Source organism: Piliocolobus tephrosceles, chromosome 1 (assembly GCF_002776525.5).
Source record: "Piliocolobus tephrosceles isolate RC106 chromosome 1, ASM277652v3, whole genome shotgun sequence".
Lineage (NCBI taxonomy): Eukaryota > Metazoa > Chordata > Mammalia > Primates > Cercopithecidae > Piliocolobus > Piliocolobus tephrosceles.
Window position 1 is genome coordinate 111,242,253 of NC_045434.1, and position 70,632 is coordinate 111,312,884.

The 70,632-nt window shown below is 50.3% G+C and overlaps 1 protein-coding gene across 3 annotated transcripts; it reads right to left on the minus strand.

Annotated features, from left to right (window-relative positions):
- Positions 1–1,882: 1,882 nt before the first annotated feature.
- CSF1 (colony stimulating factor 1) lies at positions 1,883–22,484 on the minus strand. 3 transcript variants are annotated; one of them, XM_023232567.1, is made up of 9 exons: positions 22,017–22,484; positions 18,290–18,412; positions 16,980–17,042; positions 15,207–15,377; positions 10,871–11,018; positions 8,675–8,805; positions 8,036–8,088; positions 7,662–7,720; positions 1,883–4,021 (listed from the first exon to the last, which is right to left on the minus strand). In XM_023232567.1, the coding sequence occupies exons 1-8, from the start codon at positions 22,053–22,055 to the stop codon at positions 7,675–7,677; spliced, it is 774 nt and encodes a 257-aa protein (XP_023088335.1). In that variant the 5' UTR covers positions 22,056–22,484; the 3' UTR covers positions 1,883–4,021; positions 7,662–7,674. The 3 variants fall into 3 exon arrangements, with proteins under 3 accessions (XP_023088335.1, XP_023088331.1, XP_023088334.1); XM_023232563.1 differs by having other exon boundaries at positions 8,675–9,699; XM_023232566.2 differs by lacking the exon at positions 1,883–4,021 and adding an exon at positions 6,546–6,801 and having other exon boundaries at positions 8,675–9,699.
- Between the last annotated feature and the right edge of the window lie 48,148 nt (positions 22,485–70,632).

Below are 70,632 nucleotides of genomic sequence, written 5' to 3' on the forward strand. Positions count from 1 at the left end.
GCTCTATAGGTATGATGCTTCCCAAGCAGCCCCTGCAGCACATGAAGCCCAGGAAAGGCCTGCTGAGATTCTCAGCTCTTTCTGGGGGTTTCGGAAAGGCGGCTAAGGGGAAGGGATCTTTTGCTCCCCTCATCACCAATCCTTGCTTAGAGGCTTTGAAGTGTACATTCCATCCACCACCGCCCAGTGATCAGGAAGGGCTCTAACCTAGCCCCATCTCTGTCAGAAGCCAGGGAGACTCCTCTGCTGAAAATCCTTCTGCGTGGCCATTGAACGGTAATTATTAGATACTACTCTCATTTGCTAATACCAATAAGGCCTCTAGAAAAGGCCACCCATTACATCTGGTCAGAATTTGCATTATGATGCCTCTGTTCATGCTTTCAGTATTAACCTTTGGCACACAATGACTGAGCACCTACCGAGTGCCAGATACTCTTAGGCACTAAGGCACTAGGTGCACGTCCCCCTTTAATAAAAGGAGGGATGTAGCAGTGTCTGCCACTGATCATGGCCTGGTGGGACAGACAGACAAACAGGCTCCAAATTCCAAATCTGAAGAAGCACAGGTGGGGAGGGAATTGAACCTGGGTAGGCCTCAGGAGCTCGAGTCAGGCTGGGAAGGCTTCTCAGAGGGGCCTTGAACGATAAAATGTTAAGTTTCTTCAAAAATCTTTTCTGTAGCTCTTTTGATAGAAAGGGAAGAGTCCTCTTAAGGGAAATGATAAGGGACAGGGTGGTAGGGGTGAGGGCACAGAAAGGGGTGACTGAGTCGCCTGAACACTTAGCCCCTGGTCAAATTTGCTTGATGCCAATCTTGGCCCTGTATCCTTGGTCCCTAAGTCCAAGGACCTAATCCCTGGAATAGCGCTGTCCAGTAGAATTTCTGGAATGATGCAAATGTTGTACTTCTGTGCTGTCCAACATGGTAGTCACATGTAGTTACAGAGCCCTTGAAACGTGGATAGTATAGCTAAGGAACTGAATGTTTACTTTTATTTCATTCTAATTAATTTAAACTTAAATAGCCATCTTACTTGACAGTGCAGCTCTAGATACTTCTTATCCTGGATCACAGTGGAATCACCTGAGATGTCTTTTTAAAAGTTCTGACACCTGGTGCCTGAGCCTCGCCCCCTAAGATTCGATTTCGTTGATCTAGAGTGGGGCTCAGGGGAGCAGATTTTTTTTTTAAAAAAAACAACCCGGGTGATTCTCCTGGAAGCCAGCGTTGGGAATCACTAATCCAAAGCTGTCTACCACACCCTCAGGGATTGGGAGGTCCCTCTTGTCATAGCTTTGCCCAGGGTGTATGTTTGGGCCTTCAATTCCTCTGGCCCTGCCTAACACCCCTCTCCCCATTGAAAGCCACACCCTCAGTCTCCTCTCCAGCTCCAGTAGGAAGGTCAAGCCCGAACGAGGGCCCTCACGCAGACTCCTGGCTCTCTCCCCCGCTAAACACACTCACTTCCCCGCCTGGAAACAGGACTCATTCACCTCAGAGCCTGCAAGGACCTAGCCAGCTCCCCTGCCCTGGTCAGCAGGGCTCAACGGTCAAGGAGCCTTATCCTCACAGGCCCCCGGGGTCCTTGGACAGAGCCCAACCAGCCATTTTCCTAGGCTGGGCAGGAGCAGGGGCCGGTGACCAGGCCTGGGGTTTGGCCACTTTCTGCCCAATACAACCAGATATGCAGATGAATGTGTTTGGGACAGCAATAATACAGGAGGTTTTGGTAACAAGACTGAAACTTGGAGACAACCTTCCTCCCCTGTGTTTTGTGGAAAAAGGTTCTCTGAGCTGGGGTTCATCCGGCAACTGCTGCCCACCCACCCTGATGTTTGCCACCCACACCCCAAAAGCAACTTTCCCACGACTCACATGGCAGCTTGTGCACTTCTTTTATTATTAAATATATAAGCAGTTTCCTATCTTTTAAATAGATATTTAAATGACTTTATATAAAATAATTCACCACTTCCAAGTATAAAAACAAAATCTCACAGTGCGTGAGCCAATGTCCTCTCTCGACTTCTCAGAGAACAGAAGGGGTTCCTGAGCAGGTAGCCTGGGGGGACACCAGAGGCGGCTCTGGGGCTCCTCCTGCTCTGATGCCACCAAGTGCTCACAAAGAGCTTCTGCAGTGGGTTGGATTGCTTTTTTGACCTTTAAAATATTATATGTTTAAGGTAGGGGGATGAAGGGGGAATGCCTTTTTTTTTTGTTTTTTGTTTTTCTTCCATCTTAAAATATGTGTTTTCTAGCATCAAATATAGAGGCTGTGACTAGAAGGCTAAGCCCCATATGCAAGTTCACTGCCCTTCCCTTAGCTGTCAGCATCAGGACAGGGGAGGTGGGGCCAGCAGACCCTCACTTTCCTGGGCAGGAAGGGAAAGTCACGGGCCCAGTGGCCAGGTAGGGTAGGGTCTCTCAGTGGAGGACCAGGGCAGCAGGAGAGGAGGCACACAGCAGCACAAAGGAACCCAGGGGCAACTGGCAGCCCTGTCGCCTCGCCTGTTGCCTAGGCCTCAGAGCCACCACCACGGGCTGGCCACGAGGTGGAGGTCCACCAAGCATTGGAAGCTGAGGCCTGGCTCTCCTGATTGCTCTTCCACCCTGGCTCGCCTGGTTAGAGGTGTTGGTAGACGGGTGGGTGAGAGTTGGAGGTTATCACTGCCAACCAAGGTCAGGAGGAAAGAAGGGTGAGAAGTGGATGGGAGCTGGGTGCCATGCAGGTGGAGCTGAGATGCAGCCCAGCCCACGGCTCCTGACAGGGATAACTTGCTCAGCTCCAGGTTCCTGTCAGCAGCAGGGAAAGGACACTGGGCTGGGGTTTGGGAGTGCAGACCCTCCCCCAACCTCAGGGGCATACCTATATTTCAAAGGCCCATCTTCGGTCAGAGCTCGCCCTGCAGCCTCTCTGTCTGTGCCCTCCCCTCCCTGGCTCTCTCCCACTAGTTCCTTCCCTCTTGGGAATGTCAAAGTGCAAGATGCAGAAACCTGGGCAAACAACACAGCCTAAAGACCGGCTCTGGCTGGCAGCCCAGGAGGTTCTCCCACCCCACTCCACCCCGGGGAGTCAAAGGCCAGGTCAGGAGAAGGTCAGGGCTGAGGGGCTCCCTCAGTCGACTGGTGAGGCCAGCTCAGTGCAGGAGGCTGGGGAGAGGCTGGAGAGTGGAGGACGGATGGATGCTGGCTCATGGATGGACGGGGGCAGGCTGTTCAGCAGGCTGGTACAGTGTTCACAGTGCAATGGCTTCCTTCATGAGGGGAGCCTCTGCTTGGCCTCCCGGATGAACTCTGGCAGGTGCTGGAAGGAGGAGAGGCAGAGGCCAGTGCTCGATCCCCCTCTTGGCATCACTGGCAGGTCGGGCAGGTCCTGAGGGCAGGGCTGGCCTCCCCTCTGTGCCTGGCAACCAGCACAGGGCACTTGGGTGAGCCGAGGGTGTAGACCCTTCAGGCTGTCAGTGCAGACCAGCAGGTCCAGAGGCCGCCTCTTCCCGTCTCTCAGGCTGACACCTTTACGGGAAATCAAGCCGACGCTGTCCCGCCGCCCCGTGAACTTCAGGCTCCTCTCTCTGGAGACAGGTCCATGCCTGTCCAGGCTGGGATCCCTTGGCACCAGGCGGGCCCTCTGGGTGCAGGGTTCTTGCACTCCTCAACGTCCACCCTACTTTCCCACAAACCACAGGCTGATGGGTCCCTGGCCTGGGTGCTGGTATGGAGGGGAGGGAGAGGAGGGTGCAGCCCCTGAGGAAAGAGGGTCCTGAGCCGGGCTCGCCGGCCTTCCTCAAGCACATGGGAGCCTCCAGGGCTCACAATAAATAGTGGCAGCATGGGGAGCATCCTCTGGCCTCTCTCAGTCAACGGTCTGCGGGTTGAGACAGAGGGGCCCTAGCCTGGCTGCTCTGGTCCGGTCCTCTTGTGGAGGGCAGACCACATTCCAGGAGGATGGCCGGGGAGGGGTGGTGGTGGACGCCCCATAATGTCTCCTCCCACGGAGAGACTGTCCTGTGCGTCCAGCTGTGGGAGAGAAGGAAAGGCTAGTCAGCAGAGTGGGAGTGTGGGGAGGGTCGTTGAGGACATGGGTTGGGAGGTGTGGCATTCCTGTGGGCTGTTGGCGGTGTTGCAGGCGGGACTTCCTTTCCTCCCTTCCTTAGCCTTTCCAGACACCACAGAGAGACCAGGCGGCTTTCTCTGGCACCAGCCCAGGCCTCTGGCCAAACTGGCCTCACCTCCTATCTCCTTCTGGGGAGTCAGGGCCTCAGTGGAAGATAACGGGGCCCAGGAGAGGTCTGGGCAGGGCTGGGAAGAGGGGTTACTCCTCAAGCAGAGGGCTCTGATGAGGAGCAAAGCGGGCACTTGAATGTCTTTGGACCCCTCCTCAGGCAAGGTCATCTCATTGGCCTTGGCCCAGTGAACAAAAGGTGATTCCTGCTAACACTAGCAAAGAAGAATCTTTCATTTCCACCTCCACAGCATTCATCAGAGGGGCATCACATACGATGTTCAAGACAGTAGGGCAGAGCTAGCCGAAGAGGAAGAACTTGGCCCAGAGAGGAAAAGTCTAGAGGTAGTGCCGGGACAAGGAAATTCCCACACTGCCATTTGGCATGCTGACCCCTAAGCAACCCAGCCCCTCCTGGATGGGCCGAGGGCCTTGCCTCCTGCATCATCCATGGGAGTCAGGGCCTTGTCCTCTCCTGCTCCACCCCCATCCTGGTCCCCTTGCCCAGCATCCTCAGGACGCTTTGTTCCCAGAGCAGAAATCCCCTGGACCCCATCCAACAGTTTGACTTTGGACCTTGTGTGGAGCCTCCCTCCCTAACATCCACAGGCCCTACTGGGTAAGGAGGGAAGATGGAACCACAGCCTCTGGCTCCTTGCCCATTCCCATGCTCTAGAGGGAAAGAAGGGGAACCATAAACTGGACATGAGCCATGATGGGTACAGCCAGGCCACAGGCCCAGCTAAGGCCCAGGAGGGGAGAAGGACCCAGTGGGCAAGTTCCAGCCTGCTGCCCCACCTCCTAGCTGCTTAGGGCTGAGGTGCTGGTGTCTGCATTTTCTGTGGCTCTGAGTCCCTATCTCAGTCTCTGCCTCTATGTTTCCCTCTCTCACTTCTTCCATCAGAGCAGCAGTCAGTCTAGGGGCTGGCACTCAATCTCTCCAAGGCCACTGGTGCCTGGCCTGGAGACCACCTTAGGGCTGGACCTGCTGGCCAAGTAGCCCCTTGCCCCGGGTTCCCTCTCCAATCTTGAAGGGAGGAAAATGAAAGCTTGGGACAGGCCTGAGAATAAGCAAGTGGGGAAAGGAGGGTGGGCATGTAGAGGGATGGGACAGAGGGCCAAGACCACGGCGAGGGGTTTGGGGGACAGGCGACCAGTGGGAAGGGAAGGGTGTTGTGGCACTGAGCCACCAGCCACCAGTTCTGAGGAGGCCTGGGTCATTTCATAGTCTTGCCAGTGCCCCAGCTGATCCACTCACCCATCTTAGCCCACCCCACTGACAGGGTAGACCCCAGGATTCTAGGTATGTTGTTACTGCTGGCTCTTGTCTAAATAGGTTCCCCTGGTTTTGAGCATTTGCCAAATTCCCTGTCTCTCTAGAAGGGGGCCCAGACCTGTCACTCCACACATGGGAGAGCCCTGCGGCGCTGGCTTGTACTTGGTAAAGAGTGTGACTGGAAACTTGACTCGGCCCCCCCAGCTAGTCAGCCAACCAGCCAATTAGTCAGGAAATCAGCTAGTCGGTTGCTCAATGGGCTCCCCAAGCAACAGCTGGCCAGTTACCAAGATAGTTGGTTGGTTAGTCATTCACCCAGCCAGCTGGCCAGCCAGTCAGTCAGAGTCAGTCAGTTAGCTGGTTAACTGGTCAGCTAGAGGCTGGTCAGTTAGAGACAGCTGGCCAGGGTCAGTCCGTGAGTCAGCCCTGAAGCCAGTCAGTCAATATTTATTTCATGTTTGGCAAATGTGGAGAGGCCCTCTCTGTAGTAGAACCCAGGATGGAAAAAGAAACACAAAAAAAGTGGAAGGCAGTTCCTGCCCTCAAGGGGCTTACAATCTTAGGGATGTGGAATGTACATATACATATAAAATAAGATTAAAAAAATATGAAAACAACATCCAAATAAGTGCAAATTGATATACTATTAGCCAAATACAAAAGAGCAGGAGGAACATGACTGAAAGAAGCAGTCAGAAGGTTGTAGAAAGCCAGGAAGGCTTCCTGATGGGGTGGCTGTGGGCTTGGGTGGGAGGGGGAAGAAGTGGGCCAGCGGGGGTTGGGGGGGCCAAAGGTAAGGAACAATAGGGTCACAGCTACATCAACAATATGGGCAAGGACAACAGGCACTCATCAATGTGCAGGAGCCACAAATGGGAGGGCTACAGAGATGACAGAATTAGGATTTCAAACAACTTCAATAGGTTCGGGTGATGGGCAGAAACCAACAAGGTGGCTTTAGCAAAGGTGAATATAAACTGCACTTTGGTTAAAAAAGTTAAGTTGTCCAAGTACAGGGTAGAGATGGTCTGGCTTGACAGAGGTTTATGGGAAACGGAACTAGGGGTTTTAATAGACCACAAGCTCAACATATGACAACAGTATGATGCAGTTGTTAAGAAAAAAACTAATGCAATCTTAATCTGCACAAATAGAAGAATACTGTCCATATCAAGGAAGGTAACAGTCCCACTGTACTCTCTCTGAGCTGGTCAGACATCTGGAGTACTGTGTCCGGGGCTGGGCGCCACATTTTCAGAGGGACATTGACAAACGAGTGTGTCCAGGATGGTGAGGGGTCTGAAAACCATATCATATAAGGAACGTTTGAGGGACTTGGCCATTCTTAGCTTAGAGAATTCTCAAAGGGGACATGGATACCTGACTTGAAATATCTGAGGGCTTTCATGAGAACAGAAGGGAGGAGCAGTATGGAGGGGGCAGGGAAGCCAGTTTGGCCTCGCATGAGGAAGACGTTTCTCCCAGTCTGACTGGAAGATGGCACGGGCTGTGGCTAGGCAGGGAGCTGGCCTGGAACTGGGAGTGTGTGACAGTCAGCTGGCTGGCTCCCTGTTGGGGACATGGAGAGGGGCAGTCCCTTTGGGGTGTGACCCAGGGCCAAATGACCCCTGAGAGCCCTTCCAAGACTCAGGTTCTATGTCAACATGATCCTAAAAGCAAGGAAGCAGAACTGTCCTCAGCTGGGGAGGAGGGTCAACTGGTGGTGTGGGGGCGATCTGGCAGGCAGCTGCTGTTGGAGGATCTTGGCAGCCAAGCCAAGAATATAGGGCTTGCAGTGGCTGCCACACAGAGCTACTGAAGATTCCCCTGGCGGGTAAAGACCTTATAAAGGCCTCATATGAAGAAGGGGGGTTTAGCTGCTCTGAGGTCAAAGATGGCAGCAACCCTAGAAGCCCAGTGCAGAGGTAATAGTCCCTGGCCTCAGCGGAGGTGGATGGAATGGAGGGTCTAGGGGATAGCTGAGGACCTGGAAAGGAGAGGGTGGCTGGACCTGGCTGGCAATGTATAGAAAGGGAACTGGAGAGAGGCAAGGGAGTCAGTGTGGGGGTCTCAGGGGAATTGGTGTCACCAACAGGTGAGGGTGACTGGAAAAGGGTATAGCTAAGTTTTAGGAGTGGAGATCAAAATCAGAATCTTACCTTAGAATTCCCTCTATACTGGCAGTTCCACCTGTCTGTCCTCATCCTGAGTCAGGGGGCTGTAGGCAGAGCACAGCACTGGCATTAGACATCAGCAGGAGCAGGAGAGTAAGGGGACCCCGTAAGTTTACCCCTAAGCCCCACACACGCTCTAGGCCCTCTCAGATTGAAAAAAACCAGAACTGTCTAACTCTACGGAGAAATCAGGAAAAAGCCCAGATATCTGGGAAAGGAGAGAGGACCGTCTCTACCCCATCCTGTTCCGCAGCTCCATTTCCTCAGAGCAAGCAGGAGAGCCCCACCACCACGAACAGCGGAAACAGATGCCAAGCCAGGCCCCCGGTGCCTCCCAGAGCCGCACCTCAAGCTCTCACCTGCCTTCTGGCTGCTCCAAGGGAGAATCCGCTCTCTGAGGCTCTTGACGGCTCTGAGGACAGGAAAGAGCATCTCACTGAGGAGCCGGGGGAGGGTGGGGTGACGGTGGCTCCATCCCCAGTAAGGGCTGCCCCAGGTATTTATGAGAGAGTTGCAAGAGTCCTCCCAGCTTCCCAAAAGTGGGGATCAGCCAGAGGCCTAATGGAGATTTGTGAGGTCTCTCTGCTGATGGTGTTCCCTCTCCTCTCCCCACACCCTTGCAGGCTGCTCCCTATCAGTCCTCCTGTCCCAGGCTCTGCAGAACTCCCAGTGTACGCCCGCCCTGACACACTCACACAGCACTGCTCTCCTGCTCCAGCTCCCCGCCCGTCTGGATGTCATCCTGCTGTCAGCCCGAGAATATTCTCTCCAGTTCCCTTCTGCTCCACTCCCTTCCCATTGACCTTATAGCTTGAGCCTTCCCAATTCTCGCAGCAATCCTCAATTTCCACCTCTCATCCTCTGTGCCGAGCCAGCCCCTATCTCTCTGCGTCTGAAGAACTCAGGCCACAACCGAGCTGTCCCCCTCACCTGCACCCCTGCCAGGCTCTGCCCTGCCCTAAGGGACGCCCTCTTCTTCCTCATGGGGATCTGCTCACCCGCCGCCTCCGCCTGTAGAACAAGAGGCCTCCGACGGCCAGCAAGACCAGGATGACACTGGGCACCAGCAGGTGGAAGACAGACTCCTGGAGCTGCGGGCTGGAGGATCCCTCACGCTGCCTCTCATGGCCTGTGTCAGTCAAAGGAATGGAGTTAAAACGGGCCAGGGGCCTGGCTGCCCCTTCACTTGCTGGTCCTCCTTCCGGCTCTGCGGGGCTCCTCCGATCCCTGGTGCTCCTCCTGCCCTCCAGCTCCCCAAGGGGCAGCATGCTGCCCGAGGAGTGGCTTCTGGAAAGCTGTGGCTGAGCAGAGAGGGTGGAGGGGTTGCTGAGGCCTTGGGGGCGCAGTGGTGAGGTCCTGGGAGAGCCTGGCTCGGGGGGGTCTTTCAGCAGGGCAGATGGATGGTCTGTCTTCTGGGGGGTGTGACTCCAGTCCTGGCCAGTGGGCTTCACGGGACCCACCCTGGGCAAAGCGGTACCAGTTACATCTGCCAGCTGTTGGCCCTTTGCTGATGCAGGGAGTGGAGAAGATGCTGAGAGGAAGTTGCTGGGTTTGGCGGGCTCTGCCTGCATGCTGCCCCCTCCTGGCCTGGAGGGGTAAAGCTCTGTCCCTTGGGATACGGGAAGCTCACTGGCCTCTCCAGAGGCTTCTTCTGGGGCCCAGTTAGTGCCCATTGCCGAATCAAGAATATCCTCCATCCCGGGGTTGAAGGCCCCGACAGAGGGGCGAGGCTGTGGTGAGCCAGTGATGGTGCTGTCCTTGACAACCGGGGTCTCTGGCGGCTCAAGGCTCTGGCAGGTGCTCCTGGGTGGTCGCTGCTTGGCACTGCCTGGATCCACTGTGCGCAGGGGCTGCTCACCAGGCAAGAGGGAGCTGCCCTCAGTTCCCTCAGAGTCATCCCAGGTCAAGCCAGCCATAGGGGCCATGGAGGGGGCGAGGGGTTGATGAGGGGAGACAGAGGCCGGGTCACTGCTAGGGATGGCTTTAGGGTACAGGCAGTTGCAATCAGGCTTGGTCACCACATCTGAAAGAACCATAGAGAGAGGGAGAGAGAAAGATGGGGAGGAGATAGAGTCACTAGCCTCCAGCACAGCTTTCCTAGAGCGGGGCAAGAGGGGAATATGAGTCTGGGGGGCCTTCATCTCCTAGCTCAGCCCTGGGGCTGAGAAGAGGATGGGACTAGAGTGGGTGCTCATAACACAGGGAAGGTGCCATATGCAGGGTCTCATGGGCAGTGACAAAGAACAGGGTTGAGATACACACACTGGGGGTTGGGGAGAAGGAAGATAAGAGAACAGTCCATGCAGGGGTACCCACTGGCCACAGGCCAAGCTAGGGGCGAGCAGCAGCCAGGTCAGGAGGTTGAACAGTTGCCTTCCAGACCAACACAAGACAACTTCAAGCCCCAAAGACACTGGTTTCATGCATAGCCAGGAGCCACACAGCCACAGCCACAGCCACAGCCCCAGGCAGGAACAAGCTGGGGCTAGAATAAAGCCAAGTCTTGAAGGCTTGGGATTGAAGCAACCAGACCAGACTTGGCCACTGGCAGGTTGCAGGACCCTAGACCCTGCCTTGGGAAGCAAGGTTGAATGTAGGAGGGCATGTGTGGCACGAGACGCAGAGACGAGGACACGCAGTGTACACATGTATGCAGCTGAGCCAGCCCTGGGAGTTCCAATGATGCTCAGACTTCAAATCCAGCCTTGTCCCTTGAGGGAACGTCCAAGGCATCCTGGGGACTTCTGGAGCCAGGGTATCACGGTGATTCGCAGCAGAGCTCCTGGAGCAAGGGCGCTGACTCCCAGATGGGTGTCAGCTGTCTCCACAGAACCCCCCACACGTTCAGCCAGCCTGCAGAGCCAGTGGGGAAAGCTTCCATACCTACAGGGCTCCCAAGACAGGCTCCCTTTTCCACTCTCTAATCTCAAGGCATCAGCATGATCCTTCTTGACGCTGCCACATGCAGACATAAGTAGGTGTGCATGCACACACATATCAGAAAAGACATGTGCCCAGGACCAGAGGCATGTGAAGCCACATATGTACACGGAACAAGCACATTCATGCATACAAGAACACAAGTAGCAGCCAGGCTGCCTCCCCAGGGGTCCCTCCAGCTTCACATCTCGCCTCCCAATCCCCATTCCATATACCACCACCCCCACACACTTCCTGGCCCCTGCCATGCTTACCTTGGCCGGAGCATTCAGCAAAGCTGTTGTTGCAGTTCTTGCTGAAAATATTCCAGTCCTTGTCAAGGAGATTCTTTGTTTCATTAAAGACATTCTTGACCTTCTCCAGCAACTGGAGAGGTGTCTCATAGAAAGTTCGGACGCAGGCCTGGAAGGAGATCAGGGCCCCCTTTTGTGAGCATGACCATTGGCCCCATGTCTCCGTCTTGTTTGTCAAATTCCCTTGGCCTTTCTCACATCTGTCTTCTTTTTCCCTTTTGTTTCCTCCCTCCCCTTTCCCCTGGTTTGCAGCAGAATGAGTCCTGAGGTTATGAGATATGTCATTTATTCACCGACCCATTCAGCACATGTTTATGTGCCAGGCATATGGTAATTATCTGGGAATCACGCAATGAACAAGAGAGAGGTGGTTCCTGGCTGAGTTGGACACTGAGTCCAGCAGGGACTAAACACATTGTTACAAGTGCAATGAGTCCTATGAAGAAGTACTGGGTCATCCGATGGTGTGCAACAAGGGAAACTAAACAAGTGTTCAGGGAGAATTTCCCCCAGGGAATCAACTAAAAGATGAGCAAGAGTTAACCAGGAAAGAGATGGGATTCCAGAGAGCTGTCCAGGCTGCAAGAACAGACTGTGCAAAGGTCCTGAGGCAAGAAAATGCATGAAAGGTCCAAAGACTAAAAGAAGGCCGGCGTGGCTGCAGCACTACCATCTAGGAGCATGGCAAGAGATGCAAAAGGAGAGAGGTTAGCAAGGGCCAGGTCTTGAGGGCCTCGTGGGCCAAGCCCAGAACTTTTAGTTTTGTCCACAGAGCAAAGGGAAAACATCTGAAGCGGTGTTAGGGGTGGGCGGTGGCATGGTAAGAGTTGAGTTTGAGAAAAATCATCGAGCTGCAGTGTGGAGAAGGCAATGGGGCAGCCACCAGGCCTGTGGGTCCTTTGCTGGCATTGGTGTGTCTTGGCGGGAGGGCTGAGGAGGTCCCAGCCTGTCTTCTCTGCTGCCTAAGGGGCCCCGGCTTCCTACACCTACTAGAACTCTGAGAAGCTACATCATCCTGAGTCTTCTCCCCCCTCTCAAGCTGTTCCTTCTGTCTCCTTACCAAGCTCCCCTTCTCCTCCTGATGTCCAAATGCTGCTATCCCTCAGGGTTCACTCCCGGGCCCACCTCTCCTTTCACACAAGGCCATGCCATGCATGCCCACAGCTTCATCCAGGGCCTAACTGCCACTGAATCACAAATACCAAGTTTTTCCTTAAACTGAGCTTCACAGGGAAGAACCATGGGCTTTTCTAAGCTGTGAAGTCCTTGAAGGCATCTCTGCATCCCCCTGGCCTGTGCACAGTCGGCCCTTAAGAAATGTTTACCAGATAGGCCAGGCACGGTGGCTCATGCCTCTAATCCCAGCGCATTGGGAGGTTGAGGCAGGTTGATCACGAGGTCAGGAGTTCGAGATCAGCCTGACCAACATGGTGAAACCTTGTCTTTACTAAAAAGAAAAAAATTAGCCGGGCATGGTGGCACATGCCTGAAATCCCAGCTCCTCGGGAGGCTGAGGCAAGAGAATCACTTGAACCCGGGAAGCAGAGGTTGCAGTGAGCTGAGATGGCTATGAGTTGGGCACACGTCACTATGCCCAACTTTTTTTTTTTTAGATGGAGTCTCACTCTGAGTTCCCTCAGGAGCTCCAAATCCCTCCCACTGTCTTCTCCGGAGACTTGATGGGAGCTAGCTCCTCCAGCTTCACCACCCTCTCTCCTGAAGCCTGCCCCACAGCATTCACACCTGTCTATGGGTGAACATCCAAGGGGGTCATAATCATCAGTGGGACAGCTGCTTAAGATGCAGATTCCTGGGGTCACTTTTTTTTTTTTTTTAGATGGAGTTTTGATCTCGGCTCACTGCAACCTCCGCCACCCTGGTTCAAGCGATTCTCCTGCCTCAGCCTCCCGAGTAGCTGGGATTACAGGCATATGCCACCACCCCGTGCTAATTTTTGTATTTTTAGTAGAGGTGGGGTTTCACCCTGTTGGGCAGGCTGGTCTTGAACTCCTGACCTCAGGTGATCCACCTGCCTCGGCCTCCCAAAGTGCCAGGATTAGAGGCATGAGCCACCGTGCCTGGCCCTGGAGCCACTCTTAAACCCAGTATATCAGACTCTCTAGGGGTGTGTCTGGGAATATGCATTTTCAACATATTCCCCAAGTGATTCTTAGGAATCTTAATGTTAGAAAATCACAGATTTAGTACCTGTCTTATTAAAAATGTTTTCCTGGCCAGGCACAGTAACTCACATTTGTAATCCCAGCACTCTGGGAGGCTAAGGCAGACAGATCGCTTGAGCCTGGGAGTTTGAGACCAGCGTGGGCAACATGGTGAAACCCTGTCTCTACAAAAAATAGCTGGGCATAGTGGGGTGTGCCTGTTGTCCCAGCTACTCAGGAGACTGAAGTCAGAGGATCAATTGAGCCTGGGAGGTTGGGGCTGCAGTGAGCCGTGATTGCACCGCTAAACTTCAGCCTGGGTGACAGAGTAAGACCCTGTCTCAAAACAACAACGACAACAAAAACAGAACAAAAAGTCCTCCCTCAATCACATACTCCCTCCAGCTATATCTCTTTTCCTGCCCCCATTCGGATCCAAGTTCTTCCAAAGTGGTGTCTCTACTTCCTTTCTATTCGCCCTCATCCGGCACCTGTGACACGTTGCCAAATCCAATGGATAATTTTAGCCCTCACCTTGCTTGATTTCTCAACCCTCTTTTATGAAATTCCATCCCTTTTTCCATCTTGGAACCCAGTGCCTTGACTCTGCACTCTCCCTCTTTTCCTCCCACCTTCAGGCTGCCCCTTGCCAGGTCTGCCGTACTCTGCTTGCCCTCCAAATCCTGGGTTCCTGGGCCTGCTTCTCTTCTCACAGTGTCTGTGCTGTCCAGTCCCATGGCTTCACAGATAAGCCGAACCCCCATGCCTCATAGATCTGTGCATTGCCGGTCACACTGAAGACCCGCACACCCAGCTGCCTGCTCAACGTCTCCACTCACTATTTCATGAGCACCTCACATCTGCTGTGCCCCAGACTGAACTGTCTTCCCTCAAACCTGCTCTGCCCATGGATCATCCCCATTTCAGCATCATTGGAAGATCCTGGTGCTCAAGACAAAAACCATCTTTGGCTTTTCCTTTCCCTCAGCTTCTCACATCCACTGCACACACCAAGTCTTGTTGATTCTGGCCCCCAAACCCATGGGAATATGTCCAGTCCACTTGCCTCCACCTTCACGGTACCACCTTGTCCAAGCCGCCAATGTGTCTAGCCTGGACTCGCACCTTCTGCTGGCCTCCCAGCCTCCATTCCTGCCCCTGTGGTTTATCCTCCACACAGCAACCAGGTCAGTCTTACAACCTGAGAGTAAGCCACATCCTGTTCATGACAGCTTCCCTCACCCTTAAGATGAAATCCCACATCTCTAAAACCACACATGATCTGGCTTCTGCCTTCTCTCCTCTCCCTCCTTTACTTCCCATGTTCTGGCCATGCTTACAACCCTTTGGGTCCCTGAATGTGCACTTTCCTGTTTGTTTACCTTAGGGCTTTGTGCATAGCTTTTCCTGTTCCAGAATGTTCTTCTAGCCTTGCCACTTTCAACTCTTACTCATCTTTGGAGCTCAAATCAATATTTGCTTTCTCAGAAGCCTTCCTTGTCTCTGCCTCCCCAATTCCATGGAAGTCTGAGTTCCCTGTTGCTCTCCCTGAGCCCTTCACGGTTCTTGTTCCCAGCTCACTCCTCCACCTCCTTCGGGTCATCTCATTCCTGGTTTACTCTTCTCCAATGCTGTTATTGCCATGCTACATATTGTATATTTTACATACATATTTTGTTAACTGTCTCACCACCACTACCACCACCCCCAAATGTAAGTTCCAGGAATGTGGGGATTTTTGTCTGTTTTGATCACAGTTGTTTCCTGGTGTCTAGAACAGTATCTGGTACACAAGAGACACACAAAAACTGCTTGCTGTTGGAATGAACAGTCCTTATAGTTTGTAATTCTATTGACTGGTGCCATGGTTGGTTTAACAGCTGCCGAGCTCACTTGACTATAAGCTGCATGGGGTGGGACCATGTATTTGTTGCTCATGATGACATCGTCAGGGCCCAGCATGATCCCTCGTGCCTCCTGCCTGGTAAAGGTTGGTGGGATGACAAATAAATGAGAGTGAGCAAGCAACGGCGTGAGGCGAGGTGAGCGAACGTCCTCTGTGCCTGTGGACCAAGCGGCGCCTCTGTGGCCGCCCTCTGCCCTCACTCAGTGCTCCCGGCCTCAGGGCTTCCTACCTTGTCGTGCTCTTCATAATCCTTGGTGAAGCAGCTCTTCAGCCTCAAAGAGAGTTCCTGCAGCTGCACAATGGCGATGGCATTGGGAGTGTTGTCTCTGAAGCGCATGGTGTCCTCCATTATGTCTTGTACCAGGAGAAATGCCTTCTTAAGGTAGCACACCGGATCTTTCTGAAAAAACAGGAACCTGGGGCTTATAGCCTGGCCACTGTGGCCTGGGAACCCCCAACCCCAGGCAGATGGAGGGTTACAGCTTGCTCTCCGCCTTCCCCCAGGGGAGGGACCACATCATGCCAGCAACGAGGAGAAAGCTGCCCTCAGCTTGCCTGTCTTTCTCTTTGGGATCTAGCACTACTGGAGACTGGGTTAGAGTGAAGGAAATGTGGATTCTGATTAGAGAGTTCTCTGGGTTTCTGGAAAATGAGGTTTTAATCAGGATGGATGTACATAGGGAAGGTGGGCTCCAGGAAGCCTCCCCCTGCCTTTCTTCCTGTCTTCCTCTTGGCTTGCTTTCACAAAAATCTTTTACCATATGGCTCTTTCAAATCCTCCAGGATATGGGGGGGGCGGGGCGGCGGTGAAGACTATCTCATGGTACAAAGGATAACCTCTGTGTTTTGTCTCCCTAAAGAGATGGTGGTTGCCTTGAAGACCCACTCTGCTTTAGCTCCCTACCCCCAGCATCTAGTCCAGTAGGTTCCTAGCAAATGCTACTTCAGGCATAAGTGCTAGAGCAAGCGAGTGAGTGAATAAAATACTGAGGCTGTTCTTTGGACCATGAGGTGGTCACCAGTACTAACAGAGGTGCATATGGGTCTGGTGTGTGGAAGCTCAGAGACAGGGGCAACTTCTGGATATCATGGTAGTTTTGCATGAGGCATAAAGATGAACAGATGTGGAATAGTGACTGGGGGGGCAGGTGGAAAGGCATGACTGTCATTGGGAAGAGCTTGTGCAAAGATGGGAGGCAGGAAGGAGCAGGGAATGGGGAGGCGGTGTACAGGTTTATGTGGTGGAGAATGGCTAGACCTGGTGTAACCCAGGCTAGACAACCTTGGCTTTCTTCTGGAGTGATGGGGCCCCCAATGGTTTTGGGAGAGTGAGGTAATGGCAGCAGGTTGGCGTTTCAGAAAATTCCCCCTAGTGGTAAGATGAAGAGTGAACTAGAAGCAGGGAGACCAGTTAGGAGGCTCCTGAAATTGTCCAAGCAACTGATTGAGGGGTGAAGGTAGGGATGGAGGAGACAGAACCCAGAGATGCTGAGAGGCAGAACCAGCAGCACTTGGTGGCTTGCTGGGTGTGGGGCAAGTCCAGGAAGGGCTGGACTGCCTCCCTGCCTGCTGGTTGGCCTAGTGAAGAGAAGTGACATCCTTAAGCGAAGCATGTGACCTGGAAGAAGTATTGATTTGCCTCAAGCCCTACAGCCAACCTTCCTGGATTCAAATCAGGCCTCTACCACCTACTAGCTATGCTCCTTTCACCTCTCTGTGGATAATAAACAGTATTTGTGTACCACATAGTGGTACTGTCAGAACTAAATTAGCAAAGCGCTTGGTACCTAGTGAGCGTTTGTTATATATCAAGCCAGGAGAAGGGAATGGCAGGGGACTTGAGCCCTGGATGCTGGCACCCCAGAGTTGAGCACCCATGGATCCTTACACTCTCAACCTTTCCAGCTCTAGGCATTCTGCTGCCTTCATGCTCCCATACACACACCACCCTGGGAGTTGCATGCAGACTAGTGCATGGATTTTGTAAACAGCCATCACTCACCAACTGTTCCTGGTCTACAAACTCAAAGGTAATTTGGCACGAGGTCTCCATCTGACTGTCAATCTGTAAGAGAGAGCAGGCCAATGATTGCACGGTAACCTACAGCTCAACTCAGCCTTCTTCAGAACGGGGACCTTAGCTTCTGAATGGATTGGGGTTTAAACTTCATCCCTGCCAACCACATGTGGAAAGACAGAGTCAAGTCTAGGAGAAGATCAGTGCCTTCCATATGCCCAGGGGAAGGCTGTAGAAGAACAACAAGTCTTTTCCTTCCATCTGCCACCCCAGGAAATCTGACAAATGCCCATTTGTTTTAAGAAAGAAATGTCTATAGGAGAATATAGGATATAATCTTCCCTGGGAGGTAGTGAGCACCCTGTCATGGCAGGAATTCAAGCAGAGGCTGGACAAGCTCTGGGGACTGAACATCTGTAGGCATTGGAGCGGGATGCCCTTAAAGTCCTCTTTAGCCCGAGAGCAGCAGTTCTGGGTTTTAAGCCTCAGAGAATGCTGGGGCTCTTGGTCTACCTTGGATTGCTACAGCAACTACATGCAGGAGAAGTAGTGCTAGGGCAAAAGAGGCGGAAGGCACAGCCCACAGGCCCCAGGCTCAGGGCCCTGGAGCTGGCCTTAGCCAGTGATGCCCCACCCTGCCTAGCTGGCCAGAGGGATGGTAAATTCCCACTGAGCAGGACGGCAGCCATGACAGCAACCTGATTCTGCCTGGCTGGACCACGTACGGGCCTGATTAGAATGAGATACGGGCTCCTTCATGGCCTCGATGAGCAGGCCATCCCAGCCTCAGGGTATGGGCAAGAGCCAGGGAAGTGAGGGTGGAAGGCTGGGAGTTAAGTGAGCACTTCCCCTCCAAATCTGGGTGGGGCTCTGATGCCAGACTGGCGCCACACATGGGAGTCCAGGAGCTAGACGCAACATCTGGACACAGCAGGCTGCCTGGGCTAGCTTCCCAGAGGAGGCATCCCACCGAGGGACAGCAGACCTCAGAAGCCTTTTCAGAATCAGTGGTTGATATTCCTGGGCAATCACTAACCCAGGCAAGCAGCTGGAAGCCCACCCCATCCACTGCCTGCAGGGGAGTCAGAGAGGGCTTCAGAGCTGGGGAGACCAGAGGTCCTAACTTTGGGAAGGCTAGTGAAGGATATCACTGGTGGAGCTAGTGGGAACCACAAGCAATGTCCTGCACTGCCCTATTTTCCTGCCTGCAACTGCTCTCTTTGACCTGCTCCCTGGCTCCTGCCTCCATTTCCCCAGTGGGGAGAAGGTAGAATACAGCATGGCCACACACTCACCAGCCGCTGCAGAGACTGCAGGTGTCCACTCCCAATCATGTGGCTACAGTACTCCGACACCTCCTCGGTGATACTCCTGCTCGCCAGGAGACAGACCAACAACAGCAGGGAGCCCAGCCATGTCTGTGACAGAGAGGGTGTCATTTCTCCCCAGCCCTCACTCTCCCCAGTTATCCCCATGCCCTGCTCACAGCGGAAAAACAAAGGCCTCAAACCTACAATGCTACAGGCTCTGCCCCTTACCTCAGGATACAGCATCCCTCAAATACAGCTTTTCCAGGATTTCTAGCAGCCACAGCACAACCTTGTTCTACCATGAAAACAACCCAAATGTCACCTACAAGAAGCCTTCCCAGATTAAGCCAAACCTAACTACACATTGAACTAATAGTGACACAGATGGTGTGCCTACCAGTCTAAATTTTAATGACACAGGAAACTCGAGGGCAGGACTTGCATCTACCCATTTTTTCTGTCTCTGCAACATCAACACTGAGCCAAGCACTTTTTGAACTGCCCTCAAGTTCATGTTCATGCACTGGCTTTCAGATGGCAAGCCAGAGACAGCTCCCCTGGGCCCAGCACTTCCTCCCACCTGGTTCAATGCAGATCTGGCTCTGCCACTGGAAAGACTGCACGATCAAACTCAGTTTCACTGGAACTCATCCCTTGCCGAGACCTCTTGGAGCCCTGGGTGTGTGTTTCAAAAGGAGTCCAACTGATTAATCAGAGGCCCCACTGCCAGTAATGGGCCATCTCTTGCCTGCCACCTGCCTATTTGAGCACCATCAGGCTTTGCCTCCAGCCAGCCACCTCTTATCATGGCAGGGAAGTTTTCTGAGACCCCCTCTTCTCTCCCAGCACCCACCTCGCCCAGTAGCTGCTCAGCACCAGAGTGATGGGACTGGCTCCTGACGCCCTGTCTTTCCTCTTCCTTCCTCTCTTCCTTCTCTTCACTGAGGTCTCCTCATCCCTACCCTTGGCTCTAGGTCTCTCCTTCTTCAGCCAAAAGCAGAGGGACTCTTGGGCTTTCTTTCTCCAGCTTGAGGTCACCTCCTGAGAGCTCCTAAGCCTCCTGGCAGCTGATGCCCCCAGATTCAGGGAAATGCTGGCAGGGTAGGGTGAGGGTTGACACTATCCTGGACTCTGGGTTTTGCCTCAGTAATCCAGATGTTGAGACAAATACTGCAAATAAGTTGCTCACTGGAAAAACACAAGCAGGCTATGAAACAGCCCACAACAATGTGCTAATCTACATATCACCAAAAGCCCAAATGCTTGCCAGCCCTTATGGGGAGGAGAAGGCAGCTCTGGCTGGGTGACCAGGGAGACTGCAGAGAGGAGGGACCTCAGCGAAGCCTTGAAAGATGGGGAGAAGCTGATGGCAGGAGAGGGGTGGGAGGCATGGAAGGGAGAGGCAGAGGATAGTTTAATACCACTCAGCACAGGGACGGTGAGGGTCCTGGCCGATCTGAGGGAGGGAAAGTGTGGAAGAGGGGGCCTTGGAAGCACGTGTGTGGCCGATGAGGAAGGTGCCCACGAGGGAGGGCACACACTCAGCGCACATGACGACAGTCATGGGGTTGGGGGGACTTCAGGCTCTGTTGGGGAGGTTGCCCTGGGTGGGAACAATAGCCCAGGTTCTCAGGAACCTCAGGTTCAGGAATGATTGGAGGGAACTGGGCCACTAGACGGTGTATCTACCCCAGGCTGGCTGCCACTCAAGGTCTGGAGTGAATGGTGCATATTGAAAGGGACCGCTCAGGACGACAACCTCCCTGGAGGAGAGCAAGGTGGGAGCAATGCTTAACCCCAAGGGCTGTGTGGCTTTGGTGATATTTCAGGCGTCAGTGTGGGGAGAGTGCAGCCACCACATGAGAGGCTGACTTCGAAGGGGCCAAAGGGGATACTCCTGGACCTGGGGCCTCCATTCTGCCTCAGGAGGATCTGGACAGACAGTGGGGGGTTAACACTCTGGCTTGTATCTGGCTGGGCAGGCTCTCCTCTGACTGCCTCTTCCTCCCACCCCCAGCCCTGGCTTCTGCCTGGGGAGCAGCCCTCAGAAGGAATCTTTGCTGCAGGCTCAGAGATGCTAGGACACCTCCGTCCAGCTGTCCAGCCTCCTGTGCCACCTATCCTATTCCATTTCATCTTCCCCCTCAACAAGGCCTCTGGAGAGACCTGGCAGAACCGGGCCCTTGGATTTCCCCTGTCTAAACACAGCCCCCCTGTCTTCCTCTTCTTTCCTCATGGTCTCCCCCTCAGCCCTGAAGCTTTGCTTTGCTGCCTATGGCTAACCCTTCTCCCTTCCCCTCTCAACCCTATCTCCTCTCTCTCAGCGGGGCACTTTCTTTCTGTGGACCCATTCTTCCCTTTCTCTCTCACCTCACCTGCAACCCTGTCTTCTCTACCCCCAAATAATTTTCTGCTCTTTCCCCCCCAGGTTTCCCCTCTCATTTTCTTCTAGGACTCCTTAGAAGCAAACCCATTATGAGCCCGCTGACTGGTCATGAACAGTGCCACCCTCACTTTCTTTTTTCTTTTTTTTTTTTTTTTTTGAGACAGAGTCTCGCTCTGTCACCCAGGCTGGAGTGCAGTGGCACCATCTCCGCTCACTGCAAGCTCCGCCTCCCAGGTTCACGCCATTCTCCTGCCTCAGCCTCCCGAGTAGCTGGGACTACAGGCGCCCGCCACCACGCCCGGCTAGTTTTTTGTCTTTTTTTAGTAGAAACGGGGTTTCACCAGGTTAGCCAGGATGGTCTCGATCTCCTGACCTCGTGATCCACCCGTCTCGGCCTCCCAAAGTGCTGGGATTACAGGCTTGAGCCACCGCGCCCGGCGCCACCCTCACTTTCTATGGCTGCATCTGCTACTGCCACAGTTGGGGCAGGGCATCCCCTGCACAGTCAGGAGCAGACCCTGCCCCTGGACACAGCTCTGCAACACCAAACTCTCTTTCCATTTTCCTCAAGCACTGCAAACCACCATAAACCACCACAAAGCCCAGAATCTCCCCAACCGATGAAACCAGAATTTGCAAGGAAAAGAGATTCTGAGCTAGCCCCAAGCAGCCCCAGCGAGGGGCTGTTTGTCGGCTGTTGCCGTTCCCCCACCCCACGACTCCCGCCCCCACCACCCCCCAAACAGCCACCCAAGTCCTCCGCAGCTCCTGCCTGTGGGCTGGAACAAGCAGTGGCTTGCTCCTCTCGGCCCCCCTGCCAGCAAGGCCCTGGCGTTCTATAAGCTGGTTGACCCCCTGAACTTTCCCTGCCCAGAAGCGCCCATTCCCCTGCAGGGCCTTGGAAGCATGTGTGTGGCCGATGAGGAAGGTGCCCACGGGGGAGGGCACACACTCAGCGCACAGCCACTCTGCCCGTACCTTGGTGGTGGCGGGTACGGAGAGAGGCAGGGCACCCTGGTTGAGCGGGGGCTCGTGCCTGCAGGTGGCTCAGTGTTCCCCTCCGTGCAATGGGGTGAGCAGCCCTCCGTTTCCCAGGGAAGCCTGGCAGTCCGGGTGCAGCTACAGGGCCGCCACGGGCCTCCGCCCTGGCGCCAGGGGCCCAGTCCGTGCGCAAAGGCGGTTGGTCCGCGGCGGGAACGCCGGGCCAGTGCAGCCTGCGCGCCCAGGCTGTCGGCTCCGACTGGCAGCTCCTGGCCGCCTGGCCGCCTGGCCGCCGAGCCCCCGCCCCAGCCCTGTCGCGGGCCCCACGCCGCGGCCGCCGCTTACCGTGGGAGGGCAGCGCCCGGCGGCGCCCGGCGCGGTCATACGGGCAGCTGGGTCCCGGCCGGGCGCGTCGGCCGCCCTCGCTTACTCGCTCGCTCACTAGCCGCTGCGGAGTGGGCGCCCCGGCCGAGGGCCGCGCCGCTGTCCCGGGATGCGGAGAGTGGCTCTGGCGCCGAGAGGACCCAGGCAAACTTTCACTTTCCCCGGGCCGAGCCTCACTGGCCAGCCCTCGGCACAGCCTTTTAAGAGAGGACTGTGGGGGCATGTGGTTTATGGGAAATCACCCTGGCCAGGCGCCAGACACACACATACACACACACACACACACGCGCACTGACACAGACACACACACTCCAGAGGCCCACTCAGCCGCCTCCCCCGCCTCCCCTCCCCCACCCGCCGGCCAGCCGGCCCCGCTCGCGCGTCTTCCTAGTCACCCTCTGTCTTCTGCGCTGCACTTCCAAGCCTTCAGCAAAGGAGCGCGGGCTCCACCGCGTCCCCACCCCGCCTTCCCCGCGCCCTCTGCGGACCGACCCTTTCCTTCCGCGCTCTCCAGACTGATCCGGTGCTAGCGCTCTATGATCGTCCCAAGGGACTTTCCCTCCAGGCCTGAAAATCCCCAAATCTTAGCAGAAAACGGACCGAGAGCAGGGACAAGCACTGGGAAGGGAGGGAAATCCTTTGAAGACGCCCCCACCCCATTCTCAGAGTGCCGAAAGGAGTCCAGTGTTACTTGCTCCCTCGTGGAGCCTGAGTCAGCAGGTTTGCCGGCAGCCCCCTTCTTCCTCTGCAGTCCCCAAGCAGCCCGCCCAGCCTCAAGTCCCATTATGGGAGGGAGGCCAGCTACCTGACCAGGAAGGGAGCAGCTGTGTCCTATGACAGCAAGCTGGGGGGCTGTTCCCTGGGTGCCAGCAGACACTTCAAGGCACCTGACCCTTAGATGATGAAAATGCTGGCTGGTACCCATGCGCTCTCCGGGAGGCAAAATCCAACTCAGATTGGAAATGTCCTGCACCTGGACCCTAGATTTCCCTGGATGTTTTCGGAAATTGCACTTACTGAGGTGATTAATCACGTTTTGTTTCTATATGAGAATGAATCTAAGTGAGGACTAGTAGGATGAGCCTAAGCCTATTAATTATAATGCCAACTTCAGGAGCGTTTTCTTTCTTCAATTCATTATGATTCAATTCCTCTGTGAGGCTGCCCATTTCCACCCCCTGGGAAATAAAGGATATGTGGCCTGCTCTTGAAGAGGAGTCTCTTGTCAGTTGCACTACATATCCCTCACTCCAGTCCTAGGCAATAATTTTACACCTGAATGCCTTTGCTCAGACTGGTCCCTCTGCTTGGAATGCTCCTTTCTCCACATGGCTGAAGACAAACTCCTCATTTCAGGCTGAAATCGCATCTCATCCTCCACCAGCAAAGCCTTCTGTGACTCTCCCAGCAGAGCAAAGGGTCCTTTTTCTGTGTTCCCACTGGACTTGGCTCATTCCTCAGTGCTGGCTCTGATAAGTCGTTTGCCATCCATTCATTCTCCACAGTACTTTTTGAAGTGTTTAAGGTGGTACTGATGGTTACATTCTGTCCCCACCCTAGACCGAGACTTCCTCCAGGTGGCACCCATGCTCAGTCACCTCTGGATCAATGGTACCTAGCACATAATGGGTACCCAGTTAATGATGGTTGAGTTGAATTAGGCCATTAGAGAATACTTTATTCTTTTGACAAATATGTGCTACCAGATGCTAGGCACTGTGCTGGTCCCTGGGGATACAACAATGACATGGTCACTGTACAATAATGATTTAAGATAACATGTTGACACCACAGTTCTTAAGACTGATAAAAGGTTAGAGGAAGTAACCTGAGAAAGATAAACCAACAGACTTGTTGAGAATGGGGTCCAGTTTTACTTGCTCCCTCCTTCACCAACCCAGCCCTGGCCCAGGTTCACTGAGGCTGGCATTTGGACTTTGCTTAGCTTCTGGAGGAGCGTAATCATTCTCTACATTGGTGCAAGGCTTGAGGTCCTCATTCCCCAAACTGAAGTTCTTTACATACCTTAGTTTGAACCTGACTCCACTACTTACAAGTGATTTGACCTTGGTAGCTCTGCCAAGTTATTTGCTGTGTGACATTGGACAAACTTCTCTCAGTTCCCTTGTCTATAAAATAGAGATGTTAATTTCTCTCTCTGAACTAAGGTGTTATGAGTATTGAATGAGATAAGGCCTGTGAAGTATTTAGCACAGGGCCTGAAGACAGTAAGTGCTTTTGTTACTATTATCTGTTCACTCACATAGGTTCTAAAGCAATGACACTGCAATGGTGCAGTGGACTTGGGAGTCCCAAGGCCAGGTTTTAGTCCCAGCTCTGCCATTCATTTGCTGTGTAACTTTGGACAAACCCCTTAGCTTTTTGAGCCTCTCTTTCCTCATTTATACAGTGGCAATTTTAAGACTTTCCCCAAGGGGTCTTGGTTATGAGGTCAAATGGGTCATATGGGAGTCCCTAAGGCAGTGCACAACACAGAGTAGGGGTTCAGTTATGAAAGCTCTTTGGACATGTAGGCTGTGGGGCTCTGGGAGGCTCTGCCTTCATGGAGTTGTAGAGGGATGAGCAAGGTCCTTGATAACCATGACTCCACAGCGGGACTTGCAGCTGTCTCTTCTCTGTTATCTTAAAAGAAGGGACTGTGGATCTGCTTGATGTGGACATGTTTTGTCACCAGACACAGGGAAATTGAGGCTGGAAAAGCTGATGGCTAGCCTCAAGTGACTCACCTGAGTCTCCTCCGCTTGCTCCTGCCCTGGAGCTGATGTTCTTCCCTCCACCCTCCGCAAGCCCCCCAGCCCCACTGTGTCTGCCTGGCTGGCTGGGAGACTTGTGGCTGGCAGGTCCTGCCTGCATCTTAGGGCCAAGCCAGCAGGATGGTGTCCGTCTGCACATGGTGTCTTAGCTCTTCACATCCATGCAAGCTGTTTGTACCCATCCATGGGCAATGAGTGATGGTACCACAGAAAGAGATTTTTCACCCCGTGTTGCCTCGGATGAAAAAATGGAGGCCCAGACAGGATAAACCTCCTCCTCCAGAGTCACACATGAATGATGAGTCGAGGGCGGGGACCTCCAGAGTGAGTCCTGGAGTAAGAGGACTCAGCTCTGCATGCTTACCTTGGTCAGCTTAGCTGCTGGCCTCCCTGCTGACTACCAGTGAAGTCATGTCCCAGGCCGGGTTCTGGGACAGGTATAGGGGAATTGGAAGCATCTGAGATTTGGGGTTTTGATGATTTCATAATGTAGCATCATCAAGAAAGCAGTGCTCAGCTGACCGCAGGAGAGAGTAGAAGGGAGCATGGGAGAGATGCTATTTGCCAGAGGAATGAACCACTGGAGGGAAGTGAGAGATTGAACAGAGGGAAATAGAGATGGATGGCAGGAAGTGGGAGGAAACCCTCATTTGCTGGTTGTCCAAATGTCATTTCCTTGAAGCTATTTGACAGCCAATTTCCCCTTGAGATCTCTTCTAAGGAATGGCCTTCTATCACAAAGAGCTTTCTTTCTTCCTTTCTCTTTATTTTCTGTTTTCTTTCTTTCTCCCTTTATTCATGCATCCCTCCACTCCTCCTCCCTTTCTTCTTTTTTCTTTCCTATTTTCCTTTTCTTTTGTTCTTCATTTCTTTCTCTTTCTCTTTTCTTTCTTTTATCTATTCCTTCTCTCTTCCTTTCTTTCTCCCTTCCTTTTCTCCTTCCTTCCCACCTTTCTCTCTTTCTTCCACCTAAGTGGCTCTGTGGCTCTTTAGAAAGTCGACTGGGGGTGGACAGCAGCTACCTTGGAAGCTGGGGCTGCAGAGAAAATGCTGCTTTCTTGTCCCAGTGCTACAGAAAGGGCCAGAATGTAGGACTCCTAGCTGACCAGGTTTGGGAGCAGGACGTCAGAGCCAGAGCGTCCCATCTCCCAGCCATGCACCTATGTCCTTTGTGCTGCAGCCTGCCCTTTCAGTCATGTCTTCTCCCATTTTCAAGGTGAGGGGCAGCATGAAGGGTGGTAAAGCAGCCACCAGGGAAGGATCTTGGACTGAATGTCCTTGTCAATTAAATGGGAACAGCAGCTCCCACCTGCCAGCTTCCTGGGGCTGATGTGAAGCCTTTGTGTTTGGCAAACTACCGAGAGCCAATCTTTGGTACTTTGGAACTATTGATACTTGTTGAGACCACGCCATCCTATGGCTGGGGGAAAGTTAGCTGTCCCCCTTGTCCCAGAGCCACAGAAATACGTGCTGGCTTCAGGACTTGTGCCACCCCCAAAGGGCAAGCATTGCTGCAATGCACGACTGTATCAGCAGCCTGTCCACTTTCCTCTCCTGGAGCTTCCTGCCACAACCAGGCTTGGCACTGTCTCCTGGACCTCAGTGGGACCGATTCTTAGGTTGCGCTCATGAACTCCTCAGAACTGAAAAATCTAACCCAGAAATTGATAAGCAATTTATCCACAGTGAATTCTGGCTTCCCAAGTGCCCTCCCTACCCCCTAAAGTCACGACCCCTCAGCTGAGGACCCTTCTAGAATGAAAGTTTCCAACCTTCATCGGAAAAAGAGAATCATGAAAAGGATGATGTGTCAGCTGGTGCCCAAGCATCACAGCAAGCTCACTTCCTATCCTGGCCCTATGTGACTTCAGAGTAAATGAGGCAGAGAATTACCTAGAAACAGGAAGTGAGAACCTACACCATCTGTAGTCATCTGTTAGTACAATAAACACTTTTAGTGCCTGCTGCATGCCTGGCCTGTGGTTGTCCACACTTTGTTGAATTACATGGCCTCCGTCCTCACAGACTGCCAGGGACACACACATCAAGGGGTATGAGCATGACCATGAAGAAATGTTCCAGTGCCCCAAAGGCCCAAAGTGGTTTGGCTTCAGAAGTTACTTGAAGGAAATCAGAAACCTGGAGTAGAGAAGAGATTGGGAATTAGAATAAATCAGGTCCTAGATATAGCCAGAGAGACAGATCCCTCTATTCCACTTACATGATTTAAGGTTGTTCCTTGTCTTGGCTCTCTAAGTTGGTTTGCCCAGTGCTAACTGGGAAGTCCAAGGTGATGCTTGGATGCTCTGTATGGAGGCCAGGCTGGGCAGAGATGGGGGAGGCCCAGAGCAGGAGAGTAGGTGGGGAGAGGACACCTTCCTAAGGTTGCCCCGTGTGAAGGGAGGAAAGGCATAGGTGACTCCAACTACAACAAGCAATACTCACTCATTTCTGTGGCTGCCGTGAGCCCCGGGCCAGGGGCCCAGCCCAGCCCAGTCCCGGGTCCTCCAGCCAGAAGACAAGTCCCCTTTCCATTGGTTGCTGCTGAGTACTTCTCCCTAGGGGAAGGAAAAGTCTCACAGCCCTCGCAAGTGGAATGTGGCGAGTAAGAGCATTAGCTCTGTAACCGAACTGCTTGGGCTAAAATCCGAGCTCTGCCTCCTGATAACTCCATGACCCTGGGTAGGGTACCTAACCTTTTTGTGCCTCAGTTTTCTCATCTGTAAAATGAAGTTAACAATGGTGCCCTTACTCGGCCAGGCACGGTGGCTCATGCCTGTAATCCCAGCACTTTGGGAGGCCGAGGAGGACAGATCACGAGGTCAGATGGAGACCATCCTGGCTAACACGGTGAAAACCCGTCTCTACCAAAACTACAAAAAAGTAGCCGGGCATGGTAGCAGGTGCCTGTAGTCCCAGCTACTCGGGAGGCTGAGGCAGGAGAATGGCGTAAACCCGGGAGGCGGAGCTTACAGTGAGCCGAGATCGTGCCACTGCACTCCAGCCTGGGCTACAGAGTGAGACTCCGTCTCAAAAAAAAAAAAAAAAAAGTAAAAAAAAAAAAATAATAATAATAATAATAATGGTGCCTTACTCATAGGGCTGGTATAAGGATCAGTTAGGTGATTATGCATAAAACGCCCAAAGCAGTGCTTAGAATATATAGAATATAGAATATAGCTAGAGAAGGAGTAGAGTGGTCGTTGTTGAGGGGCTGGTGAAGCAGAGAGGGCACTGCATTTATTGTTCAGTCAGTGCTACCTCAGGTGTCATCAGAGAGGGACTCCAGAGTGTCTGTGCTAATGCCTTCTCAGTCAGGGAACAGTGGCGGGGGTGCGGGGAGTGGGGTGGCATATGACCAAGGCTGGTTCCACTCAGGAAAGCCCCTTCTGAATCCTGTCATGGGGAGAGCCCCTGTTCCAGGGGCCAGGAGGACGTGGGGGTGGGCTTAATTCTGGAGCCCAGAGGAGTTGACACGGCTTGTGTTCCCACCTCTTAGTCCAGAACTCTCTCGCAGTCACTGACAGGAGCAGGAATGCAGTATTCCTCCAGGAGCTCCTCCCTTCCCCTAACCACAATTGGCCACATAACCCACAACAGCCAATTGGTCCATTCACTAGAAAGCCTGTTTGTTGGAGCCCAGGCAGAGCGCTCTGCCCCTCCTACTCCCTGTCAGCTCCCAGTGCCGGGCTGCGAGTCCCCAGAGCAGCTGGTCACTTGGCCTGGAACAGCCTCCTCTTCTGTCCTCCATGGGCAGGTGTCTGGGGCAGAGTCCAGTCAGGGCCATCCATGGCTTGGCACCAGGGTGTTCCCTGGGGCTGTTAGGTGAGAATTCTGCCTGTCAGTGTCCAGCTCTTTGCTAGAAGCAGCTGAGGGGCCAGCACTCAATGATCCAGTCCTTGCCAAGGTGTAGCAGAAGGAATGCAGGAATTGGCTTCAGCTCAGATCTTTTTGGATATACCATTTACCAACAGGGACCTTTGGCAAGTTGCTTGAATCCTCCAAGCCTCAGTTCTCTTATCTGTAAAATGGGAATTATCATAATTTTGGCCTCCCATGAGTAGTGACAGAATCAAATTAGAAATGTACTGGAAAATGCTCTGTAATCTTAGAAGACTCATGTGACGTTGGCTATCATTAGTAAAGGACTTTGGGGTTGAAATCAGATCTACATTCAGATCTCAGATCTGCTACTTTCTAGCTTTGTGACCTGGGGCAATGTAGGAACCCTTATGAACCTCAATTTCCTCATCTACTAAGTGGAAGTCATACTACCTGTCTCAGAGTGTTACAAAAAGTCAACATCGTGTATAACCAGGCCCATGTTGCAGAGTGGCTGCCCAGTGACCATTAGCTACAATTATTCATAGAAGTAACAGGAATGATATGACCAGACAGAGCTCACCATAGAAAGCAAACCAGGTTCACATGCATCTTATTTTCTGCAGCTATAGGCCCCCATGCTGTACTCACTCAATAAATATTTGCTGATTGATTGAGGATAATTGATCCTGGACTCCAGTGCCAATGTTCCTTGAAAAGCTGGGAACTGCCTGGCCCTGGGCCTTTCCTAACAGAGATGGAACAGCCTGGCATAGAGTCTCTATCCCCTTTTTCACCCCTGATTAGGTCAGATATTTGCTGCCCTTAAAGCTCATAAAGTGCTATTTCATTAAATTGTGTTTTCAGTTATGCAAAAACAGGGTCATGCCAAGGCTATTTTACTGTGAAGAAAGCAGAGAACCATAGAAAATGTATTTTTAGAACATGACAATAGAAGTCATCCTCCCGTTCTGCCTTGAATTAAAAGAAAATCATTGAGCACATGCCTAATTCTTTAAGCCAGCTTAAAAGGAGAATCTTCCTAGAGCTGAGTTTGGGGGAAACCAGACTATGGGCTCATGTCTTCTTGGACACTCTGTGCCCCTAAGGAATTTCACCTCTTTTTGCAGGTGGGAGCCAGGACTCAAGAGGAAAATTGAGCATATGCCTCTGGAATCACTAGCACTTCTCCCTACATTCCTTAACTTGCTTATTTAATGAACATCTATTGAGCAGCTACGTAGGCACTAGGGCTAAAGTTATTAACCAGGACCACCTTTTACTCCCAGGAAACTCAGAGTCTCATGGGAGGAGGAGACCCTCGAGCTGCATTGAGAGCAAAAGTGCACATGGTGCAGAGCATTCCAGAGAGAGGGAATAGCATGCACAAAGCTCAGGAGAGGCAAGGGCAGTGAAGTGGGTTCTGGGTAGTATAATTACTCAGGAATGATTGGAGCTGGGGAGGAAGACTAGAGGAAGTGAGAGACAGGCCAGACCAATCCCATTCACTGGGCATCTGTAGGTCATACACGTGACATTTGACTTTACATTGAGGACCACTGAGGATGCTAGGAGATGACAGGATTGGATGCATCCATTAATGAATGTTTTCCAAGCATAGGGCACCATCTGATGGGGTCCGTGAAGAGGCACATTCCGTGGTGCCTGGACTTGTGCTTAGGAAATGCAGCATCTTATTAGGAAGTGAGGGCTTGGGGGAGTGCCAGACACTTATACAGGTTTATCAGCTAAAGGGAAGGAGCCCACAGAGGGAGAAGCTAAGCAGATGGAGAGACAGGGCCACTGAAGGAGCAGGGTCCTGGGGATAGGCAGGGGTGAGATCAAGGATATGAGGAGAGGGTCTGTGGGGTCAGAGAAAGGGACATTTTGCCTTTGAGGGCCAAGATGTGGGTTTGGCAGAAGGAACAGAGCTCAGGAGACTAAGTGCTGTAGAGGGAGAAATTCGGGTAATCAGTGGTGGATCCAGGTGAAGAGAGAAGGAGGGGCCAGGAAACAGTCATTGTCTCATTCAACAAACAAGACAAATGCTCACTGACCACCAAGCAGGGACCAGGGACAATTAGGAACCAGATTGCCATGGTTCCCACCCCCAGGAGCTCATGGTCTCCTGCCTTCCCTGCTTGCCCCTCCCATGTGTTCTTGTTGGAATCTGCTTGTACTCATCTTTAGGGCCTGTCTGAAATGTCCCCTCCTCGGGAAGCCTTCCCCCTCACTTTCAACAGGAATGCTTCCTCTCTCCTCTGGCCCCATGGTTCTTTGGTCTCTGTGTCTCTCTTGTGTTTATGTACATTTCTTACCCTTCTTCTTAATAAACTATGAATGTAGAGACAGCTTTTATCTCCCACAGACCCCATATATACTAGGTGCTCAATAAAGCTTTGTTGAATGGATGAATGAATGAGTGAATGAATGGATTTTATGAATCCAGGCCATTCTCCCTGCTGGAAGCAACCTTTTTCCCTCTCCTGTTTCTAAGCTAAGCTCCATCCCTTCATCCCACTGTGGCCTGTCCCCGTGCTGACTGCTGTGTCACATGCTTGTCATGGGCCCTCTGCACTTGGGTGAGGTCATGGGCTCTGGCAGGATGCCAGAGCTGCAGGTCAGAACTTGCTCTGTCAGTGTAACCCAGGTGCTAGCAGAACTCGGGGTACTTGTCCAGGCTCTCCAAAGGCTGCAGAGACCTGCATGCATACAGGATGCAGGGGCACATGTCAGGCCTTCCTCACTCTTGGTCTGTCCTTGCTCTGCTCCAGCCCTCATGTGGCATAGCAGTCCTGTCGGTGGGCCTTGTCCTCCCTGCCGTGGCCTCACCTAGTGCTGACAGTGGCTCCACACACTCACAGCATGAGTGCTAGCAACCTTGACTGATGCCAGGGCCTTCGTCGGGTTGGTCCCAACCTTCTGCTTCTGTCTTGTTTTCCATTATACACCCCTACACCTGACAAAAATTGGATAGCCATACACTGGATAAATCTTTATTGAATGTTTTCTATGTGCCTGGCTTAAGGTTACGTGCTGGGATTTCCAAAGTAGAAGACAGTCTACTGTCAGTGAGCTCATGGTCCAGTGGGCTGGAGGGGTGAGGCTGGAAGCAGGCGGTGACAGCATCCCATAATTAGTGCTATCGGGGAGGAAGCCCAGGTTGCTCTAGGGGCCTTAAGGAGAAAGCACTTGCCCTCTTTTTTTTTTTTTTTTTTTTTTTTTTTGCACTTCTTATCAGTAAGGAAAAGCTTCTAGCACTTCTGGGAGGCCTTATGAGTAGAGCTGTGATTTTCAAGGCTGCAATTTTTCTTCTGATTCTAGAGGATTTACTTCTTGTTTTTTCTTTTTAACCTCTGAGTTGAACCGCATCCAAATGTCAACATCAGAAGAATAGGAAGTTCTTGAACATGTTTAAACTGTGAAGCCCATAGAAGCCAGATCATTCTTTTGTGGAACTACAACAAAAATTTTTTTTTTTTTGAGATGAAGTCTTGCGTGCAGTGGCACGATCTCGGCTCACTGCAACATCTGCCTCTTGGGTTTGAGCAATTCTCCTGCCTCAGCCTCCTGAGTTGCTGGGACTACAGATGTGCGCCACCGTGCCCAGCTAATTTTTGTATTTTAGTAGAGATGGGGTTTCACAATGTTGTCCAGGCTGATCTTGAACTCCTGACCTCAGGTGATCCGCCTGCCTCGGACTCCCAAAGTGCTGGGATTACAGGCATGAGTCACCTCACCCGACCTCTTTTTAAATAACAGTATATTCAGTCTTAAATTAACCTAACTTGTGTTAAATCAGAGACCACTGGATCCTTGTTCTTGCTATGGTTTTAACATGTCCCCCAAAAGTTCATGTGTTAGAAACTTAATCCTCAATGTGACCATGTTGGGAGGTGGGGCTACGAGGGGGGTCCTCATGAATGGATTCATGTTATCATGCGAGTGTGCTGTTATCCATTGATTCTGTCCTCTGATGCTTCTCTCTTTGTGTCTCACTTACTTGCTTGCCCTTCCACCCTGTTATAACACAGCAAGAAGATCCTCACCAGATGCCAGGCAGATGCTGGGGCCATGTCCTTGGACTTCCCTGCTTCCAGAACTGGGGAAATAAATTTCTTTTCTTTATAAATTACCCAGTCTCAAGTATTCTGCTATAGCAGCAGAAAACAGACTGAGACAACTCTCATGTAGACAACTTGTAGCAGGGGTCAAAGGTTTAAGGAAAATGTTGAGACCTCAAGTCCTAAGTGGGGAGTATTCTACACTCAGTCTTCAGATTGGGAAGGTTGGGGGTGTTTATGTATGTTTAGGGGTAGGACTCCTGCTCTAGGAAACAGAATTTGAGAGCTCTGGGTCCCAGAATCAGGCCAGGCCTCAAAAACAATAGCCCTGGGCCATCAGGGCTCTGCTGGGCTCCCAGCTCTCCTTCCTGCTGTGCTGCTTCCATTATGACATTGGCCAGCCCATCCCTCCCACCCCATCAGCACCTCCTGATCATTCTTAGAAAGGGAATGAAGCAGGTAACATTCTTAGAAAGGGAATGATCCAACATGGGCTGGAGCGAGACTGCCTAACTCAACTCCAGCCTCTGTACTTAATAGCTATGTAATCTTGGACAAGCCCTCTGTGCCTCTATGCTTCAGTTGCCTTATCTATAAAATGGAGATAATAACAGCACTGACTTTAATGGTACTGGTGAGGATTAACTGAGTTACTACAGGGGTCTACAGATCTTTTCTGTAAAGGGCCAGATAGTAAATATTTTTAGTGTACACCATTATTCACCCCTATGCCTGACAAAAATCGGATAGCCGTCCACTGGATAAATCTTTTTTTCTTTTTTTCCAGACAGAGTCTTGATCTCTTGCTCTGTCACCCAGGCTGGAGTGCAGTGGCACGATCTCGGCTCACTGCAACCTCCGCCTCCCAGGTTCAAGCGACTCTCCCACCTCAGCCTCCCAGGTAGCTGGGACTACAGGGGCCCACCATCATGCCTGGCTAATTTTTGTGTTTTTAGTAGAGATGGGGTTTCACCATGTTGGCCAGGCTGGTCTCGAACTCCTGACCTCAAGTGGTCCACCCAACTCGACCTCCCAAAGTGTTGGAATTACAAGTGTGAGCCACTGTGCCCGGCTGATAAATCTTTACTTAATGTTTACTATGTGCCTGGCTCAAGATTAAGTGCTGGGATTTCCAAAGTAAAAGATAGTCTACTGTCAATGAGCTCACAGTCCAGCAGAGTTGGAAGGGGAGCCTGGTAAGCAGCCAGTGACAGCATCCCATAGTTAGTGCTATGGGGGAGGAAGCCCAGGTTGCTCTGGGAGCCTCCAGGAGAAGATCCAGGATCAGGTGCAATTTTCAGGGCCAATGACAGGTGAGCCAAGGAAAAAAGAGAAGGACCGGGCAGGGAAGGGGGTCTCAGGCAGAGGGAGCAGCAAAAACAAAGGGGAGAGAGGAGACTGGCTCGGTGTGGTGAATGTGAGTGGTAGAGGGTTGGAGGGGTAAGGAAAAGCTTCTAGCACTTCTAGGAGGCCTCAGGCTCTGTCACAACTACTCCATGCTGCCATTGTATCATGAAAGTGGTCATGGACAATATATACACGATGGGCATGTGTGCCAATAAAATGTATTTATAAAAACAGGCAGGGAGCTGGATTTGCCCTGATGCCTATAGCTTGCTCGTCCATGAGTTAATAACTGAGATAAGTACTTATCATGCAGTAACACTGAACCAATGTTAGCAATTATTATTCAATCATGAATCAGCTAAATATTTGAGCACCTACTCTGTGCCAGGCCCTGTTCTGAGTGCTGGGGATATAGCCATGAACAACACTGACAAGGTTCCTGCTCTCGGGGAGCTTCCATTCTAGTTGGGGGAGACAAAAATAAACAAGGAAACGAGAGAAAACACCAGTTCGTGGTAAGTGCTATCTTAAAACTAAAGCAGGGACTGTGATAGTGATGTCAGGGTGGACTACATCACTGTGGTGGCTAGCCAAGGCTTCTTGGAGGATGTAACATTCAAGCCAAGACCAGCCTGATGGGAAGGAGCCAGCTCTGTGGCAACTGCAAGAACAGAAATCCAGGCAGGACGAAGCAGCTCAGGCTCCTGCTTCTGCTTTTAGCCCAGCTGCGAACCAGAGGCAGGGTCTGCAATGCTGCGAGGGCCAGGAGGAGAGGGGGACAGCAAAGAGAGGACAGAAAGGAACATCTCGGATCTTGCAACTTTGGGTGCTGCAGAGGCTGTGGGAGGGGGTGTTTCTCTTCACCATCCAGGTCCTTAGCCCATCTCTCAGGATACACCCCTTTTCTTAATATCCTGGCCCTCAGCCCAACACCCCTCTCTCCTTTCTCCTCCATTCCCCTCACCTATTGGCTGAGGGCCCTCAGTCTAGGCATGGCAACATCTCCGCTTCGCACATCTGTCTCTGAGTCCCAGGCTTGCTTGAGCCAGTTTACCCATTACTTACAGCCGGAGGTGCCACCCAGCTGGTGAGTAGGACAGTCTGTAGCTGCTTCCTCCTGTACAAGGGGTGTTTGGAATTCCATACACAGAGAATGAGGTGGGTTTCACTGGAGCCACTCCCGGACACAGGTTTGCTTGCATTGTTCTCTGATTCAATGTTTCCTAAGCTCTTTTCTGACTGAGAAAGCACCTCTGTGCATGCGGTTTCTGGCCCCTGCAGATGCTGCAAGCCCCCCTTCTTTCCTGCCCTTTACCCTCAGTGTGCAGCCTTCTCTTATTAGTTGAACATTCTGGCTCACACAGAATTCTAGAGGATGGTCTAGCCTAGGAACCAGACCACACAGGTGATGTCATTCTACAGAGAACAAATCCTCAACTCCAACAGCTTCTGGAGCTGGAGGCAGCCTGCTGAGGTTCCTACCACAGTGGTTTCTCACTTGCAGCTTCTACACCAGAGGGACACGTTTCCTGACCTGGTCCCAGCCTCTACTTATGCCCTTCTGGGTAACACTCTGTCCCTCCTTCAATTCTCACTTCCTTTAGACACCTTCCCAGACTGTGTCCCCAACTCAGATGCCCCCTGGTTCCAGCATCTCCCTCCGGATGCGAGCCTCAGAACTAGACCTAATTGGTGTGCCCTTCTCACCCTGACCTGCCTGGCATGGGGGGCTGAAATGGCACCTCCTCTCTCTGTGTCCCTCCCATCTCCTTGGCTGGCTGTAAGAGGGTTTCTAGGGCTGCCTGACTCACCAGCGAATGGTGCTGTCAGGCTGGCTGTCATGTGGCATGGTGGGTCCCATGGGCGGGTGGGCAGCATGGGGTAGGGCCAATGTGTCCTCCAACCCATTTGGGAGGCCTCCACCACCCCAGCTCTTTGCTGTGCTGCGTTGCTATTTTGGTACCCAGGAAGCTGGCCGGAGAAGGGAAAGTCTGACCCCTCTTCCTGTCAACAATGACTTTCTGCTTGGAGCTGACCCCTCTGGGGTGAGTCACCAGGAAGGGCAATCCGCCTCTGCCAAGGGGAGGAGGAACCCTGGGAGGGGAGGCTCACTGTCCAGGGTCACTGAGGCTTGTGGCTAGACCAGGGTCTTACTGCTGAAGAAGGGGTTTAGAATAGTCTGCCTGCTGACCCCCAAAAGTGGGGGTAGTCTCCAAATGCCTCCTCTCTCTCCTCCCTGCCCTGCAGTTTCACCTGCAGGTCACACCAGATTGATGTTCTTAAACACAGCTGTGACCATGTCACATCTTGATTATAATCTTCAGAGGCTCCATGTTGCCTCCAGAGTAAAATCCAAATGCCCTCGCTTGGCCCCAACCTCCTCTTCGACCTCCTCACCCTCTGCTCCTTCATGCCTTCTGCTCCATCAGGCTGGCCTCCTACGCTGCTGCATGTGACATAGCACACACGGCCGTCTCCACACTTCTGCCTTCGCCATGCCCTTCATCATCCCCTTCCTTGGAATGCCTTTTCCTTTCCAGATGCACCATTCCCATTTCCATTCCTACATTACCCTTCCATCTATTCAAAAAATATTTAATGAGCACCTTCTGTGTGCCAAGTCCAGTGCTGTGAGCTGAAGTTTCCACCTCCGATGAGCTAGACAAGCACTCACGGGCCTGTCAGGCTTGCAGAGGTACAGAGACATACTCAGGCACTTGCAATATAGCACCTGGGAGGGACACCTCACCCACCTTGAGATCACGGAAGGTGGCTGGAGGAGGTCACACCCCTGCTGATTTCCTGGCAAGTGAGTAGGAGGTAGGTGGGTAAGGGAACAAGGGCTGGAGGCTGGCAGCAAAAATGTGTGGACCGGAGGAACCAGAAAGTAGGAAGACCTCAGTCAAGAGTCAGTGCATTCTAGGAACTGAAAGTTGGTCATAAAATTTGGAGTAGAGGGTGTGAGGTGGGTGGTGAGAAGAGGCGGGGAGTGGCCCAGTGGTCCCTCACAGTTCGGTCTTTATCCTAAGAGCCATGAGAAGCCAGTGAATGGTTTACAGCAGAGGTTCCCAGTGTGCAAAACTTCACCTTGGAAAGTCCATCGTGACTGGAGTGGGGACCACAGATTGGAGGAGGGTGAGCTGCAGGTGGAGAGACTTTACATGGGAAGAGTTTACATGGTCTGGGCCAAGGTCATGGGGGTGTGAGTCGTGTTCCCCTTCACCCTCCAGCCACATTCGCCTTCTTTGCGAGCTCAGTTTCCAACTGGGGCCATGCACTTGCTCTTTCCTCTGCCTGAAACACTCTTGCCCTTGACACTCACATGACTTCTGCATCCAAATAATCCAGGTTTCTGTCTAGAGTAGACCCTGACCCCCATCATTCTCACTGTGCTTCCCTTGCTTTAATTTTAATGTTGGCATTTATCATTCCCCGACTGATAGATGGTAGGTTGCGCATGTGTTTTTCTATCTCCATCACTAGAATGGGACCTCCCTCAGGGGAGGGGTTTAATCTGTCTTCTTCGCCTTCAGTTTGGAGGTGCCTGAGGCATGCCCAGAGTGGACACCTTGTAGACACTGGTGACGGGGTGCAATTGGGAGCATCTGACTCACCAGGAAGCACCATAGCTGCACCTGCAGCAGGGAATGGGACGGTGGGGGTGACAGCAGAACCGCAGTCAGAGTGGGAAGAGAAGAGGCCTGGAACAGAACCTGAGGGTCACCTCTGCCTCAGGGAGAGGACAGGAGCCCGTAGAGGAGGAAAGAAGGGATGGTCAGTGAGTGGATTTTATACAGGTGCTGTGCTTTGTGTCCCAGATGGGTGCTTTAGGTTGTGTAGTGCAGCACCAAGGTGCCAGGGAGTGGAGATTCCCAACAGGAGGAGCGGACCAAGAGCATCGCAAGCCTCAGAGAGCTGGAGGCTGCCAAAGCCCCTGGGGGAAGCCCACTGCAGCTTCCAGAGTGTGCAGACAGACTCCAGGCGCAGTAGGGAGGAAACCAGGAGTTTGGCTGAGGAGAGATGGAAGAAGGGGAGCACTGTGGTGAATAATGACCACAGCCTCTTGACTGCTCTCCTTGACCCGCTTTGCCAGCAAATTCTCCACACAGAGGAATCTTTTAAAAACATAAATCAGATCATGTCACTCCCTTGTTCAAAACTATTACTTAGAATAAAATGCAAGCTCCCTAAAGTGACAAACAAGGCCCTCGGGGACCTGGCCTTACCTTGTCCTCTGACCTAATTTCCCTGGAACTGTGTCCTGCTCACTCCACTCCTGACCCTCAGACTCCTTGCTGGTCCCTGAGCAAGCTGCTCCCTGCCTCAGAGCACTGGCTGGCACTGCTCCCTCTGCCTGGAAGGCCCTCCCAGACATTGTCACCTGGCCATCCCCTTCACCACATCCAGGCCTCTGTTCAAACGTCACCTCCTCAGAGAGGCTCTTGCTGAGCATCCTAAGATAGAACTCTCCACCCTCTGTCAACTTTCCTTATTTTTTGCATGGCAGGCAATTGTATTTAATATGTATTACATGTTTGTGTATTTGCTGGCTTCCTTCCTGTTCTTCTTCCCCACTAAAGTGTGAGCTCCAGGAGGGCAGGGGTTTTGCCTGCTTTGTTCACTCTACGTTCTTAGCCCACAGAACAGCACATAGCACATACTGAGCACACAATAAATGTGCCGAATGGATGTTCGACTAATGAACAACAGTCTGTAAAGCAAATTTGCAAAGAGTCTAACATGCAATGGCTCAGCACAACAGTTTTGCAAAGGGGCATCCCCATTTTACAGAGGAGCAAGCCTGGACTTGGAGTAGCTGAGCAACTTGGCCACAGGCAGAGCCCGAGCTTACTGGATTGCAGGCCGTGACCACAAACCAGCTCTTCTTACCCAACTCGGGGACCCTTTCAGAGACGAACAGTCTAGGCCCACTCTCCACCTTCTCCTAGTTTCAGTGGGGAGATGAGAAGACAATGAGGGGAATAAAGAAGTCCAGGGAGGAGCGCTCGGAGGAGGAGGAGGAGGAGGAGGAACCCGAAGGAGCCAGCTGCTGGAGGAGAGGGTGTCTGTCTTGGCTCCTTGCCAAGGCGTGAGGAGAGAGGCTGTCCTGTGAGTAAGAATTCCATGCCCTACATCCCAAGCTAAAGGGCACCTTGGATCCCAAAGCCCACTTCCACTTCAAGGGATGAGCAGGGATTTGCCTCAGGATGGGAGGGCCCTCCCTAAGGAAGCCCCGACCCTCTGGAAACTTCTCCCTTTCCACCTCCCCACCACCCACTGCAAGCTGCTGGGAATTCCCCACTTCCTGGTAGGAACTGGAGAGCCCTGGGGAGAGTTTCCTCAGCCCTGGCATTCAGGACACTTTCCTGTTTTCATAATAATGTCTTCACCCTCTGCATACCTACCCCTCCCCAATACAAATTGGTGGCAGGCGGGTAGGTGGAGGAAGGAGGTTCCACTGTAGGACCCTCCTTTACTACCCAGCCCAGGAGCCAATAATTTCTCCCCAGGAGAAATCAGAAGCTGCCTGTCAGCTTCTTGTTTGGGGCTCACACTGAGGGAATAGTCCCCCCTGTCCTTTATTTGAGATGAGTGACTCAATGGCTGACACCACAACTGCTGAATCTACAGCCTCCAAAATCATGCTGGGGTCCAGTCTCCAGCCAGGGCAGGAGGCATTCTGCTGGTGCATCTCAGCGTGCCCCCACGCTGTCCCAGTGAGTCACTCCAGCCTGGTCCCTGGAGTTCTTGGCCCTGTCTCTGCTTGCTGGAAGTGTCTCTTCCCTGTCCCTTTCCTGGCAGTGTGTAGGAAAGAATGATGGACAACAGGCCAAGGCTGGGAGGTCTTGTTCGGTCAGAAACCCTCAGGGAGCCCAGCCGGGATGAGCATCAGCTTGCTGGCATCTGGGGTCTAGACGGCAGTCACATGAGTCGTGCGCACTTGTCTAGTCTGAGACACATCCCAGGCCAACTGTTTGCTCGTGGGTCCCCAGAGCACCTGCTACTTCCGGGAAGCTCTCTCATAACTCATTTCAGCAAACTCCCAATCTGCCAAGGCTTCACGACAAGGCGCTGAAAGGGAGAAGAATAAAAGAATGGAGAAGACAGAGCTCCTGCCTTCCAGGAGTCTAGAGGCCCATCCTAACAGTCATCACTGTGCTTTAAGATGTGCCAGGCTCTGGGGATGAGGTGTGGGGACTCAGTGATAAGTACAACATTTCTCTGAATTTCAGAAATTTAGATTGCAGCTGGGGAGAGAGACGTATAAACTGGTAATTCTACTACATGGTGGAATTACCTGAAAAGCCAGGCAGCTCCTCCCTCCAGCCTGAGATGTCATCTTTCCCTAGGAAGTCTTCCCTGACCCTCGTCCTTCAAGCATCACAGTATACACCACTAAGCTGTGTCACTGCCTAGCAGCCTAGCAGCAACCCCCATCCCCCTGCCACCAGAACATGAGCACTCTGAAGGCAGGAATTGGCCTTCTGTCTTTGTGTCCTCACACAACTAAACATATTTAAAGATAAGTGTTACCTGAACCACTTCTAAACAGTTGACTGCGATACAAGGCTGACAATGTATGCTAAACAGGGATTTGACATGCTGGCTTTGTTGTAGAGAAAGGGCTAATTAATTCTGAATGATGAGGATAAAAAAGGCACCAAAGAGAAGGTGTGACTGCGGCTAAGCCCTACGGGATGCACAGGCTCTTGCCAGCCCGAGAAACAGGAGGAGGGCATGAGTCAGGAAAGTACATGGCTTCTTACAGCTAACATACAAAAGCCCACAGGAACTGGCGCATAGGACATGGAAGGAGGAGAGGTAGGTGGTCAGGCGAGGAGGAGTCTTGGTACCATGCTAAGCAAGGAGTGTCGTCTTTGTTCTGTAGACACAGAGACCCTCTGAGAAGGTTCCATGACAGGAGTCATCTAAACTAACCCGCCTTTTGCAGAGGCTGTGCTGACGGCTGTGGGGAGGGTGTATTTTGGAGAGTGCATTTCTAGGAGTGTCCTCTCTTTGGCCTCTCTCCCCTGGAAGAGGGAGCTGGGGAAAGTTGGGGGGAAAGGGTGGAGCAGATAAATCAGTTAAGAAGCAATGTAATGTTAGGAGACTGATGGCAATAACATGAATCAGAACAGGCACAGTGGGAATACATAGAAAGAGGCAGAGTTGGTGACATGGGAGTGAGACTGAATTATCTACACGGAGTGGCTGAGAGGACATGAGAGAGGAGTAGGCTCCGGGAGTGGGGGAAGGGGAGGAGGCATTCCATTCTGGGCTGCCATCAGCATGGGAGTAGAGGAAGAATCTTAGATTTTCTCAATCCTGATTCATCTTGATAACAAGCTGTGTGAGGGCTCTGAGGAACCCTTTTGCACAAAGCTTACACAAGTGACAAAATCTCTTCCTATTATGGAAACATCTCACAGAGCCCTCCCAGTTTTAACTATCACCATGCCACATACACCCACCACCACAGCAACCCACGTGGTTGAGACACAGTGGGGTGTTGCCAAGAGAGGTAAGATGTGGTGTGTACAGGGAGCCCCTGCCATCATCGGGATGACTTTATGTCCGTGAGAGTGGCAGCCCACACCCTAGCCTCTCAGCTGCTGGCTTTCCCCATCTCTGACAACCTTCTGTCCCACTGTGACTTGGCCACCCACTCCCATCACCACTCCCGAGACTTAGTCATCACCCAGAACTCCCTCACCTCTGAAATCACTAATCCTGACGGTCTTCTCTATCCTCTCAGCTTCTCTACTAAATCACTTTGTCTACTCCTGACCTCTAACCCCATCAGGTGCCCCATCCATGTACCCCTCTGTTTTCTTTCAATTCAGCAGCCTGCTTCTTCCTGCACTCTCTTTTCTCATACCTGAGATGCACAGCTCAGAATTTTATTCATTGTCTCCTATAACATAAATTCCACCTTGTTGCACCACCTGCCAAAATTCCACTGGTGGATGAAGCAGCTGTCCTTTTCCTCTGAACTGCACGGGTGTGACAGGTGATTCTGCAGGAGAAGGCCACAGCAGCAAGCTGGCCAGGTGCTCCAGCACTGTGACCGCCAAGCTCAGCTGGGTCCTCAGTGCTGCCTGCCATGCATTTTCTAGTCCTGGAAAAACCACCCTGGTAGACCGTATCCCTGTCCTCAAACTTTCCACATATTTACTTCCATCTGAATTCTCAGCCGATGTTATCTCTTACTCCTTCAAAGATAAGACAGAAGCCAGCCAGGCGCGGTGGCTCACGCCTTAATCCCAGCATTTTGGGAGGTCGAGGCGGGCGGATCACCTGAGGTCAAAAGTTCAAGACCAGCCTGACCAACATGGTGAAATCTTGTCTCTATTAAAAATACAAAAAAAAAAAAAAAAATTATCTTGGCATGGTGGTTGCACCCATAGTCCCAGCTACTTGGGGAGGCTGAGGCAGGAGAATTGCTTGAACCCAGGAGGTGGAGGTTGCAGTGAACCAAGATTGTGCCACTGCACTCCAGCCTGAGTGACAAAGGAAGACTCCATCTTGAAAAAAAAATAATAATAATAAGACAGAAACCTTGAGGCAGTGAATCTTGGGCCATCCTGCAGCTTCTCCTATCTACCGGCTGCACAGGTCCTCTTCACTTTGCCTCCTGGTTTAATGGAAGGCACACACTCTTCTATCTAATATGCCCACTTAGCTTTTGGATCCCAACCCTTGCTGCCATCTCAGGGACCTGGCCTGTCCCCTCTTTCCCTTTATCTTCAACTTCTCCCTCTTTACTCTCAGCTCCCCATCATTTAAACACATTCAAGTCTCTAATGTGAAATCAGGCCCTCCCTTGATTCTACCTCTTCCTCCAATGATTACCCTCTCCTTCCTAGGAAAACATCTCAAACACTTTCCATTTACGCCTCAACTCACTGTGATAGATTTTTCCTCCCTCACAAAATAGAAATAAACTGCATCCAAACTACTAATGACCTTCCCCATACATTCAGTGAACAGTTTTAGCCCTCGCGTGTTTGATTTTTCCACTGAGGGTCACTTCTTCTTTCTCCTACCCTTGGCTTCCGTTACACTTTCCTGTTTGTCCTCCTCTACCCAAACCCTAAATATTGGACTTACTGAGACCACCCTAGACCTATCTCCTCTGCTTATTGCCCCTAAGCCACCCCTTGCACTCCTAATGCTTCAAGTGCTGCTCTAGGCTGGCAGCTACAAAGCACACTTCCCTTCTAAACCCCTCCAGAGCTTCAGATCCACAGGTTCAATTGCCTGTAGGGTTGTCAGATTTAACGAATAAAAACACAGGATGCCTAGTTAAATTTAATTTCAGATAAACAATGGATGCTTTTCTAGTACGACAATGCCCAATGTAATAGGACAGATTTGTACTAAAACATTATTTGTTGTTTATCTAAAATTCAGATGTAACTGGGCATCCATATTTGATCTGGCAACCCTGCATGACTTGACACCTTTATTTGAGACCCCCCGCAGCAGCTCCACTCAGTATCTCCACAGCTGACATCCACTGCATTGTACAAATGAAAAATGCTACGTCAGTCCTCCAGTCCCAACACCATTCACTCAGCCAGGTTTATCTGAATCCTGAATGTCAACAGGAGTGAGCTCCTCTGTTCTTCTTTAGCTCCCAAGTCCTCTAAAATATCCCTAAAATCTGACCTCTTCTCTCCAGCAACAGCCATCATCCTAGTTAAGGCCACCACATTTTTTACCTGCTACACCATCCTGGCTGGTCTCTAGTACGTGATTGCCACAAACAGCCCAATGGTCTTATTTAATTTTATCATGGCTGTCACTGGTTTAAATTCTGAAATCCAAAACTCTTACCAGGGTCCTAATGCCCTGCCTTACCAGGGTCCTGACACCCTGCCTAACATGGCCCTTGCTCACCTCTCCCTCCTGTTTCTGGGCCATTCTTCCCCTTTCTCAATGCTCCACAGCCACACTGAGCTTCTTTCAGTTCCTCGAAAGTGCTGCTCTGGCCTTGGGTCTTCCCTCATGCTGGTCCTTCTGCCTGGAACAATCCTCTCCTCCTCTCCCTCTTTTCCTCTTAGTTAATGATAATCCCTTAGGTCTCAGGCTCTGTCCTTTGCTCTCCCTCAATCTTATTTTTCCCTTGTGGATCACTTGTCACCCTCTAATGGCCTGGCCAACGCCTGGTTCTCTGTTAGACTGTGAGTGCCACAAGAGCAGGACTTTGTCTTCTCTATTGGATTCTGAGCCCCTGGCATAGTCCCTGGCACAGACAAGGAGCTCAATTAATGCTTCAAGGATAAATAAGGGAGTAGCTTTTCTCCCCATTCAGCCTTGGAGGTCTTCTCTTATCTTCCTGTGAGCTCTCAGTGCAGAGCATTTGTCAAAACTGAATGTTTTCAAATAGATTTAGAATTTATACACCGTGATGTGCCTAAGCGGGGGTGTCAATCCTCCAGTCCCAACACCAATCACTCAGCCAGGTTTATCTCAATCCTGAATGTCAACAGGAATGATCAGAAGGCAGAGTGACCAGAGACAAGAGGGAGGGCTGGCAGCCTCCTGTGGGGAGACGGCGGGGCAGATGCTGGTGAGCGGAAGCGAAGGTACAGCAACCCAGGCAGCTTCATCTCCAGGCCTGGCTACTGAAGTGCGGCCTCCAGCAAGGCTCTCCCAAGTCCCATGGAAGACTCCAGAACAATGGGTGCGTTGAGCTTGGGGATTATGGAGGGCGTCCCGTTGTACCTATTCAGCAGGCTGTTACAAACGAGGGCCTAGAATTGAAGGACGATCAGGCTGAAGGTATAGATTTAGGATTCACCGATAAGCAAGTGACCATCAGAGCTGTGTGAGTAGTGAGCATCCCTAGGGAGATCATGGGGATGTCCAAGCAGAAGGTACTATTGATAAAACTTTGGGGACACCTGATTTAAGGGGCTTAGGAAGAAGAGTAAACTAAACCAGAAATGGGGAAAGAGGAACTAGAGCCCTCAAGGGAGAACCAGGAAGGTGCAAAGGCCGGAAGCCAAGGGGGTAACTTTTAAAGAAGTGAAGCTTGAGCAACATGGTCAGCTGCCCGAGAAAGGGTGAACGCTGAGAAGTGGTTCCCAGAGTTGGAAAAAAGGACGTCAGACATGACCTTTGAAGAGAAAAATTAGCTCATCTCTCCGGTCCCAGCGCCTTCTACCTTCCCTCTGATAGCACCTCTGTGGGCAGGGGCAACGCTGCCCTACCTGCCCATTTCTACAAGTGGAAGAACTGTTTCTGATTTGGGGAATAGTCAGAAAGACAGATAAAGTCAATTCCATTCAAACAAGGTCACAGCTTAGATGTCCAGTTTCCAGAACCTGGGACTGTGATGAGGAAGACAGGGGCCTGGTCCCCAACCTTCGGAGGCTTACAGGCTAATGGGATCTCTAGGCACTGCTGCTGCTCAGTCCTGCCCTTCTTAGACCAGGGTTCTTCCCGGCTGACCCCCTGGGTCCTGAGAGGGCTCCCGCAGGCTGCATCCTTCTCTTTGCCCTCTCTTGCCGTCATCCACTCTTCTGCCTGGAGTTTGCTTCCCACTTTTCCTGCTCTGATCCCCACATCCTGCCTGCAGAGACGGTTCCCAGTCTCCAATTTGTTCTACCTCCCAGGACAAGCCTACAACATCCTTTACTCACATCTCCTTCAGGGAAACAAACAGCAAAACAAGCAGAACATGCCCACCCCAGATGGGGAGTTATGAAGCCTGACACCCATCCAAAGCTCCTGCAGCTAGATATGGCTCCTGGCTTTGATTCTGACCCCCTTGGGGTCCTCAGTGAATTCTGACCCATGGATTTGTTCCTGAGGGTAAGGTCCCTTTCTTTTCTCCACATAACTCAACTCCTCCAGTGGCCCCCTCACCTCCAGCGGGTACCCTATTCCTTGGAGCCCTCATGCAGGGGGGAACCCCATTCCTCAGAGCTTCAGAGTCATCCAGGAATGTCCCACAGGAGGTATTTTCTCCTAAAAGGACGCAGGACAGATTAATCTCTTATAATAATATTTTGTAAATATCACTTTATCATAACATTTTCATGCTCAAAGCCTGTGGCCTGGAAGCTGGGGGAGGTGGTGGGGGGCTTCCTCACTGGTGCTTCAGTCCCTCAGGGTGCTTCAGGCTTGGAGGGAGAAAGTGCTTTCCTTTGGTCCTTTGGGAGGAGAGTCCACCTGTTTCTCTGCCTCAGTGCTCCCTGAACACCCTCCTGGACTCCCAGCACAGGAGGAATAAGAGTTTGGACAGCGAGGAGACAGTGTCAGGAAGTAAAGAATGAGCTTAGAAGATCTTTCTGTCCTGCCTTGGCTCCTGCATGGCCAACTCCAGATTGCACAAGATTAGGTATCAGTTCAGCAGCTGAGTGCTCAAGGCCCTTCTGAATGAATGTCCGGCCCCAATCCATTGCCCAGGGTTCAGGAGGCTTGAGTTCCAACACTCCTGCCAATAACTTCCATGTACCTCGGGCAAGTTCTTTTTTCTCTAGCGTTAGACTAGGGAGCTAGATTACGTGGCCCATTCCCACTCTGTCATCCTACAACTCGATGAGTTTGCCTTTCTCCTTTCCTCCACGGCACAAATGTTCTGCTCCAGCCTGACCCATTTTCCTATGCCTTCTACACACTCTAGACCACCAGGACAGATAGGCTGATTCTCACTCGTCAGTTTTGATTGATTGGCGATGGCTGCAGTGAGTCAAGAGGAAACAGTACATCAACAATGTCTGCCACGGAGAGGAGACAGAAGAGGGCTGGCACGTGTGCCATATATTTGCCCACGTCTTGCAGCCCTCCACCCTTGGGCTCAGGCGATTTCCCTCTCCTGGAATGCTCTCTCTTCTTCTCCACCTGTCCACATTATTTCACAGTTCAGATTCTTCAAGAAGCTGGGCTATCTCCCAGCACTCAGAAGCATCTTTCTCCCCTGAACTTTTTAAAGGTAGTGACTTTTGAGGGACACATCGTTTGTTTATAGTTTTTAGAGATTGTGAATAGAGCTGCTATAAACAAATAAAATAATAAACAAAGCAAAACAAAGAAGGCCTTGATGCTTCTGCTCACTGGACTTTGACCCCAGGCCGCCTGGTGGGATTAAGCTTGTTCTGGTGAGTGTCTGTGTTCCCTCCCTAACAAGACCATGAACTTGTAGGCATCTAGGCCTGGCTTGCCCCACTGTCTCCCACTGATGTAGCCTGGCACGGAGCAGGCACTCAGAAGGGTTCACTGAGTAGAAAACTTGTGTGTGCACAAGAAGGACCCCAGAGTCCGATCCTGGCTCCTAGAGACTGACAGTTGGGCCGCCCGAGCTCAATCGACAGAGCAGGGAAGGTCCAACGGACTTAGTCAGGCATGAGACCTAGAGCCGGTTTCCCTAGAAGTTGGTTTCAAAACTGGGGAGGAGCTTTTGGATGAGAGGAGGTGGGGAAGTTCCAGCTGTGGGGAAAGTGTGAAGGCTCAGAAGTAGGAACCAAAGAATCTGCTCTGGGAAAGTCATTAGAGAGCTGTTCTAACGCTTTTCCTTCTTCCTACAGGAAGAATGCTTGTTGCATTTCGCCAAGTTGCTCTCAGCTTTTTCCTGCCTGTGTGCCATCTTTCTGCAAACCACCAGCACTGGCCGCCTTGCACAGCGATAATCAGCCTGTCAGTCAATAAACTGAAGATGTTGGTAGTGCGCTGGGATTGGTGGCCAGCAGCGAGAGCCCTGAGAGCTATAAATTCAAGATGAGAATTGAGATGTTGCCAAGGCTTCATAGAGTCCCTGATTTACTAGGAAATTGTTCCCTAGCCTCAACTGCTGGCTCTGTTATGCAGGGGACTCTGTGTGGGCTGGGGGGATGGTTGAAGGAAAGACAAAAATAAAAGACCAGAAGCCAGTGTGGAGACACAGTGGATGGGACATTCCCTACCCCACTGCATTTGGTCCCCTATGGTCTGCTATTTAACCTGTCTTAACCATGGTCTGGTTTGCACGTGCTTGCTTCTTTTCTCCAACTATTTTACAGACCCCTTGAAGGCAGACACTGGCTCATATTTCTGGTGTCTGCCTCCCCCACCCCATTCTAGGCCTCTAGCACTCTAGGACCACACTGGGCTCAGGGGAAAGCCGATTGATTAACTGGCTGAATGCGGAGGAGGAGGGGTTAATTAATACTAGAAAGAAGGCCTCCCAGAGAAGTCCCCCCTGACTGCTCCCTGAGGACCATGAACCTCCCTTAGGCACCCTCTGCCAGCCCAGGCCTTCCTGAGCCTGATCCTGCCATTGTGGGCTCTAGACTGGGCCTTCCTCCTTCAGCCTCTGGGGACAGGTTGCTGGCCTGCAGTTCTGAATATTTCAGTTGGCTCCATGCGTAGGGCCTGCTCCAAGGCCAATCTGAATGAATTTGGCCACCTCCCTGTTTTACAAGTCCCGTTCCTAAATTGGAGCCTACAAACATCTCCCTGCCTTCCTGCACAACACGTGGCTCTGTTCCCTCAGAGAGAAAACAGTCTGAACCGTCCTGAGCCCATTTCCTCTCCAGGTTTTGCTAGTCTCTTCTCTCGTTGAGTAAGGATTTGCTGGGCCCTGCCCCTTGATGTGCATGGGACAGCAACCTGGGCAGCAGTTAGAGAACAGCAAAGGAGGGCCTCCACTATCCTGGAGCTCCCAGCCCACTGCAGGGACCAGAACACAAGGCTCATTGCGAAACCCGTCGAGGCCACGTTTGCTTGATAAGCACCACATGTGTGGAGAGAGAGCTCATCCCAGCCCAGCTTGGGCTCTCCTGGGTGGGCTGGGGTCTGGGAGGAACCCACAGGAAAAATGGGAAGAGAATGCTTCCAAGAGCATGGAGAGCCAGCTCAGCTACTCACCAGCTGTGTGACTTTGGGCAAATTACCTAACGTCTCAGGAGTTAGGTTCTTTATCCACACACCAAGTTTCCCTGGTATTCTAGGATTCAGATGGGGCATGGCACAGAGCCACAGCCTCGTTGCTACAAGGCTTTGAGAACACGCTGAGCTTGAGGCAGAGGTCCAGGCCAGCAGGGAGGGGTCTGGGGCCTGTGATCCTAAGCACCGCTTCTCACCAGCGCTAGGTGAGAGGGGTCACACCTCAGAGGCCATGGGGCCAGAACCCAATCCTTGAGATCAGGTGCCTCAGGCCTGGGCTTCAACTCACCCCTGTCCCTGCTTCCCTGGGTCCATGGCTGCAGCGAGCAAGAAAAAAAGAACCCCAGATGGGGGGCGGGGCAGAAGCCACATCAGCACCAACCAGGGCAAACAAAGATGAGCTGTCTTCTAGGCTTGAGGTTGTTCATTTGCAAACAACAGTATTTGAGTTGCCACTGTTCCCTGCCTCCCAGGCCAACAGAGGCTGTCTGTGAGCCTGCCCTGCCCCCGTCTAGGGCTCTGTCTCTGGCCTCCACCGGGTCTTCTGCATGTGTCAATCCCTTGGTTCTCTGCAGCGGCTCTCAGACACAGGATCTGAGGAGAGGCAGCATCCAGACAAGGGGTCAGTGCTGGTTAGAAGGGAGTTTAGAAGGGGGACATTGGCGGTGGGGATACCCAGCAGCATGGTAAGTGGAGAAGGTATGTGCCTGTCACACCCCGGATAGCTGAACTCTGACCACAGCTCTGCGTCCCCCTCCCACCCCAAACCTCAAGGCCAAGGCACAGAGATGGCCCTTGTCAGTACCCATCAGTCCTAGAAATCCAGGGCTCCAAGAACCTCTGAATTGGCCTCTTGAGATCCTGAAGCCTTGAGCCCAGGACAGCACATCTCCCCGATGTTTTGATAATGTCAGGGGCAGGCTCTATGCAACGCATCCCTCCATGAGGTCAGACTAGCAGTTCCTTCGTCTGGGATAAGCAGTTCCTTCGTCTGGGATAAGCACTGTCTTACAGGACCTCGTCATGCAGTCACCTCCATCAGTCCCAACCACCAAACAAGCCAGGAGAAACTGGCTCAAAAGCTGGGTAGGGGTATAGGGCCTGGGGAAAGGGGTGACACTCCAGAGGTAGGGACTCAGCAGCTGGGCCAGTGAAGACATCCAGTACCCCACTAGCTGAAAGCGAGCTCTGGGAGACAGGTCCGGAGCTTTGGAGCAGCAGCTGAGGAGTGGGCTTAGGAGAGAGTGCATCTAAGAATATCAGTGGAGATAGATGTCACCCCATTCAGCCGCAGGACCACCTCCTGAGAAGAGGGATGCCCTTTCCTTGCTTACATGCTTAGTCCTTGTCTGCTCTCTGTCCAAAATGATGGGGGAGTCAGAAAAATGCCAAAGATATGTCGGCACAACTCCCCCACTTCCCACCCTAGGGCGTCAGCCTTCCCTGCGGGCTTCTCCACATCCCAGGCCTGGCTGGGAGGCTCCAGCGAGGGCAAGACCTCTGGTAAGGAAGCCGGGTTGACCCAGAATTGTTCCTCAGCAGACTCATCGCTCAGCCAGGAGGAGGTGCCGAGGAGCCTGAGTTACGGGTGCCAGAGATATCAAAGACCTCGGGTCCTGGGAGCCTTGAAGTCAGATAGCCAAGGGTAAAATCAGGGTCCCCCAGCTGTGTGGCCTCTTAACCTCTCCGAACTTAGTTTTGTCTTGACCTCACAGTTATGAGAATTAAAGCATGTGGTGTGTGTGAGAGCACCTGGCACAGAGCAAGTGCTTATTCATGCTTAAAGTCTCCTCCCTGTGACTAGGGCAGGCGGTGGGGCTGTATCCCCAACTCCTTAGCACAACTTAGGAGCGCAGAGACCCATCCAGGAACCCCTAGTCTGGGCTCAGTGCTAAGTCAGCTCTTAGCACCCTGCTTCTAAAAGGTCCTGGGCGGGCAGAGATCAGAGCCCTGAACACCACCGTGCTGTGCTTGTCATGCTGTGCTGTGGATGCCCCACTCCCCGTCACACACACACAAGCATTGCTCCCATGTCTGAGTAAGTCAGTTTCAAATCCTCGATCCCACGCATTTCTCCTCTAAACTGGGAATATGGTGGTCTAGAAGAGCAAAACAAATCCTGTGGGTGGGAGAGCAGTCCCTCCAGCTTAGGCGCGGGGGTGGTGGGCCGGGTAGCTGACTGTATTTACAAGAATCCCAGATTTTTATTGCTACAGCTGCAGAGCCTGCCTGTGTCCCCTCCACCTGTTGCCCCTGACTCATGGCCCACCTGTCTGCCCAGGGCCTCTGAGGAAGTCCCCAAACATACTAGTCCTGGCCACCCTTCTACTTAATTTCAGATATCCAAATAAGGAGTTTTAAAGTGCCTCTGAGAGAAGCCTCAGGATGTATACAACATCAGGCCATGAGAGCTTTGTAGTTTGAGGCAGCTTGCTGTAGGGTAAAAACGGAATGAGATGCAAATCCAGGCAAGGTCAGGTGAGGTGAGGGAACTGGTGTCCCAAGTCTTGGGGACAGGATATCCACATTTGCTTCGTGGGATCAGACCAGCCTGTGGCATCTGAACCCCACCACTTACGTGCTAGGTGACCTTGGTCAGCTAGTTACCCTCTCTTAGCTGAAGGGACAAGTTCCTACCTGTGGGGTTGTGAGGACTGAATGGGATCAGGGTGAAAAGTGGTTGACCCAGGCCCTGGCCCAGAGTCTGCAGTCAGTAGCTAGAATAGCACAAATTATCTAAGCTAATGCCAACTTCGTCTTTCCACTATCTCAAGCCAAAAACCCTGGAATCATCCCTGACTCCTCTCTCTCTCACATCCCACACCAGAACCATCAGCAAAAGCTGTCATCTCTCCCAACAGCTGGGACCCCACCTGCTCTCACCATCTCCTATTGCTCTGCCCGCGTCCACACCACCATTGTCCCTCACCTGGGTTATGGCTGCAGCATCCTGGCGTGTCCCCCAATGACCCCTCGGTCTTTTCTCAGCACAGAAGCCAGAGAAATCAGACTCTGCATGGCTCCCTATTTCACCCAAGTTCACGCAATGGCCAGGAAGGCAGCTCGTGATCTGCCCCTTGTGCTAACCGCCCTGACCTCTACTCCCGCCACTCTCCCCTGGTCCCTCTGCCCCAGCCTCTCTGCCCTCCTGAATCTCAGCACACAGGCATAGATTCCTCTTGCCTGGGGCGCACGCCCCCGATACCCCACGACTCAGTCTCCCTTTTCCTATGAGGCCTACCTTGACCGCTCCCCGCCCCTAGCCCAGACCCCCTTCATTCCTTTACCTACCTCACAGGTCCTTTTTTGTTTGTTTGTTTGTTTGTTTTTGACGGAGTTTTGCTCTTGTTGCCCAGGCTGGAGTGCAGTAGAGCAATCTTGGCTCACTGTAACCTCTGTCTCCCAGGTTCAAGCCATTCTCCTGCCTCAGCCTCCCAAATAGCTGGGATTACATGCACCCACCACCATGCCTGGCTAACTTTTTATATTTTTAAGTAGAGATGGGTTTCATCATATTGGCCAGGCTGATCTTGAACTCCTGACCTCAGGTGATCCACCTGCCTGGGCCTCCCAAAGTGTTGGAATTACAGGCATGAGCCACCATGCCTGGCCTACTTCACAGGTCCTTTTGCCCACAGCACTTAGCACATTCTAGCCTCCCATGTAATCTACTGATTTAATCTGTGTTTTGTTCCCTGATGTATCCTAGACACTTAGAACTCAAAAAAATATTTGTGTGTGAGTGATATAATCTCACAACAATTCTATGAGGTGGTTAAGTCAGCCTACTTATTTTAATGACAGAAACCCCAAGTTTTCCATGCTTAAGCTGTGATTCTCTCCAAGTGTCTGGGGTCAGGGTCAGGGTGACAATGAAAACAATGGCCCCCAGGAATTCCCAGCCCCCTCCCTTTTATGATTCCCTGACCCAGCATGCTGGCCACTTGAAACACTCTGGCACATGCAGAGATGCAAACCTATTCCTTTGGCTCCCTTCTGCACAGCTGAGGCCAACTAGAACTTTCCTGAGTCTTTCCTACTTCCCACTAAGGGAGGAAATCAGGAAAATTAACACAGAGAACATAAGAATCATAAAAACTGTCTGGCTTACAAAGTGAAGACTTCTTACAAAGCAGAAGGGACTGCTTTGTTTCCAGTACCTTCTGAGGTGGCTGTGTTCCTACCTCAGGACCCTGGTATGACTCTCTAGGTGCCTGGCCTGTGTCTGCCCCTTCCTAGGGCCCAACTCCCACCTGCTACCTGTCTCCCACATTCCCCATCCTGCCCATGGAGCTAGAAACCTCACCCTGCTATTTCCTGGTCATGACTAGAGAAGCTCACTTCTCTGGGACAGTTCTCTCTTCTGTAAAATGGGAAGGGTAATGCTGGTGGGAGGCACAGATGAAATAACAGTGTGATGGGCTTTGGGAACTTTCAAACCTTATGCAAAGCTAAGATAAAGTGGAGGTATGCAGGTGGGGTCAGGACCTGCCCCAGAGCCAGGAATTCTGACACAGCCAGTATCTGCAAAATTCCCCCTTGCCTGGTCAGGTCCCCTTGCCTGGGAACTTGCAATTTGATCACAGACAAAGGAGATTTGCTTTCAGTTAAACAGTGACACTTTGGTCTCCCACTTACCTGGTTGTAGACGAGGCAGAAATTGGAGGACCTGGAACACAGAGGGAAATTGAGGCCAACAGTGGGTGTTTGGACGAACGGAGGCAAGATGGTGCACTTCCGGGTTCTTCTTCACCACCAACTCTTCCCTCGCGTGGGAAAAGGCAGCCGGCGCCCAGGAAGGTGCAGACCAACTGGGCATGCGCCAGGTGACGTCAATCCAAAGAGACCAAGATTTACCTGGTCGCACCTGCGGAACGCCCCGGACAGCCCGTGCCCCGCCTATTGCCCTCCCACTCCTAGAAAAGCCGCTCTTGCCAAGGTCCCACGCGGGCCTTCTCACAGCCCCACTCCTGTGGGTATGTCCGGACTGTGGGAACTCCGTCCGAGAGCCCCACGGGGGACTCTGTCGGCCTCCTTCGCTGGAGGCCGATAGACATCTCCCCCACACCTTAGTGACCAAAAATAAACTTGCAGTTTTGCTCCTACACTTGCTTACCCGCTGGTTCTTTTGCGCCCGCTGGGCTGGTCTTAGAAAAACAAATCAGTGGGGCCATGCTTGGAGGTACCCCCAAATCTGGTACAAGATCCCAGAGGAATTTCTGGGTGCAGTGGTACATACTTGTAGTTCCAGCTACTCAGGAGGCTGCAGTGGGAGGATCACTTGAGCCAAGAATTCCAAGTCCAGCATGGGCAACATAGTGAGACCTGTCTCTTAAGAAAAGAAAATCCTGAGGAGATCATGTCCTGGCAAGAGTGCCTTAAGAGGCAGACTCCTCATACTTTCTTGAGAAACTTTGCTTGGCATAATGCAATCCATAAAACAACTACTATATGTCAAGCACTGCAGTTGGTATTGGGAATACAGCAGTGAACAAAAGGGACTCCTGCCCTCATGGTGCACCCCAAGGTGCCCACTGTCTGTGGGCAAGACAGACATTAAGCAAATACCCAAATTATTATTTTTTTATTATTTGTGTTAACAAATAATTATTATTAATAACAGAGGCAAGAACTTAGATGGAGAGGCATAGGCTACCATGAGAATGTATAATAGGGGAACTTGACATTGTGGAGGAAGTTTCAAGAAGTCCTCCTAGAGGAGGTGCCATTTGAGTTGAGAACTAGTTGCAGGGCACTGTTCAGTTATCTCTAGCAAGTAAAAACTAGGTTCCTCACACAGCCCCCACGAGACTAGATACAGAGTGTGGCCCCAAGGTCCTAGGCCAAGGCCAGGCCCCGGAAAGGGAATAAGACCTAGCAGTGATGGGGCAGGGAGGCCCTGACGGGTGCAGGCTGAGCCCGGGCTCTGACCTCGCCCATCCTCCAGTACAACCCTGTGCACACCCGAGCCAGCCTGTGAAGGGAAAGATCCTGGCTGCTCAGCCACCCATGGACGCAGTGGGGCAGGGCCCCATGACCTCATTGTAATAGTGTCCTACAGCCTGGCCAGCAGGAGGAGAAAACAAACACTGAAAAGTCCCCCAGTGCTCCCTGATGCCGATTCAGGAAGACTCAGGCGCTGCAGGCTCCAGCCTTCGGGCTGCAGGCAGTGCGCCCTACTCAGGAGGCCTGAACGGAATTCGAAAGTACTTATTTCTCACTGAAAAAATTCCTAAGATTGCTCAACATTCCTTTAACCCCAGGAGTTGGGGTTTGGCAGGAGACGCTGAAAGCCGGCAGGAATGGGAGCCTGTGGGCCTGCCGCATGGCTCAGCACTGTCAGGGAACAGCTCCCAGGCCCTGCTCCCTGCGGGCACAGGGTGGGGGCAGGGGTTGCAGGGGGCTGTCAAGACCCTCCCTCCCCCAACGCAGGCACTTTGAGTGTGGGGTGATTTTGGTGGAGCTGGAAGGAAGTCGGGGGAAATCTCCTGGCTTCTGTAGATGAGAGATGCTGTTCCTGCCCCTTGAAGAGAGCTGCCATATTCCCAAGATGGCTGGGGACTGGGGCCCCAGATTCTCTGGCTCTGGTATGAAGGCCTGTTTTCCCAGCTCTCAGGAGCCATGGAGGGAGTCGCTCACTGAGAGGACTCTCTGTGGTTACCAGGGAGATGAGGTCCCTCTGCCCAGTTTTCTGCTTGAGGAGCCTGGCTCAAATGCCTCCTCCTCCAGGCAGCCTGGTCCCCACCTGGACTGAAATCCTTCTCCTCACACGTTATGTTTTATAGTACAGTTATTGCTATACATGTCTGCTCTCCCCTACTAAGGAGAAAAGGGGAAGGCAGTCACCTTTTTGGTTCACGTCTGTATGATTCTGCAGGGTCCAGATGGCACAGAGAGTTGTGTACCAAGGTGTTCACTGAAGCATTGCTTACAGCAAGCGGAAATGGCAAGTTACCTAAATGTTCAAGAATAGGAGTTTGATTAAATCGGCTAGGGTGTCCCCATATGTCCGAATGCTAAGTGGCCACCAGCAATTCCATTCTCAACAATATTTAAAGGTACAGGAGAATATTAAACCAACAAACTTCCATCACACAGAAGGAACATTTTAGTGTTTACTTATTATTTTTTATGTAGATAGACAAATAGAGTAAAACCCAACCAAAACATGATCTGTGTGGGGATAAAAATTAACAAGTGTGAAGTGTGGGGTGGTATGATGGTGAAAGTAATAGAAAACAGCATTTGAAGCAAGGGGGGTTCTCTATTGTCCCAAAAAGCACAAGGTAAAGATGTTGAAAATGTTACCGCACTCAGGACTCTGTAGACTGAACTAAGAAAAGCCCCAAGCAACCAGGAGGCTGTCACTGTCTAACCCCACCCACCTGATCCACAGAAAGGAAGAGCAGCTGGCTGGCTAGAGAACAAAGACAGGAGAACAGAAGCCTATTGATTATTCCATTTCTGAATCATCATCGAATTGGACACATATTTTTATTAGAACTATACGGTATGTATGTTTCATATTCTTTCATAGTTAACATTGTATCTTAAGCCACACCTCATTCTATTAAATACATTTTAAAATACATTTTAAAACATGACATTATTGTAAACATCCGGTTTGTTTTTTTTTTTTTAAAACAGTCTTTGTTCTCATCTTTGATTTCCCCTTCCCCTTATTCATAGGGGTACAGTTGCTGAGTCAAAAGATATAAATATTTTTAAGATCACTGAAACTTACTTTCAAATTTCTCTGAGAAAAGCGTTTCCAGTTTCCACTCAGCAGCAAATGAGAGTGTTGACTGCCACCCTTTCAGTCGGTGGTTTGTCATTGTTAAAGTCTGAGTGGATGGATTTGAGAGAGATTTTTAAAAGATAGAATTGATGGAATTTGGTGGCTGCTTGTGGGTATGAGAGGTGAATTCAAGAGAAATCCTTCGTGATCTTGAGATCCTTGGCTTGGATGTGTGGGACGGTAGGGAAGCCTGTAGCTGAGAAAGGCAAAAGAGAAAGAGAATTGGGATCAGGAGAATAGAAATTTTGTTTAGGAGTCTTGCATATTTAAAACAAGCAAACAAAAAACCATGCAGCCCTCAATAGATAAACAAGAAAAAAAAAAACATTTCCCAAAAGGAAACATGTAAATAATTAAATAATAACAAAATATCAGTCTCACATTTCATTAACTAAGATTCATTTGGCTGAAAAGAATAGAATTTTAATTTTTACGAGTTAAAGGAGGGAATTTAGAGGAGATAGCTAGGAAGAGATCCTTACACACTGGCAAGAGTCACTCTATCTCTCTTCTTCGTTTGACTGCTCAGAGGAGGTGGGTGCTCTTCTGGGCATGCAAAACAATGAATATCCCCTGGATTCCCCGTATACACACTTTTCTTCCCATACAAATAATGCCTCCAAATGTCCTCTCTTAACATAATACAACCATCCCATCTCAGTGCAACGTAACTCAAGTCTTATACAGCAACCGCATGCAGTTCCAAGTTCAGAATCTACTAAATTAGAAATCTCTTTTTTCCTCTGATAGCTGTTAAGATTTTCTTGTTCTTCTTGATGTTCTGCAGATTTAGAAAAGCCTGTACAGATGTGAATTTACTACCTATTCTGCTAAGAACTCAGTGGGCACCTTTTTTTTGTTGTTCTGTTTTGTTTTTGAGACAGAGTCTCACTCGGTTGGCCAGGCTGGAGTGCAGTGGCACAATCTCCACTCAATGCAGACTCCACCTTCTGGGGTCGATTCTCCTGCCTCAGCCTACTGAGTAGCTGGGACTACAGGCGCACGCCACCATGCCCGGCTACTTTTTGTATTTTTAGTAGAGATGGGGTTTCACCATGTTGGCCAGGCTAGTCTCAAACTCCTAATGTCAGGTGATCTGCCCACCTTGGCCTCCCAAATGGTTGGGATTACAGGCGTGAGCCCCCACGCCTGGCCTCTCTTCTTTTATCTTTTGAGGATTCTAAACCAGCTTAGTTTACAACCATTTTCATCTTGCCCGACTACTTTCTTTTCATCTGGAGGGAGTTTGTTCCCTGCTGATTGCTTTTGTTGGCAGTGTTTCCTCATATTAGTTTTCCTGTTTCTTACCCATGGCAATGTTTAGCTTCTTTTGAAATGTGGCAGCATTGTTTTATTTTCCCCTTTTTCACTGGGGAGGCAGCTTAGGGTGATGGTGAAGAGCTCGGGTTCAGGGGTCACACTGCCAGGGCTCCTATCTCCACGATTTAATAGCTGCACAGCCTTGGGCAGCCTTCTTCAGTTCTCTGAGCTTCCATTTCCTCATCTGTTCACTGGGGTATAATAATAGCACTTACCTAATGGGATTTTTGGGAGAGCTGAATGAGCTAACACATATAAAGCACATAGACTATGCCTAGGACATAGTCAGTGTTTAATAAATGTTGGGGTTATTTCTACATATTTGGAGAAAATAAATGAGTTTGATGTGTATGAAAGTGGTGCTCAAAGCATTAACTTAGAGGGTCATTTGATGGCGAGTCCAAGTTTAGGATACTTGGGTGCATCCTCAAGTCTTGCCCTCATTGGTGATGTGATTATCACAACCACCAGCCACCTCCAACACACTTCATGCACAATGCTGGTGGGAAGCAAGGTAACCATTGTAAATGCTACCATTTAAATTGGGTAACAAGGAAGCAACATTCAATGGACACTGGTCCAACATTTAAACCACATCCAGCTGGATAGGGACAGGAAGGTCAGGGCTGTGGTTGAATAATATCACTCCATCCTTGGCAAGGAGTGAGATCTCTGGTTGACCAGTCTGGCTCTCCAGGTTTTGCCTGTTGGGAACATTCCCTTTGCCCACATCCACAAGACCCCTAGTGAGCAAGGGGGTACAAAGGATCCCCCTGCTTGAGGCTGTAGTGCCTCACAAATCACTTCCTGTTGGTCTGCCTACCTGCAGATTACCTCGCAGTAGAGTTTCCCCAACTTGTTGGATGATAGAAATCTCCTAGGAAATTTGGTGAAAATACAGATCTCCAATCACACCTCAAATTCATGAAATCTCCAGGGGAGGTGCTTTGAAATCTGTGTTTTTGACAATCATCCCAAGGGATTCTTATTGTCAGGAAAGTTTAGAAAATAACCACCTTAGTGATTGAGCAATCACACACTTCCATTTGGCAAACTTGTGGTTTTTTAGCATGCAAACCCTTAAACCTTGCATCATCTCACTGTGAGTTTCATTCTGAGGGTCTTTATGACTAATAACCAACTCCAGCAATGTTGAAGGTACGAGAAGTGCGTTGGCCCTTGCCCATGTGGCTCCAGCCTCTTACCAGCAGCTCTGGAGACTCTGCCCATCCCCCAGGGCTCAGCAGGAAACTGGGGAGGGAAGGCAGGGCTACTCTGTTCTGCTACGTTACTTCTGCCATGGGGACTTTCACATTGCACTGTGGTGGGGTGGGGAGAGGTTGGTAATTCCTTGTCAGGCAAGAAGGGCACAACACGACATGCTTGGCTGGTTATGGTTTTTTCCAGGTATCGCCATTTCAGTTTTCAGGATTCTAGAGCTTCTTAATCAGTGCAGAAACTTTAGTGTGGGAAGAGAATTGGGTTTTTGCTGTTGGACAAAGGCCGTGATGATGAACAAAGGGCATGACTTGGCCATTTGGGACTTCTGGAGACTAACAGAAAGACCTCTCTTAAAGTTGCACCTCTCTGCCCAGGGGTGCCTTGACTGCTTGCTTCTTCTTCTGGGTCTTCTCTTTCTCTCCTTTACAGCACCCTCCCAAAGGCTGCAGGAAATCACTGAATCACTGAAGTAGAATGAATCCTGTTAATACATTCTATTATTCTGGTATTTTCATACCAGGTCTTCTAAAGCATAAGCCTGCATAGCACATGGTCTGAGTCCCAAGAAACACTGAAAAGTGGTCTAACTACTCCTTGAGAAAATTAGGGAATGCAATCTTTCCAGCCTAGGATCCGGGGATGCTCTCAGCTACCCGCTCTCACTAACCAACCTTAATTCAGCCTTTTGAAGCTTGCCAGTTTCCACATCCTACTTCAAGTTCCAATTTTTGCACTAAGACTTAGTTAGTAGTAAGTGACAGAAACACAGCTCAAACTAATTTTGGCCAAAGAAACATTTGTTGGAAGGATCATGTGGCCAGGAGAAGAGCAGAGTGCAGTTGGCTCCAGTGACCAAAGGTGATCACGGAGACTCTCTCCAGCCCTCATCCTTGTTCTCTCTGCACATCAGCGTCGTTCTCTCACACAGGGTTGGTGCAGATGGCAGGAGAATGCCTCTGGCGGCTGCTGTGACTCACCAACAGAGAAGGATGAGGCTTGTTTTCTCTAATCATAACATTTTAAATCACTAAGACAGACTCTGAATGGCTTAGTTTGGCTCAGTTATTCAGCTCTATTTTGGACCACATGTTTAAAAGGAGGTGAAGGAGCATTTCCCAGAAGAAGGGTATTTTCTAAACAATAAAATGTGACAGAACAGAACAGTAGAATTGTTCTACCCAAAAATTTAAAAAATGCATATTAAAATGACAAATACCATTGGGATGAAATGGTCGGATGCAGTGGCTCACGCCTGTAATCCCAGCACTTTGGGAGGTCGAGGCCAGCAGATCACTTGAGGTCAGGAGTTTGAGATCAGCCTGGCTAACATGGAGAAATCTCATTTCTAATAAAATGCAAAAAAAAAAAAATAGCTGGGTGTGGTGGTGTGTGCCTGTAATCCCAGCTACTTGGGAGGAGGCTGAAGCAGGAGAATCACTTGAACCTGGGAGGCGGAGGTTGCAGTGAGCCGAGAGTGCACCGCTGCACTCTAGCCTGGGCAACACAGCAGGACTCCATATCAAAAAAAAAAAAGAAAGAAAATTGGGATGAAATGAAAATACCCTGTGCTGGTATATTATTTTCTATTGCTGCAGTAACAAATTACTACAAATTTGGTGACTTAAAACAATACAAATTTATTCTTTTACAGTTCTGTAGTCAAAAGTCCAACAGGGGTCTCACAGGACTAAGATCAAGGGGTTGGCGGGGCTATGCTCCATTCTGGAGGCTATAGGGAGAATCTGTTTCCTTGCCTTTTCCAGCTTCTAGAAGTCCCCCACTTTCCTTGGCTTGTGGCCCCTTTCTCTATCTTCAAAACCAGCGACATAAGGCCGAGTCCTTCTCACATGGGTGTCTCTCTGGTCCTCTTCAGACACCCTCTTCCACTTTTAAGGACCACTGTGGTCATATTGGGTCCATCAAGACCATCCAGGATACCCTCCCATCTCAAGGCCAGTAGATAAGCAATCTTAATACCCCTTTTCCACGGAAGACAATCCATTCATAGGTTCTGGAGATTAGGACATAGACACTTTTGCGGGGAGGAACAATTAATTCAACCACAACTGGTAAGAGTACAATGAGTATATCCTCCCAAATTCTTTTGGTAAAGTTGTAAAATTTCATAAAATTTCTGGAAAGCAAGTTAGCAGTTTGGCAAACTAGGCCTTAAAATGTTCATATTTATTCAGTCAACAATTCTAATAATCTGTCCTAAGAAACGCTAAATGCATGGAGTAGGGTGAGTTATGCACCAAAATGTTCATCACCACTTTACCTATGTCACAAAAATTTGAAACAACCTTAATGTCCAGGGACAGTAAGGCTAAATTAACCATATTATATTCATATAAGGAAATATTATGTTGACAGTTAAAAAATATGTTTTTGAGAAGCTTTTGATGAAATGAAAATATATGTATGCCCTAATGTTAAGTAAAAAGAGGAGTACATCTTACCAACTTGTTGTGAACCTAAAACAACTCTAAAAAATAAAATGTAATAGTTTCTTTTAAAAAAATGAATACAAAACAATCATAGCTACAGTATGATCTCAACTCTATTGAAAAATAGATTTGGCTGGGCGTGGTGGCTCACGCTTGTAATCCCAGCACTTTGGGAGGCCAGGCGTGTGGATCACCTGAGGTCAGGAGTTCGAGACCAGCCTGACCAACATGGTGAAACCTCGTCTCTACTGAAAATGCAAAAATTAGCCTAGTGTGGTGATGTGCGCCTGTAGTCCCAGCTACTCTAGAGCCTGAGGCAGGATAATCGCTTGAACCCGGGAGGCAGAGGTTGCAGTGATCCAGTATTGTGCCACTGCCCTCCAGCCTGGGTGACAGAGGAGACTCTGTCTCAAAAAACAACAACAACAACAACAACAACAACAACAAAAACTAGGTTTACAAAAATTTCTGGAAAGGAAATGTGGTGGGATTTTTGTAGGTAATTTTTTTTCTCTATATGTACTTCTTAATGTCTTGAGATACAATCTCACTCTGTCACCCAGGCTGGAATGCAGTGGCCCAATTGTAGCTCACTGCAGCCTCGAGCTCCTGGGCTCAAGCAATCCTCCTGCCTCAGCTTCCTAAGTGGCTAGGGCTACAGTTATGTGCCGCTTACACCTGGCTAATTAAAAAAAAATTTTTTGTAGAGACAGGGTCTCACTATGTTGCCCAGGCTGACTCTTTATTTATTTCTAAATTGGCCCTTAGGTACACAGAATAGTGCTCATTATCATCCTTGTTTCGTTACACACCATTATCGTTAGTCCAGGCATGGCTATTTCCATTTATTTATTTGGTTAGTAGTTTGCTAGTTATTTTGATAATGCAATGAGTACCCACAAAGCTAACACTCTGAACAAAAGCATCCCTAACCTTACCGTCACTCCTATTCCACATCCCTTACCTACACAGCCCCTCCACACTGTTTCTATTTGAGACAAATATGATCTCAAATCTCATGTTTATCTTTTCTTCATAAATAGTTTTATTGCATTTACTGTGTAACTGCCAGTCCCTTGCAAAGTCCTCTCCTTTCATTTTTTTCCTGACAGTTCTATGAGAAGGAAAGGGAGAGGAAAGGGTTTTCATTGTTAGATAAAATAAATTTTGGCCGGGCGCGGTGGCTCACACCTGTAATCCCAGCACTTTGGGAGGCCGAGGTGGGTAGATCACGAGGTCAGGAAATCGAGACCATCCTGGCCAACATGGCGAAACCCCGCCTCTATTAAAAATACAAAAAATTGGGCCGGGTGCGGTGGCTCACGCCTGTAATCCCAGCACTTTGGGAGGCCGAGATGGGCGGATCACGAGGTCAGGAAATCGAGACCATCCTGGCTAACACGGTGAAACCCTGTCTCTACTAAAAATACAAAAAATTAGCCTGGTACGGTGGCGGGCGCCTGTAGTCCAGACTACACAGAAGGCTGAGGCAGGAGAATGGCGTGAACCCGCGAGGCGGAGCTTGCAGTAAGCCCAGATTGCGCCACTGCACTCCGGCCTGGGCGACAGAGGGAGACTCCGTCTCAAAAAAAAAAAAAAAAACTAAAAATACAAAAAATTAGCTGGGTGTGGTGGCACATGTCTATAGTCCCATTTACTCAGGAGGTTGAGGCAGGGGAATCACTTGAACCTGGGAGGCGGAGGTTGCAGTTAGTCCAGATTGCACCACTGTACTCCAGCCTGGTGACAGAGCAAGATTCTGTCTCAAAAACACATACATACATACATACATACATACATACATACATACATTCTACACTCAAGCAGCAAATGTTGACATAATGGTAACCAACAAAATGCCATCTCAATTATTCCTCAAACCATCTAGCTCATTCCAATAATACCCATACTTCGTCCAGAAGTTGCAGTTCAGCCCCTGAATGTGTGTGGTCATATTCCACACTCCTAGTAAAGGGAGGTTTTGAGGTGCCTGAGTTTCATGTGAGACCCAGGCCTTCCTTAAGGGGAGAGTCACTTTTCCTAGTCCCATTCTCTGGTTTGTCTCAAGATGGGGCCAGGCTACTTCTCCCTCATGGAACACAGTTAACCCACCTGGAGTCCAGTCAAGGCCTCTGGCCCAAGCTTCTTCAAGGTTCTATTAATTCCAGGACCCTCAAGTAGACTTTTGTGTTGGGATTTTATTTTTCGCTCTTAAGCACCCAGTAAATTCTTCCCCAGGAGATCTCTTACAGGCATCAGCTGGAGGCCTTAACCAAGGACCCCTATCAGGATCACATAAGAATCTTTTAAGAACTATAGATGCCTAGGGTCAATCCCACTCCAAGAGATTCTGTAAGTCTTGTGTCAGGTTAAGGTCTCCATTTCCTTGGAGACCTTACATAAATTCTCCATTAAGAACCATAGCCAAGGTGTGAACCTGCCTTGGTCTTCTTTAAGTTCTTCCAGTTACCTGGCTTTTAGGCCTATGTTTAGGAGTCAAGTGTCCACCCTGTGTTTTCTCATGCCTCCCAGAAGATTGACATTCACCTTCTGACTGTCAGGAAAATAGTCAATAGTCCTTTAGAGTTGCTGGCATTGATTGTTTTTCATTTCTTGGCCATCATGGTCTTCTGCAGCTGATTGACTGATTGATTGATTGAGACAGGGTCTCACTCTGTTGTTCAGGCTGGAGTGCAATGGTACAATCTCAGCTCACTGTAACCTCCATCTGCTGGGCTCAAGCAATCCTCCCACCTCAGCCCCTGAGTAGCTGGTACTACAGGGGTACACCACTATGCCTGGCTAATTTTTGTATTTTTATGTTCTTTTTTTATAGAGACAGAGTTTCACCATGTTGCCCAGGCTGGTCTTGAACTCCTGAGCTCAACTGATATGCCTGCCTTGGCCTTCCAAAGTGTTGGATTACAGGCGTGAGCCACAGTGCCTGGCCCACAGCCATTTAAAATCTCTTTCTTTTTCTTTCTATTTCTCTGTCTTTCTCTATCCTTTCCCTTCTCCCATTTTAGATTAACCTGCGGGTCAGCTTTGTTCTTTTCCTGTTTTTCCCCATACAATATGCACCTGCAGATTTCTTCTTTTTCTTTTTCTTTTTCTTTTTTTTTTTTAAGATGGAGTCTCACTCTGTTGCCAGGCTGGAGTGCAGTGGCATGATTTTGGCTCACTATAACCTCCACCTCCTGGCTTCAAGAGATTCTCTTGCCTCAGCCTCCCAAGTAGCCAGGACTACAGATGCGCACTACCAGGGCCAGCTAATTTTTTTTAGTAGAGACAGGGTTTCACCACGCTGGCCAGGATGGTCTCAATCTCCTGACCTCGTGATCCCGCCTCGGCCTCCCAAAGTGCTGGGATTACAGGCATGAGCCTGGCCACACCTGCAGATTTCTATTCTCCATTTTTGAGATCCCAGAGGCAAAAGGATTTCTCTCTCCAGAACTGGCTTGAAAAATCCTTCAGAAAGACCATGTTTGCGGGGGGAGGGCAATTAGAATAATGGCTAAGAGCATGGACTCCAGAGCCAGAGTTCAAATCCTGGCTGTGTGGACATAATGAAGTTATTTAACACCTTTGTGTCTGTTTCCCCCTAAAATAAGGATGATAATTGTATTACTTCATTGGGTTCTTGGGAGAATTCAGTGAGCTAATGATGTGCTCAAAACAGTGCCTGGTACATGGTAAGCTCTATATAACCACGGCCATCACTCATCCTGCAGACAGCACAAGAATGTTTAATTTGCTTTATGAACTCAACTCTCCAAAAGTAGAAGAAATAAGAGGAACTCCTTTGTTGGATCTAATGTTAAAAACATGTGTCAATATTGGTTTATGATGTAGAAGTGACTAGAGCTTGGGAGAAAGTAATGGCTTTGTGGAGCTCTTTATGGTGCAGAAGTGACCTGTTCATCTCACTCAAGAAAAGCAGATTTCGACAAGTTGGGAAATTTGCATGAGTCAAAAACATTAAAGGAGAATATGGCTAAAGAGGGACAGAAATTTCCAAGAAGTAAAATGCTCATTATGTAATCACAAATGAACCAAGGAAACATGCTGGGCCCCACCTTCTTCCTAGTTTCCTTTTTCATCCCCCTTTAAGTTCTGTCCAATTTAAATCCTAAGTTTGTCTTGCTGCTGCTTCCCATTCCTGTATCACCCACTGTCCTTCAGACTACCTTTATTTTTCACCTGGGCTCCCAACTGGTCTCCCCATATCAACTCTGGCCCCTTTTAGAGTTTAAGGCATTCTCCACCCTCCACACTATACCCACAGTGATTATAAATCTGATTGCAATCCCATCATCCCTATCCTACCTCCCACCCTTAGAACCACTTGCTGGCTTCCTAGCACCTCCAGGACAAAGAAAAACAGCTTTAATAGCCTACCAGACCCTGCCAAGTCTGGGCATCACCTGTCTCTCCAGCTTCATCAAGCTCCGTCTTACTCTCTTTACTCCACCCATAACGGCCTTCCTTTAGTCTCAATCACCAAATTTTCCTGTGTCACAGGGCCTTTGCATGTGCAAGTCTCTTCCTGGAAAGCTCCTTCTCTTCCCCCTATCTGCACCCCTAACCCTTTTTAAAATCAATAGACTATTTTTTTTTTTACAGTAGTTATAGGTTTATAGCAAAATTGAGTGGAAAGCACAAAGACTTCCCATATACCCTGTCCCACCCCCACCCCCATCCCCATACACATACAGCCTCCTCCACCCTCAATATCCTGAAATAGTGTGGGACATTTGCTATAACTGATGAACCAACATAGATGCGTCATTATCACCCAAAGGCCGTAGCTTACATTATGATTCATTCGTTGTGTTGTACAGTCAATGGGTTTACACAAATATATAATGATAGGCACCCACCCTTACTGTTTTATTACCCTAAAAATCCCTTGATCTTTAATTTCCTAGTGACTGTGATGTTGGGCACCTGCTCATAGGCTTACTTGCCATCTATGTATCTACTTTGGTGAGGTGCCTGTTCAGATCTTTTGCTCATTTCTAAATTGAGTTCTTTCCTTCCTTTTTGACCTCAGTCAGTCCTTCCCACTCATCTTTTAGATCTCAGTGATCCCTTTCTTGCACCTTTAACTAGATTTAAGAAAGAAGAAAGGTTCTTTATAAACGCTTAGCTATGTGCCTCTTCACAGTTATTGAGCTGTAATTTTATATTTGTTTGTGTAATTATTTGAGTAGTGTCTCTTTCTTTGAGTTTGTAAGAGCAAGCACCATATCTGCTTTTGTTCCCTGGTATATCAGTAGTTCCTCGTGCTGTACCCAACATGTAGTAGGGGCTCCACAAACATAGAACAAGGAATAATTGATAACCTCATTGAGAAGGAAAGTGGACTGGGCCCAGAGCAGCCATCTAAAGAAACCACCTCAAATACACGGTGAGTTCAGAATTTCAAAGAGCAGGTATAGCAGTGGGAAGGGGCAGAGGGCCAAAAATAAACACCCAAAGCAGCACCAGCCCACAAGACTGGGGTCAGGAATACTAACATGTAAAATGAGCTGAGGCTTAAACAAATGACAGAAACCAGAAACCCTGTTTTAGAAAATCATCTGAAGCAAGGAAAACAACCAGGAAGATCCAGGCCCCACACTTAGTGGAGGAGGCAAATTTTTTAATGCAGAATGTTTTTCTCCCTCAGGAAGAGTAATTCTCAAACCGGAAAGTGTAAAGGCAAATTCCAGAAGAACGTGGAGCGCAGCCGTGAGGAGGTGGTGGGGGCATCTGGCCACATTCGAGTTCTGGTTTTAGAGGAATCTCCTCGGAACTCGGCGATGTGATTGCAGAACTACTGTCCATGATTTCTGAGAAATTTGGGAAAAAAGCCAACAGCCAGGGAAGTGTGAAATGTTTGTCAGTTTTCAAAACGGAAGAATGTGTAAATGGGGTAAATTTAACGACCTCTGACTTCCAAACAACATTAATTCATGGTACAAGTGTGGATTAGATTTGTAATGGAGTGCCTAGAAAGTGGAATTTTACATCTTTCTGCCTCAATAAACTGCCACTTAAAGGTTGCCAGTTAGCAAGAGGAGGCAGCCAATCTTCTAAGAGGAAGTCTTTGTTCTTAGAACAATCGTGTGAATGGTCTCCTTCAGTTACATAAATGTGGGCAGCTAGGCACCCATCATCCCGAGAAGAGGATATAACTGGACATTTTTTCCAACTGTGTGGCTTGACAAAGGCTGTTCTCCATATTTCTTGGTATGAGGAGCTAGTCGCTGAAGCATTTGGACAAATTTACACAGGCGCACAAGGAGCCTTCTGGGAGAAGACGGATCCGAACCACTGCCTTCTCATTTGAGGCAAAATGTAACTCTGATGGGCTGAAATGGTCATACCTGAGTCCATGGCTGGGTTCCACCTGAAATGACCAAGAATCACTGCTCACCTCCACTGCACCCACCCAAGTGGAAGAGGAGGTGTGAAATGATGGCTTGATTGTCCTCTGGCACAGTGCATGGCTGAGGCTGACGCACCCCTGCAGCCCAGCTGCCTCACCAGAGGGGTGTCTCTGTGTAGCAGCCCATATGTGGTGCAGTCTTGTCTAAGCATGACACTGCGGGAGGACTCAATGCAACTTGTGTCAGGAGCTGGACTGTTTGTGTGATAGGACTTTGGCAGGACTGGCGTACAAGATGTAGGTCACAGAGCCCCCCGCTGATAAAATAGGATGTGGTAAAGAAGCCAGCCAAAACCAAGATGGCAACAAAAGTGACCTCTGGTGGTCCTTACTGCTCATTATACACTAATTATAATACATTAGCATGCCACAAGATACTCCCATCAGCACCACAACAGTTTACAAATACCATGGCAACCACTGAATGTTATCGTATATCATCTAAAAAGAGGAGGAACCTTCAGTTCCAGGAAATCTCCACCCCTTTCCTAGAAAACTGACAAATAATCCACCCCATATTTAGCATGTAATCAAGAAATAACCATAAGTATAGCCAGCCAGCAGCCCGAGTAGCCCCCCTTTTATTCTTTTACTTTCTTAATAAACTTGCTTTCACTTTGCTTGCTCTCTCTTGAATTCCTTCTTGTGCAAAGCCAAGAACTCACGAGGCCTCCCAGGCTGAACCTTAATTTTGGGGCTCACCCTGTGACATTAGCAGCAGTGCATCAGGAGCTGGGGAGGGAGTGGGGGAGTTCTAGTTTCAACAGTGATAGAGATGGCAGCATCAGAGAGAGCCTGGGTTCCTTCAGCCAAACACTGTGTAAACTACAACAACGCACAGGCAGCAGGGAGAGAGGGTTTTGCTCATGAGGAAAGAAAAGAACTTATAGTTGAGGAATGTGAGTCCTTTTAAATCATCAGTCCCAGAGAGACATTAAAATGAGAAAGCAATCACATTCTACTTCCCCCTTGAGCTATGTATTCATCTCTTGAAACTGCTTGCTATTGACAGAAATCGCACTTGGACACTATATTGCTTAATGATGTATAGCAAATCACTGTTCAATGTTACTTTTTTGTACGTGTGTTTTTTGTTTCAGTTTTTGTTTTTGTTTTGAGACAGAGTTTCACTCTTGTTGCCCAGGCTGGAGTGCAATGGCACCATCTCAGCTCACTGCAACCTCTGCCTCCCGGGTTCAAGCAATTCTCCTGCCTCAGCTTCCCGAGTAGCTGGGATTACAGGTGCCCACCACCACATCTGGCTGATTTTTGTATTTTTAGTAGAGATGGGGTTACACCATGTTGGCCAGGCAGGTCTCCTGACCTCAGGTGGTCCACCCACTTGAGCCTTCCAAAGTGCTGGAATTATAGACGTGAGCCACCATGCTTGGCCCAATGTTACTTTTGTAAACCAATGAGAAATCCTGACAAACAACTTTGTATCAGCCTACTCCCTGTCCCCACTTTCTGCCTTTAAAAATCCACTTGTCGCCAGGTGTGGTGGCTCATGCCTGTAATCCCAGCACTTTGGGAAGCTGAGGCAGGCGAATCATGAGGTCAGAAGTTCAAGACCAGCCTGGCCAATGTGGTAAAACCCCCTCTCTACTAAAAATACAAAACAAAACATAATTAGCTGAGCGTAGTGGCGGGTGCCTGTAATCCCAGCTACTCAGGACTCTGAGGCAGGAGAATTGCTTGAACCCGGGAGGCAGAGGTTGTAGTGAGCCGAGATTGCACCACTACACTCCAGCCACGTGACAGGGTGAGACTCTGTCTCAGAATGAATGAATGAATGAATAAATAAATAAATAAATAAATAAATAAATAATAAAAGTCCACTTGTAACTGCTGCTGACCAGAATGTGTGTTCAGGACAACTTGAATCTATGCTGCCTGGTTGCAATTCTCAAGTTTGGAGAATAAACTCCTTACATTATTTTTGCCTCAGCTTTTTCCTTTTAGGTTGACACTTATTTGGTGTACTGGGCTGAATAGCAACGCCCACCACCCCAAATTCATATCTACCTGGAACCTGAGAACCTGACCTTATTTGGAAGTAGGGTCTTTGTAGATGTAATTAGTTAAGATGAGGGTCTATTGGTTTTGGGTGGGCCCTAAATCTGACGTGACTGGTATCCATGTAAGAAGAGGAGAGGACACGCAGAGATTCACATGGGGAGGAAGTCCAGGTGACCTTAGAAGCAGAGATTGAAGTGATGTACCTGCAAGTCAAGGAATGCCCAGGGTTGCCAGCCAGAAGAAGCCAACCCTGCCAACACCTTGATTTCAGACTTACAGCCCGCTGAACTGCAAGACATTAAATTTCTGTTGTTTTCAGCCACCGATTTGTGGTACTTTGTTATAGCAGCCTGGTAACAAATTGATCTGGGCATGTGGGGATTCAAGAGATTAATCTGGAAAATAAGAAATAATGGGAATCTCATTTGAATCCCAAGCTGGTAAGGCAAGGGACAGTA

What these genes read in the sequence shown, in the direction of transcription:
- CSF1 (XM_023232563.1), bottom strand. Translation starts at nt 22,055, where the DNA reads ATGACCGCGCCGGGCGCCGCCGGGCGCTGCCCTCCCACG. An exon ending in CCGGGCGCTGCCCTCCCACG is followed by an intron (nt 18,413 to 22,016) that starts GTAAGCGGCGGC and finishes TCTCTGTCACAG; the next exon opens with ACATGGCTGGGCTCCCTGCT. An exon ending in TCTACAGGCGGAGGCGGCGG is followed by an intron (nt 8,089 to 8,674) that starts GTGAGCAGATCC and finishes TCCTGTCCTCAG; the next exon opens with AGCCGTCAAGAGCCTCAGAG.